We start from the raw sequence: 71,357 nt of genomic DNA, 5'->3' as shown, positions 1-71,357 counted from the left end.
GAATTCTGGCATCATGAGGTCCGTCCCCTCTTACTGACAGAGGCCATGTGGCTCAATGGTCAAGAGCAAGGGAAGCAGACCAATCCAGTTCCATCCTGGCTCTGCTACGTAGCCTTGGGCAACTTTCTGAACCTCTCTGAGCCCCCGTCTCAGCTCTAAAATGGGGGTACTGATCTCTAACTACTAGGTTGCCGTGAGGTTTCAACAAATGATGACATTTGTAAAGTGCTTGCCACGATGCAGGACACATGGCAGGGTCTCACTGACTGGAGCTATTATTGTTACTATTATTATTATTACAGAGAGAAAACCGGAAAGCCAGGGAAGGGAGTGGACTTGCTCACCATCACACAGCTTGAGGTAAGCAGCCATTTCCAGAGACTTGCCTCTGTCTCTAGCTCCCTTCCAAGGAGAAGGGAGGGGCTGGCATCACCCTCAAAGAGCAATCTCCTTGAGTCAGTTGCATGGGCAAACCCCTGGGTCTTTGGTGTGGGCCTCCTACCACCATGCCTGGGCCCTCCTCCGGGGCAGGCGTTTCCTCCAAGGCCTCAGCGGCCTTGTTCTTGCTCGCTGTGGATGTGGGGTCTGGGGAGGAGACCCCACGGCACTCAGCCCCAAGGTGGACCTCAGGCCAGTGGGACTCTGTGAGGAGGGGGAGTGCTGGGTCCTGACATCACAGAGCAGAGACGCTGGAGCCACAGCCATGCGGGCCAGCTGGGGCCCTTCCAGCACGTCCAGATGTCTCAGGAATGTGCTGAGCTGGGAACTACCTCGCTCCTTCCCTCACCACCCCCAACCCCTCATCCCCTCATATGCTTGCTCAAGCTCTGCCTCCGCCCCACCCCCTCTACCCTTTCTCTTTCATCTCTCCCCGGGAGGCTGTCCTGTCCACAGTCCCTCTGGTACCTTGCCACAGCCTAGTTCCCTCTCAGACCTCTGAAGAGGTCACTGAAGGCAGGAGCTCTTCCCCTTCTGCAGACCCCACAGGCTGACCATGTGGGGTGGGGGGAGGTGGGAGCCTGAGCTAACTGGGAGGGGAAAGTTCTGAGCAGATAGTGCATGCCAGATCCCAAATGTGGAACTGATTTGCAACTCTGGGAGAGGAAGGGGTGAAGGCCTTGGGGCAGCAGAGGGCAGGGCTGGGCCTCTTCTCTGGGAGGATGATGAAAGGGGCTCTGGGCATCTTGTCCCAGCTGATGGGTGGGCTGGCCAAGGAGATGAGGGTGCCAGACTGGGCTGGCCTCAGAAGGAGGGCTCAGATCCTTCTAGAGCCCTGGGGCCCTACAAGGACATGCCTTGCTTGAGAGTGGAGGGTCCTGAGTTGTAGGAGGGGTGGGGGAACCCCGTTAGGGCCCTGGGGTTGGGCCAGGAGGAAGGACGTGGTTCAGGCTGGAGCTTTCAGCCCTGAAGAGGGAAGCCTGTTCCTTTGCAAGGGTGGAGTTGCCTTGGGCCTCTCCAGGTCAGCCTGGCCTGAGGGCTGCGGATGAAAGAGCCTGATGGGAACTGGTACTCCTGGCCCAGCAGGAGAGTCACATCAGGGCACAGAGTGGAAGGCAGAGAGAAGAAGGGACCTGGGCTTAGCTACTGCCTCAGGCTGCTCCAGACTCAGGGAGGGCCCACAATTCTCTCTCCCTTTGGGGAGGGTCCCTCATCATCCAGACAGGCTGACAGCTGATTCCTAATGGACCCTAGACCTCCTAGCACTGAGACAGTTCAGAGTTGCTGGGACCACTACTTTGTCCAGCTCAGAACTATCACTGGCTCCCTCCTGCCTGCTGAAAGAGCTCCCAGCTCCTAAGCATGACCTTCCAGGTCTGTTATGTAATACACGTGCCTCAACTTACCACTATAGTTAGAGACCCTCATCTTTCTCTTCCCTCCATCCTAGTTGGATGACCACTCCCAGCTCCTCGAAACTGCTGTGAACTCTAATGCCCCAGGGCCTTTGGTGTTACCATTCCTTGTGCCTGGAATGCCTTGGCCCTTGATCTCCTCATTCCAACTCCTGTCATCCCTTAAGGCCCAAATAAAATGCCACTTCTGGGGCGCCTGGGTGGCACAGCGGTTAAGCGTCTGCCTTCGGCTCAGGGCGTGATCCCGGCGTTATGGGATCAAACCCCACATCAGAATCCTCCGCTATGAGCCTGATTCTTCCTCTCCCACTCCCCCTGCTTGTATTCCCTCTCCCGCTGGCTGTCTCTCTCTCTGTGTCAAATAAATAAATAAATAAAATCTTTAAAAAATAAAGTAAAATAAAATGCCACTTCCACTAGGAAGCCTTCCTTGGTCGCCCACCTGTACCACCTGATGTCCCTCTTGAACTGCTACAGCCCTTACAGACTGTTGGGTCTCTGGTTAGTATCAAGCCTTGAACTCTAAGTAGGCATAATGGGACCCATCTCTCCTTCTGAACTTTTACTTCCTTGAGGGTAAGACCCAGGATGGAGTTCATCCCTGAACCCTCTGCTGGGCCTCACAGAGGGCCTAGCATATAGTATGCCTAATAATGAAAATGATAATAATAATAATAATAATAATAGCAGCTAATATTTATGTCCCAGGCACTGTTGTAGCTCCTTCCATGTAGTGTCTCATTCAATTTTCAGAAGATAAGGTAGTACCCTCATTTAAAGTTGAGGAAACTGAGGCACACAGAAGTTAAGTAGCTTCCCCAGGTTCATTCATTTAGCAAGAGGCTGAATCAGGATTTGAACCCAAACTCTGCCCAGGCTCTTCAGCACACATGACAATGTTGGTAGCTGAAGGAATACCAAGGTTGATTTTCTGCTGCCCCACCCCCAACACCCCACCCCCAACACCCAGCACAGAGCCAAGTACAAACTATGGCCCCAAATTCCGTGCACTGGGTCCTCACTATTCTGTGCACTGGGTCCTCACTTGGGGCCCCAGTGTAGCTCATCCTTGGGCATCCCTCTCCTGAGGCCCAGAAAGAGCCTTGAGACGGGGTCTGGCATCTTCTGTCTTTACTCAAAAAAGCCTTCCAGCTTCCAAGAGGCCAGATAGGGAAATAAAATCCCTACAACCAGGGCTCATCACAGGAATGGAGAAGCTGGAGCCATCCTCCAAGAACTGGCCAACGCTGGGGACCTTCCTTTCAGGCCATGACAACAACAATCAGAATAAACCCAGTGGCAACGACTATGATTTATGTGCCAGGCACTGTGCTAGGCCTTATCTAACAGAACCCTCATAAGAACCCTATGTTCTACGCTCTTACTTTATGGATGAGGAAAATCAGCTGGGAGAGGTTCAGGCACCTGTCCAAGTTCACACAGATGACAGATGGTGAGAGCCAAGATTTGCTCCCAGGTCTGGGCCACTTCAGGAGACCATCAATGGCCATCACACCCCACCTCAGGTATGCCTCAGCTCCCCCGTGTTTCGGAGGTATTAGCAATCTAACCTGTGGACCTGCTGTCTGGTCAGGTTCGGTGTGGGAGGAGGCACCAGGTCTCAGGACATGCTTGTTCAGCATCTGCCCAGAGTGCAGTGGATTCAGGTCTCTCCAGCACACCGCTCCCCCAAACTCATGCGGCTTTGAGAGACCCAGATATTCAGAGCTGGACCTAGTTCTTCAACGGGGGTAGTGAGTACACATGTATTATTATCCTTTATAATTCATATGCATGCATCATATATATTCTTTTATGATAGAAAAGGCTATTATGGTAAAGTGAAAGGGAGATGTAGAATTTAGGTTAAAATTCACTATTTCAATAAAAAATAATCCACTTTAAAAAAAGCTTTAATGCTGGGAAGTGTGGAAGTGTCCTTTCTTCCACTATCTGTTCATCTACCCGTCTATCCATCCATCACCCCTCCCCACTCCTTCCTTCTTTCCTTCCTTCTACCCATCCATCCATCCATCCATCCACCCATCTACCCATCCATCCATCCATCCACCCACCCATCTATCCATCCATCCATCCATCCAATAAATAAGCATTCCCTCAGCACTCAGTCCCTATAGCTATAACTAGGCAACAGATAAAAATAATTGTCTGACGTTCCTGCTCTCAAAGAATTCTCAGTCAAGTTCAGCAATGAGGAAGGCCAAGGCCCAGAGAAGGCAAGTGATTTGCCCAAGGTCACACAAGTGAGTTTAGGGAAATGGGGTGACGAGAGGTGAGGATGGTCCAGGCAGAGGGGCACACAGGGGCAAAGGCTTGGGCCTGCTGACCTCTGAAACAGGTCCCCTCAATGGCTGCTTTAAAACTGCCTCCCGGCTCTCCGTGAGGGCCTGAAGAGCCTGCCTTACTCCTCTGCTGCTTTCATTTTTGTTTTTCTTTTGGAAAGGGAAAAGGGGGACAGCTGCTGCTGTCCAGCTGTTATGCTGGACCACACAGCCCAGCCCAGATGTGTCAGCCTCTCTGGGATGGGTGAAATGGCTCCTGGGCCAAGAACCAAGGGCCAAGGGCCAAGGAAGCTGCAATGAGGACTCTGTCCCAGGAGAGCTGCGAGATGAGGCAGAGTGAAGCCGGCAGCAGGGAAGCCCATTATTGCCCCAGTTGTCAAGCTGACCTTATCGGTGACATGGTATGTCTAGGTCATGGAGATCACAGTCTCTGACATTCCAAGGAAATCAATCCCTTTGACATATTTTCTGTGACGGTCAGAGTTCTGGACCATATCTTGTGTCTCCCAGCCTCTCCTGAACCAGACGCCCCCACCCTTACCTTCTCCCCCATCCTGGTCAAGGGTCCTGCCACTTATTCTGACTTTCCCTCATCTGCTTGAGGGGGTTACACAGTGTTCCAGCCAAAGCAATGCTCATGGTCTTGACTTAACTCCACCCAAATCTTCCTCCTCTATCCTGCCCCCTGGAGCGCAGAGACTTCCAGAAGAACAGCTTGTTCTCCAGCATCTGGAGCTGGTTTCTTGAGGGAGGTTCAGGGGCAAGCCAGGTCCCAGACAGGGATGCTCTGGGAGGGCCTCTGTACCAGGATCTGCAGGAGGCACAGGGTATGGGGAGGGGAAGACACAAGGCGGGGCTGTCCTTCGTCCTCTCCTCCCCTGGCACAGTAGCCAGGCCAGACATAAACAGACCCTCCTGAGGAGTCCTGGGAGCTACAGAGAGCAAAGGTCCAAGCTCCCAGGTAAGCCGGGGAGCAGAATCCCAGAGTGAGTCTGAGGACAGGGCACGGGCTGGGCTCTCACAGGCCAGGCAACCTGCTGGCTCTGCCTTGAATGCTCCAGACATCCATGGTGCCCTGAGGATGGCAGTGGGTGAGAATGAAGGCGGGGCCCCTCTGATATCAGAGAGCCCAAACTTTCCTCACCCTAGAGAGCGAAGTGCAAACCAGAAAGAGAGAGAGAGAAAAGATGGTTCTCTCTCCAACTTGACTCACTCCATGGGATCCCTGCCTCCTTTCTAAACTCCACTGTCTTATCTGCACAGGGGACAATGATACCTCTATGGGCTCAGTAAGAGAGCGCCTTCCAGCAACTCCTTTGCCAGTAGGGATGGGGCCATGAGGGAGGGAGTGTGCCAGGTCGCCTCCTCTAAGAAACCTTCTATGACCTCCATCTTGGCTGAACACTCCTCCTTAGGCGCCCGCCCTGCTCTGCTCTATTCCGGCGCCCCGCGGGGCTGCTACTGTGGTTCCCTCTCTCTCTCTCTCTCTCACTTGGCTGTCAGTGGCTGGAGGTCATTATGCATAGTGACCAGCAAAGGGCTCCTTCAGTGCCCATTTGTTAAAGGACTGGATGCATGTATTGAAGAATGATCAAGCAAAGCCCCAGCTGGTCCAGGGAAGCCGGAGGGACCTCATCATACATTGGGGTACAGGCAAAATTTTGGGGGATCCAGCATCCCCATCATCCTCTGGGCTGGCCAGGCCAGGATCCTGAGAACCGCAGGCCCCCTCTGGAGTTAGCAGTACAGTTCTTAAACACTCAGGCCTGTCTTTAAAAAAAAACATTCTCCCCTTCCCTTACAGGGACTGCTCTAGTCTGAAGTAATTTTCTCTACAAAGACAGTAAATCCTTGAAATGGAACGAAGTCCACAACAAGGCAACCCAAACTTGGCTCTGTCCTCTGCCTGGGGCCCACCTCAAATAAAGGTGAGCAAAACTCTTATCTCAGGGCAAGACAGCTGGTAAAGAAGTGACTGCCTGCATGTGGTAAGGTTCCATGATCTTTACTGTCATGCTTTTTGTGACAGTATGGACCAACAGAAAAATGTCGCTTTTCATTGCTCCTGAAATAACATGATTTCACATTTTAAGTGACTGAAAATTTTGGACTTGGCTTCTTGTCTTATGATGGAGTTTTACTATATTAAGCACCTATTTTGTACCACAGCACTGGGCTAGGTTTATGGCAATGAACAGAACCGACAGGGTCTCCGTTCTCATGGAACTTGCTTTCTCACTGGAGATGGACAATAAGGCAATAACATAGCTTTACACTGGGATGAGGACTATGAAGACATCAAAGGGGTGAAACAGAAAATGAGGGGGTCCCACTTGAGGTGGTCAGGAGGCTGCTCTAAAGAGGTGGCGTTTGGACTAAAGCTAATGGGATGGAGAGAACTGGAGGAAAAGCATTCTAGATGTCAGGAACAGCATATGCAAAGGCCCTGAGGCAGGACTAGAGAGACTTCGTTTGAAGCTGGATGACTGTGGATCCACGAGTCCCAGAGCAACCTGAACAAGAGAAGACTGGGAAAGATGGAAGCCCTAGAGCCACTGTTCAAAGATGAGGCCTAAGCCACAAGTTCACATCTGCTGTGGGTCAACTAATTATACATTATCCTTGTCCAGGGGCTCTGGGGGTCTCTGCCATAGGAAGGGGATGGCTCAGGGCAATGACATCTCATTGGAAATCATGGAGAGCCAGCCCTTCCTGAATCTCATAGACAGTATTGGTTACAGGATCCTGATGGCTGGGGGCTTAAGCACCCTTTTTCCTCTTCCATAAAAAATGTGGGGTCTTGGCTGGGCCCCTTTCCTTCATTTCGCCATCCCTGGTTGAGGCCTACTCTGTGCCAAGCACTGTACTGAGCACTGGGGATCTCGCAGCGAACGAGACAGATAAACCCCTGCCCTCAAGGAGCTTGTGTCCCAGTGGAGGAAACAAAAACAAAACCAAAGACCCCTGCCCCAAAGGAACTCAATGTTTTGAAGGAGGCCTAGGTGTCTGGGGAGATCTCCCTTCCTGAGTTGAAGCCCTGAGATTTTGGCTTCTTCATTAGTCCTTTTTTAGGGAGATTCTAACTCTGAGACCAGAGTGCCTTGGCCCTTAGTCCTGTTTCCTGTTGGTGAGAATTTAAAGAGAAACACACACACACACACACACACACACACACACACACACACACACACACACCCCTCCCCTTTTAGGGGCTGTTAAAGGCCCACACACAGACATAGGAGCACCCAAATGCACATACTTCTCTAATCTCCCTAATCCCCCAAGGCTGGGGTGGTGGTGGTGGTGGTGGCGGTTCTCTTTCTCTATTTCCCTATTTAGCTCCGGAGAAGCCAGGCTAGGGGCCTGGCTTAGGCCCCACACCTCCCTTCCCTTGGGCTGGTGCCTGGGTCCTAGTCATTCCCACACCTGGCCTCCCCAACTGCTAGGAGGTAAATGAATATACTGGGCAAACATCCTTGCAGCTTCCTGCTGCTCCCCTCTGAGAAAACAGCACTCCTCTTCCTTCTCCTTCTCTTCCCCACACCCTCCCAGTTGGGGCGTCTCTGGGATCCAAAGCCATTTCTCTCTAGAGAAACTAGAGTCATCCCTTCTCCTTAGCCAGAAGGAGGAGGCAAGAGGCACAGAGACCTAGTATCCCTACCTGGAGACACAACCTGTTCTCCCTCTGGTCCTTTATCCCAGTCTTCTGAGCACCAGACCCTCTCTCCTACCTGCCCAGGGGCTGAAGGATCACAGGATACAGGGGACAAGGGCTCTCCTGTGGTCACATCAGGAACTGTGGGAGAGTGGGGGAGGGGGAGGGAGTAGAAGCCCCCCACATCTGGCAGAAAGGACAGCCCCTTCTGAGGGATGTCTCTGAGAATCATGTGGATAACCTGGGAACAGCATGAAGGTATCTTCATTGAAGGAAAAAGGAGAGCATCCCTGACCCCTCCAAGCACTTGACTTCAACTGCATATCGTTCTGTCTCTGCCCAAGCGAATGTGTCTTTTTTACAGAGTTGTGTCCAGGGTGAGCATCAGAATTTTGGATCCTTGATTTTTGCGTGGAGTGACAGAGCACACACATTTTCCACGTGACGTTATGGCCTTTATCTGGATTTTTAAGAAGGATAGTGAATACCCTGTTCTCCATCTCCTAGACTGAGAAACACACAGATTCCATCCCTTTCCACCCTTACCTTGGAAACATTTTCCTACCCTCATGCAGAATGAAGAGAAAGTTGGGGCTTAGGATTGGTATGTGGTCCTGGCTGTAAGGGATCTTAGACATCTAAGTGGAGGTACCAGAGGAGGAAAGTGACTTGCTCAAGGTCACACAGCAACTCGTTGCTGAGTAGTTCTTACCACCAACCCATCTAGTTTCTGGAACAAGTTAACTATAGAAACTTACCTGCCAGGCATTTTCCTCCACTAATTTTTAATTAATTTTCTCACCACTATGGGGAAGGATCTATATCTCCATTTTTCAAATGAGGGAACCAAGGCCCAGAGGAAGAAAAGCCACTTGCCTGAATTGCCCAGCTGCCTGGTGGCAGAACAGCTAAAACCAAATCTCCTGATTCCCAGCCTGGGAGTTCTTGGTCTCTCCTCTTCGAAATCCTTTCCTTTCCCCCTGCCTGGCCTGGCCTTGCCTAGGTTCAAGGTCAGGAGTTTCCCCAGCAGGGCTTTCCCTCCGCAGTCCCAGTGCTGGATACCACTGTCTGATCCTGCCTCCTTTCCTGCGCTGGACCAGGGCCCAGCTGAGCAGCTGGGGACACAAGGCTGAATGGAGGAGCAGGAAGAGGCTGTAGGCGGCAGAGTTCATTCAGAAGAAAGCCCCACTCAGCTGCTGAGGGCACCTCACGGTGGTGGCGGGGAGGGCTCTACCATCCCCCTTGCCTGCACGGGTACAAACTCCAACAAACCCCTCTCCCTCTGACCAATATCTGTTACCAACTCCAGGAGGGATGTACAGAACCCCCAATCCCTGCCACTTTATTCCTAGGGTCTGTGCCAGGCCATCCTTATAAAGACTTGACCCATCTCTCCCCACTTTATAGACAAAGAAGCAGAGACCCAGGCTTGCAGTGGGATGCCAAAGAAGAGGCAGGACTAGAACGCTGCTCTCCCCACTACCAGCTCAAGTCCTCTTCCCTCCTCCACTTGGCCTGTGTGCAGAAGTGTGCTCCCTTTGACTGGGACAAGGGGCCATCCTCAGAAAGCAGGGCGACTCAGATCTCCCTAACAGAGGGCTGGGAGACCTCACACCCCATGCCTCCCTGACTCAGGTTCCTGTCCCTTGGCTTGTTTCGCCACCATCAGTTTAGAAGCCTGGGACAATTGAAGTGGAAGTCCAACATGCCCCATCCGTGGAGTCTCTGTGGATTTGGCTCTTGTCTGGCCAAGTTTATCCTGGTCCCAGGAGTAGAGGCCAGCCAGCAGAGACCCATTAGATGGGGTGTGTGTTTGTTTGTTTGTTTTTGTGTGTGTGTGTGTATGTGTAGAGAGAATGAGATGGGCAGTTCACTGCATGGGGGATCCCACCAGATTCCCCAAGCTGTCCACATTTCAACCCAGAAGGCCCTTCTGAACCCAAATATTTTCTTGCGTTGCGGAGCCCATGCCCCTCCCCCCAGCAGGGCTTTAGGGCTGAGCCTGAGAGAGGGAGGAAGGGAGGGAAGAAGAGAGAAGAAGCCACGTTTCCTTAGGGAGGGAGGGGAAGAGAGAGAAAGAGGAGCTCAAGCTCAGAGACAGACAGTCACGAAGACACAGGGAAACATGAGGGACAGAGGAACAGACCTAGAGACACAGAGATGGGGAGAAAGATCTCCCTCCTCCTGAACGATCACCCTGTGCTGCCCTGAGCATCTGAGCGCGTCCGGTCTGTCCCTGGGGACCCTCAGGCCCGACTTGGTGGGGCGGCCGCGGCAGCACCCCTAAGTTTGCAGGACTGGCTCAGAACCCGGGTACGACTCTGGCCCCCCAAGGGGCGTCGGGTCCCTGGCCTTCCGAGCACTTCCCTGTGCGCCCCCCAGCGGAGAACCAGCCGCGGAGCCACGGAGGTCCTAAAGGGGGCGCAGGAAGGGGCGCCAACACTTTGCGCCCAATCTGGTCCGGGAACCCCGGGGGTGGGTGGAGGACGACTAGAAGACGTGGGAGGGGGAAGGACTGGTGTCTCTCGGGCTCATATCCAGGGATCGGCTGGCCCCGACGTCTCGACGTACCCTTCCCCCAGGAAGCCGAGGTCAATGTATCCGCGGATGGAGCCCCCAGGAGGGGTGCGCACTAGGGCAAGCTCAGAGACTGCGGTCCAGGTTCGGGGTCTAGGGGGTTGTGGAGGGATCTAGTCTCCAAATCTTAGAGCTCTAAACACGTGTCTCTCGGGGACCCTGCACCGAGCCCCCTCCCCCGCTTCTGCCCAGTGTTGTGTAGTCCCGTCCTTGGGCGGGGGGGCAGGCGCGCCGCGAAGAGGGGTGCGGAGTGGTGGAAGGAAGACGCAGACCCTTCATCTTACCGCATTGTTGAGGAAATCCGACTCGTTCAGATCCCCCAAGTCCAGGAAGCTGGATCCGGGGAACAGCCTGTCGGCCGGGAAGGGCTCCAAGACGGCGTCCATCGCGGCCGGCTCCGGAGACCCCCTTCGCCTGGGCTTCCCTCACTCCAGGGCGGCGGCGAGCCCGGCCCAGAGCTCCTGCCTGAGCGCTGGCTAGCGGGCGGGGGCAGGTCCGGGGCAAGCCCCGGGGAGGGGCGGGCGGAGGCGGCGCGGCCCTGGGTAGGGGGCGCCGGGGGCGCGGGGGCCTTAGGGCAGCGGCGCGGAGCTGGCTGGGCTCAGGGGCCCCGGGAGCACCGCGAGCATTTAGCCGACTCCTCCTCCTCCGGCTCCTCCCGGGGCGCAGCTGGCTTCCATGGGGAGCCTGGGAGTGGGGCTGAGGGCTTGAGGAGCCCCCCGGACAGGGTGGGAGCCGGGGGTGGGGGAGCTAAGCGCTCCCCCGAGACTGGGTGGCTGCCCGGCGCTCTGCTCTCTCTGCGTCTCCCTCTGCACGGCTTCTGTCACTTTCCTCTCTGTGAAACCTGGAACCCCTGGCTCGTTAGCCCAGCTGGCCGAAGCGCCACGCCCCCACATCAATATTCACGATAAATTTCATATTAATGAGAAGAGGGCGAGGCCTGAGGAACGGTCCCTCCTCTTTTAAAGGGACATCTGCAAGCTAATCTTCCTTGCCAATGTCCTCTGTTCTCTGGAAGATCAAGGTAGGGGCTTGAAGCAAAATTACCCTGGAGCCACTAGCTGTGTTCCTGGAACCTCGGCATCTTGTTGAGGCTTTGTCAACCACTCTCCCATAAGTTCATGAGGGAACTGAGTTATTTTCATTCTTCCAGCCTTATGCTAGAGCCTGAACCAAATCCAAAGTTGGGCAATTCCATCTCCTGGGCCCCTCAACAGATCTTTCAGTGGGGAGATTTTCACAGGTCTCCTCCTCCAGGGAGACTTCCCTGGTCTGCAGGCTGGAGCAGTTAGCATTCTATACACTCAAGGGACACAGTGTGCTTACCTCCACAGTGGAGAGTCTAATGTGTTATTGTCATTGTTTGCTCACGTGTCTATGACACCCCCCCCCACCCCGGACTCTGAGATCCTTCAGGGCAAGGACTGTATCCAGCTTTCTTGTGTGTGAAAGGGCCTAGTGAACAGCAGAAATGAGGCAAGGACCCCACTTTTCATCAATCGTCCAGTCCCTCTAATGGCTCGGAGGAGCGAGAAGTTGAAGAACAGTGGCCCTGGAACTTGCCAGGTGTGGCTGGCTGCACACCCTATGGTCACCGAACACTCCCAGGACCCCTGGATCCATGACCTAAGTGGCCTGCTCAGAAGTTCAGCTTAATCTCTTGAACTGGCTGATAAACAATCAGCAGCCACCTGAACAAATGCAGGGATCGAGAAAGGGCACTCCCTCAGAGGGCCGAGCACACCGGTTCCTGCCCAGAGGTCATTAATAGGATTAAGTGTGTCCTCTCAGTCTGGGGCTTTTAATTAGCTCAGGAACCAAAAAGCCTTTAAGAAGCAGAGATGTCATTGCAGTTAAGCCAGAATGTCACCGAAATTGCGCTCGCAGTGCCAAGGTGGGCACACACAGTGAGGCAGAGATAGAAGCTGTTTGCTTGCCTGGCGCAGGTAGGCAGGCACGTGGCTTTCCCTCCATCTCATGACCCAGTTGACATAGTTCTGGAGAATAAGGTGTTGACCCTCCAAGAGTCACATGACTATTAGCTCCCAGGCCTCCTGGAGAGTTTGCTTCTGAGAAGCTGAGAATATAGCCCACGCTCTAGGGACTGGTTCAGCCAGCAATGCAACTCCCAGCAGTCAGGGTGGGCCAAAAAGCAATCAGTTAACTCTTAAAACAGTGACAGGTAGAATTAGGGGGCTGAGACCATGGGTATGTTCCTCACATGCCTCACATCTGGCCAACTGGGGAACATTCCAACACTGAGAATGTGGCTGATCCTTTTCCAAGGCGGGGGGATGCGCAGTCTCTGGCTGGGCCAACACGCCAGTCTGTGGTGGGTGAGCCTGAGGTAGCAGGTGTCTGGGGTCCTGGTTCCCAAGCTAGAGTCCCTGAGGGCCCCCAGGAAGGACAAAAGTGTCCCTCTGCCTGAGGTTGGCTGGAAATTGTGCCTGTGTTCCTCCCAGTCGGCTCTGTAATTAGAGACAGAGGCACCATTTAAGTGATTGGGGAAGATTATATAGTTTTAGATAAATAGGATTAGAGTGTCCTCTCTTGCCTGATTCTTACCCAGGTGAACACCCCAGGAAACCATTGAAAATAATCCTGGGGAGACATTCTGGTTCCGGCACCTCCTGTGGAGTCTGAGAGGCAGGATCTCCCAGGAGAAATCCTGGGGTTGGGGGGCGGGGGAGGAGGAGAGAAGCGAGGGAATGGGCAGTGCAGAGCCTGGTGCATAGTAGGAGTACGGTCATTTTTTTTTCCTGGGATGAAGGGGATGGAAAAGTCCAGCAAAGACAAGAATGGCAGGGGATTAATCACACATTCTGTAAGCATTACTGAGCATGACCAACAGCCCCTAGACCAGGCACTGGAGGTACAGTGGTGATTAAGAATTTTTCCGCAGTCAATGAGGGAAGAATGGGCAGAAAAAATTTAAGAAAATGATTTCAGATAGTGGAAGGACCACGAAGGAAATAAGTAGTATGATGCAACTGAGTGGGGAAGGAAGCCCTTTCTGAAGAGGGGATGTGAGAGCTGAGAACGGAAGCCTGAACTGAACGGTAAAAGGGTGCAAAATGGAGGGAAAAGCATTCCAGACAGAGGGAACAGTAAGTAGAAGAGAAAGAGTGGGAGGGGCAGGCGTTCACGTGGGAGTGAGAGGACCAATGTGAAACCCGGTCCCCTCCACCAGCCTGATACTTAAGGATCATACGGAGGCTCGAGGCTCTGCTCTAGCAAGTACTGAAAAGAGTCCTGCTAGTTCAGGTTAGAGGGGCCGACTGAAGCCTTCTGTAGCACTGCATTCCTTCTGTATCTTCTCTTACGGATTTTTGGGAGAGGAAATTACACAGCTCTCTGGGTCTGAAGTTTGGGTTCTCTCCTAATAGGGAGGGTTTGCTCCCTCCCTGAACCTGGTTGCACAACCCAGCCCCTCTCAGGCCCCTTCTCTCCATATGAAGGGTCAGGGGAAGGAGGCCAAAATTGGCTCTGCAAACACCCGCAATCCAGGTCAAGAAAAGCACAGACTGTAACCCCTTCTCCTATGGGCTTGGGAACATCTGGCTGTTGCTCTCCAGCAGCTGTGATACTGTGAAGTGAAATGCATAAAGACATCCCAACCCGGGCAGTGACGCAGGGGAGAGAAAGGACAGAGATAAGCTTCCTGCCTGTCCCAGACCCTGAAGGTCAGGTGGGGAGAGGGGCTCCTTGTCTGGCTGAGCTGTGAGCAGGAGTGGTGTGTGTGTATCTGAGGGTGGGGGTGGGGGGGGCTTGGATGGGGACTGCCCCACTTTGATACCCGTGGAGAGTCACTGTCCTTCTCTGGGTCTCAGTTTCCACATCTATGAAACGGAAGATGTGTTAATGATGCAGAGGGTCCGGTCCTCTCCTAGGACCTTCTAAGCATGCCTGTACCAGGATGGGTCTTGCCGGAGCATGCAGGTGGGAAGGGGTGAAAAACCTGCCTCCTTGGGAAGGCTGGCACTCCAATTTTCCAGGCTCCTGCCCGGAGCCTCCAGAAGGGTGCAAGGCTGGGTATTTACATTCGGCAGGCAGGCCTTGGGTGGCGGTGAGAAGGTCACCCAAAGTAAACCTGCCTTGTTTGCCTGGATTGTAAAGGGAAAAACACTTTGGCATACTCTAACAGGAACTTCTGAGAAATGAAAACATATTCATCCTGGAGATTAGGCTGACTTCCGGGGAACAGATGGGGCCCTTTGTTCTCTTGTGACTCCCTAACATGGGCTGCCCGGCTGCTCTCCCCGTGCCCCCTGCTGGGGCAATCCGTGGAGTCCCTGGGGTGGCACCCTGCCCCGTGGGTGGGGGTGGGCTTCAAACCCAGGCTCTCAGTCTTCCCCACCCCCTTGGCCTGTGGTTCCTTCACTGCTCTACCCGGAACCATAAAAATACCTGAAATCTATTGAGCACTTACGTTGTGCCAGGCACTAAATACTTTACTTATATTACCACGTTTAATTTTTGGAAGAAGTTTGTGAGATAAGCATCGTATTCGCTGATTCTGGGATGTGCGTTTTAGCCTCACTGAAATCAGAACGTGTCTTATAATCGATGGTGCCTGATAGTCAGGTAGTTGTTTTTCCTTTGTAATGTACATAACGTAGTCCTGCATGATACAATCGATGGTATTGTTATTGGATTCGCTGAAACATGATTTGTTACCATCCCCAATCCTCGGATGAGAAAACTGAGGCTCAGAGAGTTCATGAATGACCATTCCTTTATTTTGCAGGAAACCAAGGCCTAGGGTATAGGAGGCTTGCCTTACGTCATCAGCTTCAATGGGGCAGCGATAGGGCTGAAATCTGGGCCTCCAGGCTTTTTACCCAGGCCCTTTCCACTCACCCCAGATGAACTGGGTTTGCTCACTAGGGAGAGGCAGGAGCTGAGGGGAGGGCCTTCCAGGGCCTTCCTCAGCAGCTAGTGAATCACCAGCCACCCTGCCTTGGAAAAGGACCCTGAAGATAGATTTTTTCCCTTTCCAAATTCTCTGAAGACAGAAGTTCCTTAAGGACCAAGAAAACACTTGCCTCTCTTCCAGCGACTTTTCTTGGTAATTATTTTAGCTTCGCTTTCCCTGAATTTCTGTTCTACTGTCCCATCTTTGGACTGGAGGCAGGCCCGCCCCTTGGCCCTCTGTCTGCCTGCTGCCTGGGGAACAGCTCCACCCGCTCCCTGCTTTGCTCAGTCCTGCTCTGAACTCACACTTCTTTCCTCTACCTCGAATCACCTGTACCAAGTCTGCTTCTAGATGCCTCTATTACTCAGGCCACTGGCTCTGACCCCAGAAACATACGTACACTCAGGTATCCAGCCTCCAGCCCCTTTGCTTTCTAAGTCAGAAGTCAGGGGAGAAAAATCAACAAAGCCAGGCTTTCCTCTTGCCTCCGTGAGCCCTCATGTTGTCGGGGACACTCCCCTGCAAATCCTGCCCCACCTAGGCCCGGCAGAGCTGCAAATATGGGACTGAGAGGGAGGGCAGGGGTATGGAAAGTCCAGAGGCTGGACCCTGCCCATTATCTGCCGCACTTGCCAAGTTCACCCCCTGCCCGCCCCTATGCCTCAGTTTCCTCAACCTCCAAGGCTGGTGAGGCCCAAGGGGCTCATCAGCAGGAAGCACAGAGGCAGCATCAGGCATTTAAATGCAAATTTGCTAAAATGCACCCAGGGAGTGTTCAGGTCAGTGGGGACTGGTAACCCTCAAGGTTAAGCCAGGCCTTCAGATTCTTTACTGTAAAATGAGGGTCTGGGACAGGATGATGGCTCAGATCCCATCCTTCCAGCCCTGAGCTGCTAGGATTCTGTCTCCCTCTGTCCAGAAAGCAAATGTGGGCTTTGTGTGTGAGGAGCCCCTGTGTTCTCTGGGCATCGTTGGGCCAGGAGCTGAGTGTGCAGTCTGCGGCCGTGTGATGGTGCCTGCCCAGGCCGCTTGGGCACCTGATCATGTGTCTGGAGGTGTGGACCGACCTGAGGGGGCTTCTGCCATTCGTGCCCACGTGCAAACCCGGGGGCGGGGGGAGAAAGCGCTAGCTCAAACCTAGGAGTGGGCCCACCCCTCCGCGCACATTCACGCCAGCACGTGCAGCCGCAAATCTGGTTTCCATCTTCTTCCAATAGGCAGCAGGGCTGGGGGAGACTGAGTGGAATATTAATTGTGCTTTTGCACGTGGCTGAGCTCCGTGAATGCGGTGGTAGGAGGGAGCAGCCTGAAGCTATGTGGGGAATGAGGGGCTAGCCACAAGAGCGGGGTTCCTTGGGGTTTACAGGCCTGTTGGAGGGGAGGCAGAGCCCTGGGACCCAAAACGGTGGGTGGTGGGGGGAGGCAGAGAACTTCTGAGACCAAAGATCTGGGGACAGCAGGAAAGAATCTAGTGAGGTTTAGGGCAGTTCCCGCATTGGCCTTACCCAGAGCCTGGTACATGGTTATGTATTTAATTAGCGGGTGCCAAGGATTGAAGAGCTCGTGGCTGCATGCACGAAAGATCTCACAGATACTCCTTACCTGGGAGAAGACAGAGGACCGAGGAGGAAAGAAGGAAGTGAGCACATATTAAGCACCTACTATGTGCTGGCTGCTAAGGGTCACCGTCAGGCATTTTATTTTATTTCAAACACACAAAAGTCCTAGAAGATAACATCAGCTTCACTACGCACACACTCCCCCTCCCCGACTTGCCCCCTTTGGAAGGTCCGGGAAGAGAGCCTTGTTGACTTCAGGGCACAGAGAAGCTGGTTGCTTCTGAGTGGTGGGTCTATTTTGAATCTCACGGCCACTTTGGATTTTGTGTCTCATTGCATTTCCTTCTTCATTTGGGCCATCAGAAAGCTCAGAGGTGAATTTTGCTGGGGCACATCTCTTGCAACAGGATCTCATGGGGGGGGTGCATTTCACAAACTGACTGTGACCCTGGCTTCATCTTAGGTCTTTATCCCCCATTCTCCATATCCTTTTCCCTCTATTAAAAGCTGTCTAATTCCATGGTCTGCAGGGCTTCTCAAGTACCTTTAATATACTCTGAAGTGAGATAAGGTATAAATACAATAATATTTTTACGTTTATAGATGAAGAAGGTGAGGCTCAGAGAGGTTATGTTATTCGTCCAAGGTCACACAGCCCTTAAGCAAGAGAGTGGGAATTTGATCTTGGGTCTGTTGGACTTAACCTTTGCACTATACCAGACTCTAGGACTGCCCAAGTTGCACAGTAACTGGGGGCTTTCTGGGGCATTGGGAGGAGCCTGGGGGCTTTGCAGACTCAAACCTTTAACTCTCAGTGGCCCTCATCCAGGATTCTCTGCTAGAAGAGCAGGTCCATGTCCAGGCTGCCGTCCCATGTCATGCACAGAGAGAGGACTTTGGGGGCCATGGGCATCCCCCATCCTCAGGGACCAGCCCCAGCTCCCATGCCTGAGCAGAACAAACAGAAAACCAGCAGAGCTGGCCTTGGCAATCACCAGTAAAAGCAAATATATATTCCAGATGCTCTGAGGAACATTTCTGGAGCCTCCAGAATTGAAGGGCGGACTAATTCCCTGGAGAAAATGAATGGATGTGGGCCCAGGGGAGCCACATTTTTTCTCAGCTCTGTGGCAAGCAAGCACCCAGGATCCAAGGATCAGGGTGAGGGGCTCCGATGGTGTGTATTCTGGGCCCTGATCCCTTGCTGCACCCCTTTGGGCCTGTCCACCTGGAGTCTGTCTCCCCCCTGGGAGCCCCTGCGTGAAGAATTAGGGATTCCCAGGGTAGGCCTTAACTTATCCATTAGTGAATTCAGTCCTTACACGGGCTGGCACCGCACACATGCTCTACAAACCTGGGGATCTCTGGGGAAGGCACAGAGAATGAGCCTAATCGAGAGTGGAAGGGGAGGTTGTTCTGAGAGCTGAAGTGGAGAATGACAGTCTCTGGCAACCCAGGGGACACTGGCAGAGACACACAGTGACATAGAGCCAATGAATGAAGACTCCGTTCGTCAGGCCTGTCCAGATGAGCCCTAGGGCCTCTAATGTGGGATGCCTGTAGACGCTAGCATGCATGGCCCAGAGGAGACATAATCATAGAAATAATGACTCTCACAACGTACCATATATTACGGTCCCGTTGCCCTTCAATGCTCTGCCAATTTGCAGCGAGGATCTCAATCTTCTGAATCTATAAATTGCCCCTATAAATCAATAGGACAAAGACCAACAGTCCAATAAATATATTGGAAAAAATATGAACAGTGGCTCTGGTACATTTATACAATAACAATGATCATGTCTCAGGATCTATGCTAAGCCTTTCCTATGCCTTTTCTTATTTAAGCCTCATGTAAGCCTTATCACAGCCCTTGAAGGCAGATACAGGGTTGCCCTGTTTTCCTGAGGCTCACACAGGGACTTGGTCCAATGTCATAGTTTGAGCTTATATAAAGAACCACTTGGGATGACAGCCACCGCAGACGGGGACCCATGGCCTCAGGAAAATATGGCAGGGCCTGGGGAGGGAAAGTGAAGGCTGCCAGCTGAGGTGGGATTCTCTCTACCTAGCAACTTGGGAAAAAGCCTAGAACCCCCAATATCTAGGTAGATGGCTTTTGAGGCTTTTTTTTTTGTCTTTTTGAATTTGTTGAATAGATACTATGTCACGTGACTCAAAACATTAAAAAAAGGAATACAGTGAGAGATAAACCTCCCATCCCTGTATCCTCTGTCCTCACCACTACGTTCCCACCCTTTAACCAACATATAATCAATTTGATTACTTCCTTGGGTATTCTTCTTTGGGGTGTGTATGTTTGTGCGTGTCTATGCATTTGTATCTATATTTCTCTCTCTCTCTCTTTTTTTTTTAGAGAGAGAGAGAGAGAGAGAGAGAGAGAGTGGTGGGGAGGGGCAGAGGGAGACAGAGAATCCTAGGCGGGCTCCATGCTCAGTGTGGAGCCCGACGCCGGGCTCGATCCCACGACCCTGACATCGTGACCTGGGCGGAAATCAAGAGTCAGACACTTGACCAACTGGGCCACCCAGGCGACTCATCTCTTTCTCTTTTTTAAAGAATATATATATATATATATATATTGTTCTATATCTTTTTTCCCTACTTTATCTGTTTTGGAGATCTGCCTCTATTAGTACATAGAGAACTTCCTCATTCTTTTTTTTCCCTTTAAATAGCTGCACAGCTACCCATTGTATGACTGTAACATAATTTATTTACCTGTCCCCAAATGATGGACATTTGGATTGTTTCCAAGTTTTTACTATCACAAACAATGCTGTAATGATAGACTTGTTCAAGCACTGTATATCTGTAGGGTAAATTCTCAGGCATGGGATTACTGGGTCAAAGAGAATGTACATTTGTAATGTCGATAGATATTGTCAACTAGTTCATATCAGTTTACACCCCCAAGCAGCAATGTACGACAGGGCTGATTTCTCTACAGCCTTTCAAATAGAGGATATTAGTAAACTTTGGAATGGTTTCCAGCTTGCATTTCTCTTCTGTTAGTGAGGCTGAGAGTCTTTTCAGATGCCCTAGAACACTTTATGTTTCCTTTTCTGTAGACCCTGTTCATATTCTTTGACCTTTTAAAAATTAGTGGTCAGTCTTGTCTTATTGATTTTTCGAAGCTCTTTGTATGTTAGGGAGATTGTGCTGTGATTTCTAGGGGCAGTGAGGCCACAATTGGCATCCCTCCTGGGAAAGGCTGTACAGATAGATTCTTCCCCACACCTCCTTCCGCACGACGTGTGCCCCTCTCGCGCCTGCCCCCCATCCAAATGCAGTCACTTATTCAAGGAGCATTTACTGAGTACCTCCTGAGTGCTAGGCTCAGTGCTCAGACATCAGAGATCAGAGGTGAATAGACAAAGGTTGCTCAAAGTCTGGTGGGGTCTCAGATCTGTAATCAGACTGGTTGTACGTCAGTGTGAGACAAACTGTAGTTCAGGAATACAGAATGAATGCTTCAGGGCACGGGACAGGAGGCAGAAGCTTTTGCCTCCCAGGAGACTCTGACATTTGTCTCCATCTGGGGCTGGCTCAGAGCTGCTAAGGCTTTGCCTGCCTCCCTTCTCCTTGTGGGTTCAGCCCTCACACCCTGATTGCCGAAACGCTCTGCTCCAGGAAGATGGCTCTCTCAGTACATATTTACAGAATGCTTACCGCCTGAGAACCTCCCATCCTGTCCACTCGGACTTCAGGCGACTTCCTTCCCTGCCCCTTGCTGGTTCTCACCGTCTGATTCTATCCTGTCCTGCATCGCTTACCACCTGTTTCTGGGCCACATTCCTCCACTGCCCAGAGGATTGTAGTCTCCTTGATGGCAAGGAGCTAGACTTCCCTCTGAGTCCCCTCTCCTCAGTGCTTAGCATCTGGGGACACTCAGCAAAGGCTTGTTGGATGGTGGATTGTCAGATGGCGTGTTGGCTGTTAGGGAAGCTGGAAATCACAGCTCACCTGCATTGGGGTATGGATGGGGGGCAGGCAAGATGGGCACACGCTGGGCACAGGAATGGGTGACAGGCCAGGCTGAAACCCCAGCATCAGGGCCCAGGCAGGAAAGGGTTAAGCTTGCTGGAGTTTTGTATATGAAATGGCACCAGAAAAAAAATGTGCAGACTAGCAATTGAGCCCTGTCTCATCCTGGTTCAAATGACATTGTCTGAGCTTCCCCAGCCTCGCCTCCTGCACTAATTACAGACCTTCCTGGGGAGGAAGACTGGGGCCAGGAGGTCTTCATTACAGGCTCCTTTGCTGGAGGGAGCAAACCCCAATGACCGAACCCAATGACCAAACAACTCCCTTGAAGAGAGGCCCAGGGGTTCCTCTGACGTGCCTCCCTGCTGCGGCCTGGCTGGGAAAGGGTTAAGAAGTAGGCATGGACTGGAGGAACAGGCCAAAGCATAATGTTGGGGGGGGCGGGGTTAGGCCCAGGCTGAGCTACCCTTCCCTGGGCTCCACTTGCCTAGGCTTGGACCCCCCTCTCACCTCTTGCCCCCCAAGATGGCTGCTGCCGGGGCTGTGTCAGGGCCTCCCCTCTGTGGTCGCCTGCCTGCTGCCTCTCCCTGTGGCCTGTGGAGACCAAGCCTTCTTTAATCTTCCATTTATCTCGAGGCCTCGCCCCTCTGAGATTGGCTTTGATGTGGGCCCTGCTCCCAGGGGGGGAAATCAAGGGTTTCTGAGGCCTGGGCTGGACTCTGACCATTGCCCCCAGCCCAGGCGGGGCCCAGAGGTCTCCTGGCCATCCGGACAAGACCCTGAGAGTGACCCCCCCCACACACACACAAGGTCCCTGATCTTCAAGCACATGGAAGAGCTGCTACCTGGGCCCCAAAGTGGAGGACAGGGCTCAGAAGCAAGAGTTTCGTTACAACACTGTGCGATTTATTTTTACACCTGTCTCCCCGACTGCTCCCCCATTGACTCCCCAATGATAACAGCAATCGCAAAAAATTACCAGCATTACTGCTTGCCAATGAAGTTCCAGGCAGCAGGCTAAGCATCTCCCACTTAGAACATAATTAATCCTTATAGCTATGTGCTGTCGGGATCATTTAAAGGGGAGGAAACAGGATTATTGATAGATTCCTGTTCATAAAAATTTACTGAGTTCCTACTATGCGCTAGGCACTGTTCTAGGCACCGAGGGTGTAGCAGTAAACACAGTGGGCACATTCCTCCCCTTCTGTACTAGTAGGTCATAAACAAACGGTCAAATACACGTAGTTTCATGTCATAGAATATGAAGATAGTACCTTGAAGTATAGGGCCGTCATTTTGGACTTAGGGGTGTCCTGTGTGAAGCCACTGAGACCTGAGCGTCAGGAGGGAGTTCACTCTGTGACTACCTGGGAGCACCGTGTCCGGGAGAGGGAAGAGAAGGTGCGAAGGTCAGAGGTCGTTGCTTTGGTGCAGGCACAGCCAGGAGGCCAGTGGGACAAGAGGTGGACAGTGGTGGGAAGAGAGCTGGGTACGGGAGCGGGGGCCGGGGCATGTGGGGTCCTGCCGAGGAGTTTGGATTTTATTCAGAGTGTGGTGGGAGGGTTTGAGCATGAGACAGGCTTGATCTAATTTTTGTTTTGAATCAGAGACTCGAACTCTAAGTTGCAGAGGCTAACAACTGGCTCAGGCTCAGCCGGCTAGTCGGCTAGTCGGTGGCGACACTGAGATACACACCGTGAGGGGAGCCAAGAACGTTGTCTCCCACGAGGGGCAGGCGCTGTGGCTCACTGGCCTCGGCCTCCCCTGCGCCCTGCGGAAGACCTGGCAGACTAAATGCTAGCAAATGCCTGGGGAACGACGGGTCTGTTCTGGAACTTCCACTGACCAGGTGGTGGGGGATGGGCCAAGTCAGCTAAATGCTCTCTGAGTCTCAGTTTGTCCATCTGGAAATGGGGGAGAAAGCAATAGCTCTGTCCTGCGTGGAGGACCGCTCCTGGTGGAGATGCAGTGAGACCTGGTGTGCGAAAGCGCGAGGCAGGGTGTGAAGCATCGGAGAATGCTCTGCGGTCTGATTTCACGTGTCCTTGCTTCCTGATGGCTCTTGACATGATTGCCGAGGGGTGCAAATGTGTCCTTGTGACTGCGTGTCCTGCCCCATGGGGCCAGGCCCATCCGTGTCACCCGTCTTTACCTGTGTGTGCCTCTGGATACATCTGTTTACCTGTGTTAACAGCAGCTGGAGGGCCACTGCCTTGGTCTGCCTTGTCTGTGGGAACCTGGGCTCCAGAGTTGGGGCAGAGGGAGTGGAAGACACAGACACAGAGGCCTCCCTCTACCTCCATCCAAATCCCGGTCCCTGGAATTCCCATAGCTCCTATGCCCTCTGTCCCAGCTCATAGTGAAAAGTGATGGAATTGTCTGTATACCTGTCATTCTAGCCCACCTGTCTGCACGCTCCTGAGGGCCCAGGCTGCTCCAGGGAGCACCACGGTATCTTCTGGGTGATTGGTGCTTAGTGAGCAATGGATGGATGAAGAGATGAATAGTCCCTGGTCTCCGGAATCAGAAGGGCCTGGAGTTAGAGGGCTTTAGGACTCTACTTTAACCAAGTTACTCCTCCTATCTGGGCCTCAGGTTCCTTTTCTAGAAATGGGATTTTTCCTTCCTCCCTCCCTCCCTTCCTTCCTTCCTTCCTTCCTTCCTTCCTTCCTTCCTTCCTTCCCAGTCCTCCCTTGTGAATGTTAGGGTACAGTCATATGTTCTGGGCATACAGACATTATTTAGAATCAGTGCTGCCCTCAAAGAAACTGAAAGGTGGGGCACTGGGTGGCTTGGTCGTTAAGACTCTGCCTTCCGCTCAGGTCATGATCCCAGGGTCCTGGGATCCAGCCCCATATCAGGCCCCCTGCTCAGTGGAGAGCCTGCTTCTCCCTCTCCCTCTGCTGCTCCCCCTGCTTATGCGCTCTCTCTCTCTCTCTGTTTCTCTTGCTGTCTCTGTCAAGTAAATACATAAAATTAAAAAAAAAAAAAGAAGCTGAAAGGTGTCACAGGCATGGATAGCAAGAATTGCAGTGTAAAGTGAGAAATGTCCCTAGGAGGGTACCGAAGGGGCCCAGAGGAGGGAGAGGCCTGCTCTGCATTTGAGGGGAGGACAGGAAGATTTCCCAGTACACGGGGTCCTTGATGTGGGTCTTGGAGGATAAGCAGGTATTTGCCAGTGTGGACTTTCTGGGCAAAGGGGATAGCATTCCAAAGATCCTGGAGGTACGACAGAGCCCGGCACCCTGGGGAGAGCGCTGACACTGGGGTACTGGCCAAAACTTATCAAGGCCGGTAGGGCGTGGTGAGCAACAGGGCTGGAGAGGGCAGCCAAGGGCTACATCAGTCAAGGCCCCTCCAAGGAATTCGAAGAGTTATCTGAAGGTAAATGGAGCCGCTGATAGATTTTGGGGGGAGAAAAGTAGCATGATCGGGATGCATTTTCAATAAACTGCTCTGCTGTGGTGTGGACAATAGATGGGAGGTGAGTAAGACTAGAACCAGCCAGTGGAGTTAAGAGGCTGTTGTGTTCTATCCAGGCAGGCGAAGATAAGGGCCTGAACGAGAGTTAACAAGAGCCCACAGTTATCCGGCACTGACTACGTGCCAGCCCGGCTCGATGTTAAACATTTGCGAATATTATCACATTTCATCCCCACAGCCACCCTCTGTGGGTGCTGTTAGGATTACCTCTTCCCCTGCAGGACTTCTGGTTAAAGGGGCCCCATCGCCCCAGGGAGGACATTTTTGCGGTCCTTTCCAGGAACCTGCTGCCCCCCACCCCTCCCCCACACAAAGGGCATGCTAGCCTATACACACTGGGGGGTGGGTCAGAAGCACTGGTCATCTCAGGGCCAGACTCTGGCCCTCCCTTGCCTCTCTCCTTGGGCCCCTGAGGACTGCCACACCAGGGTGAGGACTCGTCCCCTGAAGGAGTCTGGCCCTTGGGCCAGAGCCGGCAAATGGGATCTGCTTCCTATTAAAGAGGTTTCCAACTGGCCGTGTGGCTTCCCTTTGTGCTTCCTCTCCTGGGCCAGTTTGACATGCCCCCCTCCCCACTTACCTCTGTGGACTTTTCCAGGCTCGGTAGCCAGCTGGGCCAACTGACGTCAGGCCCCGGGTGGCCTGCGAGCAGCGTGCTGAATCACCCCCGCCCGTCACGGACGCCCCAGCCTCTACCTGCGTGTTGCTTTGTCCTTCACAGGTCAGGGCGTTGGTTTTCTTTTTAAATAAATAAAGCTGAACCTGACTCACAACTCAAGAGAGGCAGCAGCTTCACTCAGAGCCATCAGCATCACCATGGTAACCGCTCCATCCATGGAACACTTGAAAATGTAGTTATCAACAGCGACACTGCCTCTTCCTTCTGGCCTCCCAGCAGCCTGGGCCCGCACAGTTCTCTGATCCTCGGTGCCGGGCAAATGGCCCAGGGCTATGCCTGGCTCCCCTGAAAAAGCAGGGCGTTGAAAGTAGGGACTTGAGGCCCCCACTCATGCTAACCTGCTTGCTGCTTGCACCTCCTTCTGGAAGGCCCTGAGAAAACCTCCTTCATGCTGGGGCAGGCACTAGGGGTAGACAGTAAGCCCACAGTTAGGAGCCAGGAGTCCATGGTTTCATCCACGATTTCTACTGGGAGGATAAGATTGTGTGGCGGGTACAGCTTGCAGAGATGATAAGCCTAGAACTAAGATGAGTGTAAGGATGATGGTAATAATAATAGCCATGTATCGAATGCCTGCCCCCGCGAGCCAGGCAGCGTATACTTATATTCGCTTTCTATACCTCGTCTCCAGTCCCTCACTGGAATCACTTACCTCGAGGAAGTTTTAATTAATTTAATAACATCTAGCATTTATCGAGTGCAGAGACACTCTGCTAAGCACTGATGTTTATTTTCACGTGGGAAGCACCACGATTCTTTTACAAAAGGGCAAACTGAGTGTCAGGGAGGTTAAAGAATTTGCCCGAGGTCACTCAGTTATGCAAGGATGGAACTGCTACTTGGGCTCAGGTCTGACAGGTGTCCTCATTATTTTGTTACAGCTTCACGCTCAATCAAGGTGCCAACCACATACTGAACTCCAGGTTCGCCTGGTTTGTGAGATTTCCTCCAAACGCCTTGGCGGATAGTCCTCTGCCAGAATGGCCCCTGATCACACTCACCAGTCACCCGGGGAGACTGAAAGAGATGCAGATTCCGGGCCCACCAACAGGAATTGCCTCAGGTATTCGGGTTCAGCCGGAGGATTCTGTATTTGAGGCAACCCTGCAGGCTGAACTCCAACATCTGAGAATTTAGACTCAACTGGGCTCCCGAAGAGCAGGGACCATGTCTTCTCTGAGGCAGCCCCAGGGATTGGCACAGGGCATGGCCCTGAGAAGGGACACAAAGAGCACTGGTTGCATTTGAGTGAAGAATGAATTGGGGGGGTTGGGCGCCTGGGTGGCTCAGTCGGTTAAGCGTCTGCCTTTGGCTCAGGTCATGATCCCAGGGTCCTGGGATCCATGCATGGGGCTCCCTGCTCCGTGGGGAGTCTGCTCCTCTCTCTCCCTCTGCCCCTCCGCCTGCTTGTGCTTTCTCTCTCTCTCTCAAATAAATAAAATCTTAAAAAAAAAAAAAAGGATGAATTGGGACCCATCAGATCCCCTAAGCCTCTCCAGGACCAGGTCCTCCCCTGGTTCCTGACAGTCCACGGTCTCCTCCCACTCACTCCCTGCTCCCAGCCCCCAGCCTCTACATCCCCCACCCCATCTTTCTCCCACCCAAGGCAGAACAGCCCACCAGGCTCTGCCCACCTTCCCTCCACCCCCGACTTCCTCTGTGAGGGGAACAGAGGGGTATACCTGTTGCCAAAAAGCTGCTGCTGCTTCTTCTTTTTTTTTTTTTTTGCAGAAACAAACTCAGACCATAAGCCAGCTTTCAAGGCAGATACTACCCTGACTCCTCGGCAAAATATCTTCAGTGGTCACCCCCAGGGTACAGAGGAAAGGTTGGGATCTCTTCCTCTGACAAGTTTTAACCATAGAAGAGCCTTATTTTGTCAGAGCAAAACACCCAAATATCAAGTAAGAAGGCATTGGATCTGTAAGTAATGCTACCTGCGTATTATGGAATATGAAGCAGCCATTAAAAATGGAAGAATTTTTTTTTAAAGATTTTATTTATTTATTTGACAGAGAATAGAGACAGCCAGCGAGAGAGGGAACACAAGCAGGGGGAGTGAAAAGAAGAAGCAGGCTCATAGCAGAGGAGCCTGATGTGGGGCTCGATCCCAGAACGCTGGGATCACGCCCTTCCCACAATGCCGGGATCACGCCCTGAGCCGAAGGCAGACGCTTAACTGCTGTGCCACCCAGGTGCCCCTAAAAATGGAAGAATTTATAATGCCGTGGTCAAACATTCACCAAAAAATAAGAGAAAAAAAAAAGGGATATACAACTAGGTGCCCTGCAAAGATGTTTGTAAAATGGCAGAGAGGCCAGTTAGCCCTCCAAAATCTGTGTCCCCCTTTTTCTATAGTAATAAAAGCTCTACTCAGATAAATCCTATTTCCCAGGGGGCCGTGGGGCTTAGTTCTGGCCAGAGGGGTACGAGCAGGCGTGATGCATGTGAATTCCAGGAAGCATCCTTTGAGGAGATGGGGCTCTCTCTTCTTTGCTGCTTCTTCCTCTGTCAGCCGTCTTGGGTCACTAGTGGAAGGCGTGTGCTGACGATGGAGAGCCCCAGGTAGAAGGCGCCTGGGTCCCTGATGGTCATGGGACTGCTGTACTAGCCTGGGCTGCTTACTTCGGACATCAGTTCCTAGAGACAGAAGAGCACATGTTTAAGTCACTGTTCCTTTGGGTTTTCTGTCATTTGTAGCTGAAACAATCCTCATCGATGTCAGATGTATTGTTAAGTAAATAACAAAATGTAAGTTAATGATATGAATCATAGGATTCCGATTTTATTATAAAACGTGTGTTTCTATATATTTACCCATGTACCTAAAAATGTGGACAGGACGTTAAACACGAAAACGTTAGCAAGTGTTGTTTCAGTGGGGTGAGGGTGCAAGGATTGTATGTGTTCATTTGTTTGCTTGTCTGTATATTCTAACTTTTCCACAACAAAAGTGTACTGCTTTTCAGGTAAGAAAAAAATAATAAATGGTATAAATGGTATGATCCTAATGGGATCCATATGGATCCCAATCATAAGAAATATATCTTACTCATGATAACATGGGAAAAAAAACTGAAATGAAAAGAAGTGCACTAAAGTAAAGATTAACATCCAAGGGCATGGGAAACTGTTCAAAATATATCGCGAATGGGAAAAAAGGTTATTAAACAATATAATTTTATTTTTTGGGTAAAAAGAATAAAATGAACCTAAAATAAATACAATATTATATGCCAATCATATTTCAATTAAAAAAAAAAGAATAGGGCACCTGGGTGGCTCAGTTGGTTAAGCGTCTACCTTCGGCTCAGGTCATGATCCCAGGGTCTTGGGATCAAGTCCCGCATCAGAATCCCTGCTCAGCAGGGAGTCTACTTCTCCTTCTCCTTCTACCCCTACTGCCCCGTTCATGCTCTCTTTCTCTCAAATAGATAAATAAAATCTTAAAAAAAAAAAAAAAGAATAAAAGGACATGAATACATGCTAGAGAAAGGACCAGAGGGAGATAAGCCAATAGATAAATGGTCTGGTTCCAGAGAAAAGATTCTGGTGATTCTTATTTTTCTCTTTCTACCTTTTGGTATTTCCTGAATTTTTCCCCAATAAACCTGTATGAATCTTATTGACTTAAAAATGTATTTATTTCGGGATGCCTGGCTGGGTCAGTCAGTAGAGTGTGCTACTCTTGATCTTGGGGTTGTGAGTTCGAGCCCCATACTGGGTGTAGACAGTACTTACAAATAAAGTCTTAAAGATTGTATTTATTTATTTGTTAGAGAGTGAGAGAGAGCACAAGTAGGGGGAGGGGCAGAGGCAGAAGCAGGCTCCCCGCTGAGCAAGGAACGTGATTCTGGACTCTATTCTAGGACCCTGGGGTCATGACCTGAGCTGAAGGCAGATGCTTAATGAACTGAGCCACCCAGGCGCCCCTAAAACTAAAATCTTAAAAAAAAATGTCTTTATAGGGAGCAATTTTAACAATACAGAAGATGTTACAAAACACAATGAAATATACACATACATCCCCACTGCCCAAAATTAAAATGATTAATATTTTGTTATATTTAATTTCTGCCTTTGTTTTTAAGAAACAAGGAGTTAATGGGAAAGCCCTCCTCACGGATGTCTATCAGGATTATGAAAAAACATTTCAGTGTGAGAGCACTTGCCCTGTCTGGGATGGCCCAGGTGGGGCTGTGGAGGGCCGGAGAGAAGCTGCACTCAGGGACTTTGACTTCCTTCCACCTTCGGCCAAGGGTTTGGCTCTAAGAGCCTATTTCCAGGACGGAGGCGGCCTGGGTGCGAGGGTGCCAGATTTGCCTGGCTCATCCCCCGGGAAACATACAGCAGCAGCCAGGACTGGAAGAGGAGGGTCCCGGTGAAGCGCTTCCCTCCTGAGGTCAGTTGGTGCCCAACTGGTGTTTACAAAGAGGGTGGGGCTCCAGGCGCAGGGCTCTGAGGCCTTTGCTCTCAGGGGAGCTGGCCCATGGCAGGCCACAAGCAAAGGGTGGCAAAACCACTGTCTCCTGTGAAGCTCAGAAGCCGGGCCGCAGCTGGGAGGATGCTGGGAAATGAGGGGCCTGAAGCTAGGTGGTAAAGTGGTCGGTGGAGGTTAAGGAGATCCAGAAGGAAGAAGGGGAAAGGGAAGTGGTAGGAGCGGTCACGCTGACGGCACCTATTACCATGGGTAGTTATTACCTCCATTTTACAGAAGAGGAAAGAGGCTCAGAAGGACTGGATCACCTGCCCCAGGCCTCACGGCTCCTGGACTGAGGTCCACGCTGAAATTCAGATGAGCCCAAGGTTCATATTCCTCACACCACAGCGGGCTGTGTCCCATGGGGCAATTACAAGGGAGCCATTCTGCATTGCTCAGAGTCCAGAGCAAGGCGTGGGGTCACATCCAGGCCGATTTTCAGGAAGCAGTGGGATCTGGGGGTGAAATGCTCTGAGACAGCCTGTCCTCACTTGGCCTGAGTCCCCCACTCTAGCTTCGAGGCTCAGAGAGGCCAATGAAGTCTGAACTGACTTTGGAGAAGACTTTGCCAGTGTCCTTTTGTCTTGATTTTGTGGAGACCCGCGGCTCCAGGCCCATGGCCAGCTTTCCAGGAAAATATTAGAGGCTCCCCTCAAGGGAACTGAGATGGGGATGACAGCCCTTCCCTCCTCACCTGCCAAATGCACAGTCTTCCCAGAGTCTCTCCTGGCCTGGGTGGAAATTAGGCTGATGTGTCCACATGCATGTACACACATGCACACACACACACACACACACACACGTGTTCATACAAGCACCAGCCCAGGCAACCTCCTAGTGGACCATCCTTTTCAGCCTTGCCCTGGTCTCCAGCATCTGGCACACATCCCAGAGGTGGAACAGGCCCGCAGGTCCACGCCGGCTCATGGGCGGGCTCTGTAAGCAATCCATTTCTATGGGTCTCCTGCTTTCTTGACTCGGACACCAGGGCCCATGCCCTCTCGATGCCAGAGCCATGGGCAGTGAGACACATTAAATCATCCTGGGGAGGCTGGAGGCTTCTATCAGATAAAGTTGGTTGAAATTCTGGCTCTGCCACTTTCTGGCTATGTGATCTTGAGCGGCTTTCTTAACCTTTCTGAGGCTCAGTGCCTTTATCGCATGGGGGTGTTTGTGTTGATGGCGGTAACAGACAACTACCCCCTCGTCTAGCGGCCGGAGGAGTAAGCCCGAGAGCGCATGGTAAGTGCCTAGAGCCTGGCATGTGACAAACGCCCAGGGGCACCATCCGATACTTGCCCTTTGCGTCTCCCACTCCCAGCCCCATTCAGGGGCCCAGTCTGGAGTGGCAGGGGAGGCCCCACAGGACCTCCAGGCTCTGCTTAGGCATGGAGTGTTCCTTTATTCAGGACTGCGTCAGCTCGCACAACCGAGAAGCGGCCGGAGGGAGAACTGTGGTTGAGTCTGAGATGCCAGTCCTTTGGGTGGGGAGACCAGCAGGTGGTCCTTTGATGCACCACTCAAAATCCTGCTGCTTTCCTGTTTGACGGGGTACTGACTGTGACGGTATCTCTTCCGCCCCTGCTCTCCAAAGATCCTCACAGATAGGTCACGGATTCTTCTAGCATTATCCAGGCCGTTCTTCACAACAACGATGAACGCAGCTCCCAGGCACTGACCCCAGTGCCCCCACAATGCAGATGAGGACGCTGAAATCCAAAGGGGTCAATGACTTGGTCATCATAGGGGCAGTGGCCCACGTGAGGCTGTATCGAGGCTGGGAAGACGTGAGGGGCAGAATGGATCTTGCTGGGCAGGAAGACATTCTGCTTACTCAGACCCTGTTGGTTCCAGGGCTGCTGGTCTGGGATCTGTGGGGTCCTGCTCACGGGCAGCTAACCTGGCGCCCAAGGGGCACCCTGGTGGCCTGGTTTCCAGGATAGGCTTCGACTCCCGCTCATGCTCGGGAGTTGCTTGCCTGCTATGGACTGAATGTTTGTGTCCCCTTCCCCTCAAATTCATATGTGGAAATCCGAATGCCCAATATGATGGGGCTAGAAGTTGGGCCTTTGGGAGATGGTCAGGTCATGAGGGTGGAACCCTTTGAATGGGATTAGTGCCCTTATAAAGGAGACCCCATGGAACTCCTTGGCCCTTCCCCCACGTGTGGACACGACCAGAAGTTGGCAGGGTGTGACTCGAAAGAGGGCTTTTGCCAGAACTCATATTGGCACCCTGACCTCGGACGTCGGGCCTCCGGAACTGTGAGAAATAAATTTCTGTTTATGGAGCCACCCAGTCTGTGGTCTTCTGTTATAGTGGCCCAGCCACCAAGACCCTGCTGCTGTGCCCAGGGAGACTGCCCCAACCACAGCCGGGGCACAAGGTGAGGACCCGGTCTGGGCGAGGTCCAGGCGGGAGCAGGAATGGCTGCAAGTGCGAAAAGGGGGTGTGGGAGCGGGCAGGCAAGCGCATTAGCGGCCGTGGGGAGCTGCCACAACCTCTGAGGCCGGAAACTCAAAGGGAGGAGGGGTTGGGAGAGAGCCCAGGGCTGGGGCTGCCCACTGGGAACTGGGGCCAAGGACGAGGCTGTGGCCAGAGATGCTGCCTGAAGCTGGGGGTCCGGAGAAACACCCAGACTTCTCTCCTCTTCCTGCCCCACCCCTTCCTCCCGCACCTTTCCCTGGGTGAACCTAGTCAGCAGCCAGTTGGCAGGGGAGTCTGGGGTGTGTCATTTGCCCTCTGAGATGTTGAGCGGAACAGAGAAAGGTAAGGAACAGATGTGATAGCAAACGAAAAACGAATGAGCAGGACACAGAACTTTCCAAGGTGATGTCCTGCTCCCGTGGCCAACTCCAACCTGCTGCAGGGCTCCTGCTGGGTAGCGGGAGGGCAGGTTCCTGAGGCTGATGACCGTACTCCCCCATTATGAAGAGGACCTCTGCTCGCTACTGGTTGGGTCCACTGGAGCCGGCCACCCTCCTTATATCTGACTGGGACTGCCTGGATCCACCTTGTCCTTTACTTCAGTGACTGCCTTTCCCTCTGGTCCTAACTCCTTCCCCATCAGCGCTGCCCTCACAGGGCTGGGGTCCCACCGTGTCCTTCTCCCTTGCCTGCCCAGCTTAGAAAACCAGAGAAGATGCTGCCAAGAGTCTCCCGCCAAACACTCTGGTTAAGAATCTTTGGTTAGATCCAGCTCTGTGGCTTATAGACTCCAATCAAGTCATTTCACCTCTCTCAGCCTTGGTCTGCTTATCTACGAAATGGGACCAGCAACAATACATCCCTGCAGAGTGGCTGTGTAGATAAAATAAGCTAATGCGGGTAGAGTGCTGAGCACAGGGCTCAGCTCTTACTGAGTGTCCTATAAATGGCAACTTCAAAAAGCATGGGAAGGAGCACTTGGGAGTCATTGCAAACTTGGGAGGAAGCACATCTGGACCCTTAAGGTCCTGGCTACCAGGGTCCATTACTGGTCATTTTCCGGGAGATCTAAGTCTCCCACATTCCAGAGGGCTGAGTAACAGGACAGCTCTTTCCCTGGTCTCATGGAGTTCTCATGGCTGGAAGGAGGAGATGTTCTGCCTGGAACTGGCCTGCACTCCCATTTTGAGCAGCACTAATGGCAGTCTGGAGGGTGGGCAATGGGCACAAGAACAGTGTCCTTGCCTCGGGACCTACCGAATGTCTGAGTATTGCAAAGGCCCCTCCCCGCTGCCTGCCAGTGTTTCTGGTCTCATCTGGAAGGACAACATTGTGACGGTCCAGGCCCTCCCTAGGCCTTTATCTGTGCTTGGGGCCAGAGGTCTAGTAGCCAATCAAAAACTTCTTGGGCTGTGCATAATATTATCGTATCGTGGGCCTTCAGAGCCTGAAAAGACATTGAACAGAACCCTAGACTGTTAGTGCTGGAGGGCGCCTCCTGAGGGACCACAGGGAATTGGGGCAGGAGCCCAGGGGGACCTCACAGTAGACTGTACATGGTTAGTGCTAGGCCGGGCTTCAGTCTGAGCACAGAATGACTCCTTCAGAATGGGCCTCAGGCAGAGCCATGGGAGAGCGGGACAATGTGCTATGTGCATCTAATTCAACTTTCTCATTTTGTAGCTGAACCCTCAGCTCCCTGTATAAGTAGCTAGTGGGGGGGGTGTTTCTGAGAAGAATTTGCTAGAGATGAGGTCCACGTGAGTACTTTGGGTGTTTCGGCTGGGGCAGAGAGAAAGAGAAATACTTATAGCTTCTCTGGGGGGTAGTCATTACAGGTTAAGAGAAGAAAAATAACATGGGGAATTCATTCCACAAGTGTTTATTGACTCTGGTGTGAGGCCCAGCAGGGATGGGAAGAAGAGTGAGACCCCGAAGGGTAAGATGTGACAGAAAACCAACCCAAGCTGGCTTAGACAAAAGGACATTCGTTGGCTCCCCTAACCGGAGGCCCAGAGGCAGGGTGGGTGTTACGCACTGAAGGTGCCTCCAACTCCCAAATTCGATACGTTGAAGCCTTAACCCTCAGCGTGACTGAATGTGGAGACAGGGCCTTTAAGGAGGTAGCGAAGGTTCAGTAAGGTAACAAGGGTGGAGCCAAATCCAACAGGACTAGTGTCCTTGGAAGAGAAGGAAGAGACAGCAGCATTCGTTTTCTCCTCACACACACACAGAGCTCAGAGGGGGAGGATGCGGCGAGAAGGTTGGCTGTCTACAAGCCAGGAAGACAGGCCTCACCAGAAACCGCCCCTGAAGGACCTTGATCTTGGACTTCCAGCTTCCAGAACTGTGAGAAAACAAATCTCTGTTGTTCAAGCCCCCGAGTCTGTGATATTCTATTATGGCAAGCCCAGCCAACTAAGACAGTAGGCTCAGGGTAGTTTAGTCCAGAAACTCTGACTCCATTTTCCTGTCATTCTCTCAGCTCTCCCCTCCTGTGTAGCCCCATTTTCAGGCTGGTATTAAGAGGACCACCATCGTTCCAGGTCCAGCAATGTCCAGAGGAAGAGAGAGAAGGTTGCTCCATGATGCTGCCTTGTAACCACAAGAAAGCTCTTTCCCAGAAACCCCCGATCAAACCTTGCCTTGTGTCTCACTGGCCCTAACTAGGTCTCAGGCCTAGTCTTCAAACAGTCCCTGAGGCCCAGGGAAGCCAGGCACTGTGTATTTTACAGAGCACAGGAAAAGTCACTTTCACAAAGAGAGTCCAAATACAGAAGAGTAAGCAAAATAGAAATTTATGTCACTTTTCTATCCTATAAGAGTTCAGAGAAAAGTCATCCAAGACTGAGAGAAGGGCTCCGCCATCCTCCAAATGTGGCTTCCCTCCCTAGGTCCAGGGAGACTCCTTTAATTTCTATCATCTCCTAGTCAGGGGGAAGTGCTGGGGAAGGTTCAGGGAAGCACACACACAATCCTTTTGAGAGCACAGCTTAGAGGTGGGACAATCATGTCTTCCCACAGTCTGTGGTGAGACCTTAAACTCAAGGCCCCATCAAGCTACAAGGGAGGCTGGGAAAAGTAGCTCTTACGAGGCAGCCATTGCTTGGTCAAAAATCAGGAGTTCTGTTATTAAAGAAGGGGACTGTTGATATTGGGGAACCAGAAAAGCCTCTACTGCACACTGGTTACTTTAGGCCCAAGTTCTTGAACCAATTCTTGGAAAGGCGGTGGTGGGCAGACCCCGGGAGCTGGGCATGGGGTCAGCTTCCTCAGAAGCGCATGGGCTTGCATGAGCCTCTGGACTCCAGGTCTGTTCGTTATGGCTGCTTAGCTTGTACGCTGAATAACACACGGTGCCTTGCATATCTTTGGCTTCTTGTAGGAAGGGAGAGAACGGGTGTTGGGTAGTCAGCAGTGAACACTGCATGACCTGCCTTGGAGGCCCTCTGAGTCTGGGTGGGGGAAGGGACGTCTTTCAACAGATAACTATGGGTCAACGTGACAAATGGTAAACTAGCAGCTATATATAAATCCCAACGAAAACAGAGGGAAGAATTAAGAGAAGGCTTCTAAGAAGGGATCGGAGAGTATAATGAGTTCATTTTGTCTGGGTCTCAAAGGATAGGTGGGAATTCCCCAAGTGATTTTGGCTGGGGAAGGACGATTCCCACAAAGGGGCTGCAAACTGGCCAAGCTGTGGGGGCGCACGGGGTGTGGCGAGTGGTCTGGTGTGGCGGGGGAGTGGGAGGGAGGTATGCTGGGTGCAGGGAACGAACAGCACCCTAAAGTCATGAAAGTCATGGGAGGAAGCAGCCTGGTTGACAGGCTTCTGGAAGCCATGCGGGGTTTTCTAACCCAGCAGAGATGTGGGCTTTGCTCTGTCTCTCTCTGAGGTAGAGACTGGAGGATGACTCGTAAGGAAGCTATTTCACCAATTCGGCTGAGTAATGAGGAGAGCCTGCCTCGGGGTTGTGGTGCTGGGAATGGAGACAAGGAGCTAGATGACAGGGAGTCTGGGGGTAGGACTGACAGAACTTTACCAAGTTGGGTGACTGAGGGGGTTGAGCGGGAACAAGGAGGGGGGGTTAAATATGGTTAAACATGATCCTAAGTTTATATGCTCGTACTAGAAATCCGGGGAAGGAGTACAGGAGAAGCAAGTTCGGGGGTGAGAGGAGAGGACGACTTCCCACCGTCTGAAGCCTGGTTCAGCACAGGCTTCTTTGGGATCCTTGGATACACAACATTCTCTCTTAACTCAGGGCTTCTGAGGACTCTGTCCCTACTCCGCAGAACATTCCCTCACCCTCAGATCTCCAACTGGCTAATTCCTCATTCCTCCCGAGAGACCTTCTTGACCCCTCCCCCCCTCCCCAGATGACAAACCTTCTTGGATGTTCTAACGGTATGCCATTTCTTCTCTTCACTGGCCTCTCGCTCAGGGCTGTTTAACGTCTGCCTTCCCTGACTCAGCCTGTCAGATCCATGAAGACAGGGGCCATGTCTGTCTGTTTGCCCCTTCCTTCTCAACAGCTTGAATAGAGTCTGGCACCCTGTGGGCACTCATGCTGGGTTTGAAGTATTCAACAGTTGTCATTGGAAATAGGAGTTGGCCAGTAGGTTTTATCAGGGCCCACTGAGATGTGATGCAAAGCAATGAGGCCACCCTGGGGCCGGGTGGTGTGATCCTGTTATAGCCCTGGATCCCTCTAGACCAGTGGTTCTCAACCAGGGGCAATTTTTGCCTCCCAAGGACATTTGGCGCGTCTAGAGACATTTTTGAAAGTCATGACTCTGTGTGTGTGTGTGTGTGTGTGTGTGTGTGTGTGTATGTTTTACTGGCATCTAGAGGGTAGAGGCCAGGGATCTTGCTAAACACCCCTACAGTGCACCAGACAGCCCCCCACAACTGAGCCTTATGCAGCCCCACATGCCAGTAGTGCTGACGCTGGGAAATCCCGCTCCAGAGACTGCTGAGCCAACCGGATGGTTAAGTTCCCATCTGGCCTGCTGGTTGCTATGGCCCAACTGAAGGAGAGCAAGAGAAGCTTAGCGGCTGTCATAAGAAATATGGATTTGTGATGTGCAGCCAGGAACCACCTTGGATTGGGCCTCAATCAAAGGTCCCAAAACTTTGGGCAGTTTCCCCTTAACTGAACTCCCGGCCGTAAGCCCAGCAGACCAGCCTGGCACTCACCCCTCTCTGACTCACTCCAATGGGTTTCTCTTGCTCTTTGGTGGAAGCGGCCACCACACTCTCTTCCCACCCCATCTGCCTCACTGATTATTTTCAGCTTGGCTTGCAGAGGCCCAACGCTGCAATTACACCCCAACCTCAATGGCTCCTTCTGAAAATAACATTTGGGTCGAAGAAAACCTCAGTCTGGTGGGCTGGATTTTATACTAAACAGTTAAAGAGTGGGTGTGGGCATGGGGGTTGAGGGGGAGACAAGGGAGTGGCACAATGGTACAATTAAAAGAAGAATCTGGAAGAAGGGGAAGGAAGAGGAAGTGAAGAGAAGGAAGGGGTGGTGGTGGTAAGGGCAGTTGCAGAAAGAAAATATACCTCCTGGGCAGGGGTCAGCCATCTTTTAGAAGTCTCATGCCAAGTCTTCATTTATGCCTCTAATTGAAGGTTTTGTTTCTGAAATAACTTGCCCCCATTCCCCCCCCCATCACTGAGGCCTGGGAAATTCATGTCTGCCTGGGGCCAGAAGAATTAGTCTATGGGCATACCAATCTTTATCCAAGCTAGTGACCAGATTTTCCAACCCCAAAATAGGAGCCACATGGTTTGACATAGGATTTTTGTTCTCTTTCCCGGTGAGAATAGCAGTGTGGGAAATGTAGTTTCACGATGCTGGTAGGTGGAATTTCCATGGTCAGTGGAGAAGAGTGGATAGGACCTTTAAAGTAGGGATTCTTATGGATATCATGAGAGATTTATGGGTTGCTTTTAGTTCAGAGGAGAGAAGGAAACCACTGAAAGAGAACCTCTGTCCTACCTACCCAGGGGGAGGGAGGGGTGGAGATGTAGGGGGTGAGGAAAGAAAGAACTTGGAAGCACCTTTTGAATTCCAAAGGAGGCAGACAGATTTAAAAAGGCTGTATGAGGTGAGATCTGGGAAAATAGGAAAGAGTTCCACACAGTAATTAAAAGCTCAGTTCTGGAGTCAGACCGACTTAGGTTCAAACCCAGACTACAGTAACCACCTGGGTGATCTCCAGCGGCAACTTAGCTGTTCTGGAGAGGCCGGCAGCGCAGGCTCTAGGCGAGCCTGGTACGGATCTGCATCCTGGCTCTGAGATCTTCCACAAGGTATTTCGCTTCTCTGTGCCTCACATTTTCCCTTTGCAAAATGGACGGGTATATATCAGGACCCAAACCTTCTCACAGCACCACTTCTAAGGTGTCATAAGGCGGTAGAATAAAGTGCTTAGTTCAGTGCCTGGGACATTTGCAATCACTCAACATATGTGAGCTATTTTTTATTACCTCTGGAGTTTTTCTCCAAATGCAGTAGGCAAGAAACTTTTAGCTAACATACACATTTTTTTTTATTTGAATAGTTCTGAATTTATTTTCAAGTGTATTAAAATATATGACTAACATATCAAACTGTGGTTTCGCTAATGTTATTGCTTAGGGCAAGGCTATGTAGAAAAAGGGAATCGATTTAAAGTTAATTTAGAGAATAAGGAGAGTTAATAAAAGAAGTCAATTAAAAAATATATAATATAGATGGAATGCGGGGATGGAAGAAAACCATGCAGGCAATACCTGAATGGCTGAAAAAACTGGAAAATAATCCATGATGCTTTCTGTTAATAAAACCGTCTAAGGCACATGGGTGAAGAAATAAGCCAGGAAGATACCGATCACGACGTTATCAGAACGTTGCCTTCCCCCCCCCGCCCCCCCGTAACCACTGTTGTTCCCTTTTTGAGAAATCGGTAGGAGGGCACAGACTAGCGAGGCCTGACGCCCTAATGAGGTCTTGGAACCCTGATAGCTTTGTGGCTTGCGGGGCTCCGAGGAAGGCAGGCAGAATCCAAAGGCCCAGCTCTGGAAACCGAAAGCCAACTCCCCAACTTCTTTCTCCCGTCGCTTTTAGGGCGATTCAGGCCTCTCTGATTTTTTTGGATCACTGGGTCAATCAGTCAGCCAATGCCTCGGGAGAAGTTTAATTAAGCTCAGATCGGGCGCGAGCTGCCAAAGGTCTCCCTGCCCGCCCGCGCCCCGCCCCTGCCCGCGCCGGCCCCGCCCCGCACATCTGGTGAAAAGCTTCTCCCCCGCCCGGCCCGGCGGGGCCGCAGCCCGCGCATGCGCGTCGGCAGGGCGCCCAGCGCCCCGCGGCAGGGGCGGGCCCCCCCGGCGCGCGGNCCCGAGCGTTGCAAACTGTTGCATCAGACAGCAAGCAGCCGGCCGGGCCGCCAGGGTTTCTAGGAAGATAGGAAGGGTTTGAGATCCTCTGTGGTCGAATGGGAGCGTTGGCTGTCACTCACGGTGTTTACACACTGGTAATACGATCCCCTGTAACCTCAAGCTTGCGCCAGTCCGGGGAGGGCCTTAGCCGCAGGTGAAATGCACTTGAACTCCACTGCTTCGGCCCCCTCCCCACGGCCCCAGGCTGGACCAACTGAATTGGACTCGGTCTGCTTTATTAATGGCAAGGGCCGTAAAGGAATGAGCTGGGTTTGATTTCTCTTCCCAAGTACAAGAATGCCCCCTGAGGAATTTCTCACTCTGAAAGTGCAAAACTAATTTCCCCAGACAAGCGCTGCTGCCGGTTCCCAAAAGGGCTTGGAAAGATCCGAGCAGGAATGTTCAGTGGTTCCAAAGCTCTTCACCCCAGCTGCTGGACATGCAGACACTGACCACCAAGAACAACTTGGTGGGTGGACACACGTCCTTCACAGGCCTTTTTAGAGTGTCTCAGGCCACTGTGTTATGGAGATTTTGGACATCAGCCAGAGAACGCACAACCACCAACTCACACAGACACAGCACAAATATAACAATTCTCTAGATTCAAGTGGCTCTGCAACTCAGGTAAGGGAAGAGTTTTCCTCACTACTCCCTCATTCTCCTGGTCTCTGGGCCTCTGCCTTCCTCAAGGGGAGAGAAAATGATGCTGTGGGTACCCAGCAGAGATGGGGCAGTCCTGGGGGGGGGCGGTGAGAAATTCAAGAAGAATGAATAAGATTTGGAATCTACTCTCTAAAGGGATTTCCAGGGACATCATCTGAATCCTGCAGTTCAACACACACACACTCTCTCTCTCTCTTTTTTTTTTTTTTGGAATGGGTGAAGACCAAGTCATTGAGTATTAATGGATTTTCCAGAAAGACAAAAACTGACAATGTATACCTTAAGCATTCTGTCTTCACTAGGGTGTTGACGATGTTGAAAATCTGTACCATCTGAATAATCTGGAAGGCTAAAACAGGGCTAGTGTTCTTCCTTCCCCTCATTATTTTGAATCACTCAATCCCAAGGTTCAATAACAAAATGACCTGAAAGACTCAGCATTATCCGACATACCCACTTGCCAGCCAGTCACTGTTGTTTGTTTAAGCCAACATTTTCCTTTGAACAGTGGGGTATTATGACACTATGGGATTTCTGTTGTTGCTGTAAATGATGCTTTGGCCATAAATATGGCCCAAGGTATTAAGGTAGTCAACAATCATCGTATGAACTGAAGGCATGCCAGCTAGGAAAGGGTAGGAAGGAGTATGGGCAAGTGCATTTCCAGACCCTGCTTTTGAGGGTGTATCTCAGGGCCCAAACCTCCTGCCTCTTGGATGTCACCAAGGTTGTATCCTGGGGTCACAGGGCATGGTCTCCTGGAGCTGCCAGGAGCTATCCAAAATGTTGGATATATCTGAGCAATCGTCCCCGCCTGGAGAAGTGAGTCATTGACTATTGTGGTGCTCTTTAGGCATGAAAATTGGAGCCATGAGGTCAGGAGCTGGGTAGGAACTGGAGAAAGTGAGCTCGCGAGCTCATGTTAGGTTCTCTGCTGTACCCAGAGCACTTACGCATACTGGGCTGTCAATGCATGTTTGTAGAATGAACGCCCTGAAAAAATGAGGGAAGGAGCAGAGAGAGGTAGTAAGGTCAGAGAAGTCCAAGAATTTTGCAAGAGGCCGCCTGGGATGCCCAGGGCTCTTTTGTGTTGTGCAAGCCGGTGGGGGGGGGTGGTCGTTCAAGTTCAAAGACATAGGGCAAGAGCATCAGAACTGTGATGTGACAAGTCTCCTGAGGTCCCTCCTGCCTCAGTTTCCCTGTTTGGAAAGGCCTCCAGTTGGGTGATTCCAGAGCTGAGCAGTCATTCTGTTTAACCAAGCCTAGTGACATCATCGTCAATAACAATTGCTTCACCTTGACTCAATTCCCAGAGCGAACTTCTGGGAAAGTAAGGGGTCTGAGGGAGGGTATGTGGCTAAGACCCAGGGGACAGGAAAATCCCCTAGAAGCCACACTCTAAAATCATAAGCAAAGTGGTGGCCCAGATGGTTAGATGATGCAGGCATACACCAAAAGCGTGATTTGTTTTCCACGTTTCTTGGGCACTCACCGATTCTAGACACTATACAGAGCCCAAACCCAGACAAAGCTCCTGTTCTAAGGGCTTATGATCTAAATTCCTTGTGAAAGTCTGTCTTTCAAATGTTGAAAGCACCTCATTCCATCCTCATTTCCCCTTCGAGTCATGCATCTCCTTCCTGAGAAACCCACCAAGTTTGAAGTTAGCTGGCCTTCCTTCTGTTTTTGCTCTTTAGGTCCCAATTTTAAGGGTGGGGAGAGCTACATTAATTTAAAAATAAAGCACAAATAGCAAAATGAGGCTTGGTTAAAGTAAAAAAACCGCAGAAGACATTTTTTCCCCCTCTCATACTTTTCAGATTTTCCTAGAACCACCTTCCTTTGCTCAGAGTCCAGTCATAGCAAGTAAGTGAGCCTCTCTGGATGCTCTTCCAAGCAAAAGCTACAAGCCTTATTCCTGTTCTCCCCGCTCACCCCACCTTTAGGTTTTCTTTTTCTTTTGCAGACATTTGAGTCCCGAACTGGGCTCAGAGAGCCACTGAAGCCCCTAATTCCCATGTGGTATTTCCAAGCACTCTTAGGGTAGATTTTGGTTTGTTTTTGCCGGGTTTGTTGCTTACCTCTTCTGTTCAACTGGATCAGCTCGTACATTCTGGTGATGGGAACATTGCTTTAAAGTTGGGTCCTCCCAGTGGATGCCCATTTACCAGTCTTGTGGCCTCTTTTATCAAAAGGAGAATAATGCGGCACTCCTCTCAGGGCTGTTGTGAGGATTAAGGAGTCAAGACACAGAAAGGGCTCAGCACAAAACAGGCTTTAAGACACTGTAGCTATTAAAAATAGATCCTTTCCACCAATCTGCTCCTTCCTTAAACAAGCCCCTCCTCCAGTTTTGGAGAAGAAAATTAGTTATCTATTCCAAGTCGATGATTTATCCCCATTTTACATCACCAAAGGGCCCGTGAGAAGGGGAGACAAAGCCGGAGGTTGACTTGCGAACACCTGAGCCTTTTAATGGAATGGAATGGTTGTTTTTGCCCTTCAGCAAGAGGTGACCAAATCAGCGGGTCAGGGACTGGGGAAGACTTGAAGGCACATGGTGGGATGGCTGGACCACAGAAAATGGGGGAGAGTAATCAGGAAAAGCAGGCCCAAGGCTGAGATGAGGGGCCAGAGGGGTGCCAGTCGCCAGGCAAGAAGGGTTCCCACTTAGGGGGTTCTGAGTCCAAGCGTCCCCGCAGGCCTAGGCTGCCGGCGCCGGGGTCTGGTGACCATGGGACCCGAGGCGCGTGCGACAGCGCCCTCTGCCGGCCGCGCAGAGCAAGCCGTCAGCCCTGTCGCTCTGCAGGTGGGACCAGGGATCCCTCCCGCTGCCTCCGCCCCGGCTCCATCCCTTCTGAGGACCGCGCGGCCGGGTCCCGACCGGATTCCGGGAGACGCGTCCCTATCAGACGCCTGCGGGCTGAGCTGAGACGATGCTCGGAAACGTCCGATTCACCCGGGGATCGGAGGCTGCGGGAACCCGCCCAAACCCCGCAGAGGCTGCGCCTCTTGGGACCCGGGGCCAAAGCCTGCTGGGCTGTCGGAGGCGGTTTGGAAGTGGCATCGCCTATGGCCAAGACCGCGGGTTCTGCGGACAGAGAGGAGCCCTGGGTTCGCTTTCTGCCTCATCCATTTTCCAGCTAGGTGACCTTGGGCAAGGTACTTAAATTTCCATGTGCCTTAGTTTCCTCATCTTTAAGATGGAAAGAACGATCCCGACCTTATGGGTTGACATGAGGATTACATGGGATCAGACAGCCTGGGTTGTAATTCTGGCACTGACATCAGCTAGCTGTGTGCCTGGAGCAAATTACTTAACCTCTCTGTGCCCCGGTTTCCTTAAAAGAGGGATAATAACGGTACTTACCTCCGAGGGTTGTTTTCTGCAAAACGCTTAACACAGTGCGTGGCACAGAGTAAGCGCTCAATAAATGGTGGCTCTTACGGTTGCTGTCGTTATTATTGTTCTTAAGAGCGCTGAGCACACGAGCAGAACTCTAGCGGGCTGCTATTATTAGTCTCTTTCTTGGGTCCGGCTATTTCTTTCCGGGCATTGTTAAAATCTTTTACCATGCGGCCGCGTCCTTATCAGTAGCCGAAGGACAGCCGGCCTTCCTGACATTGGAAAAATCGAGGTTCCTCTGGAGGAGGGCCAAGGACGCGGCCGCGGGCTGCAAGGACCGGGACCTCCCCGGGGGACACTCGCGCCACGCAGCCTCCGCCCCGTGCCTCCATTAGCGTGCGTCAGAGCCGCAGTGACGTCGCCAGGTCCCGGCGGTGGGGAGGCGCGGCTCGGGGAGGCGCGGCCTGGGCACGCGGGGAGCCTGGGGGTGCCGGGGGCGGGGTGGTCGGGGTGGCCTCCGGGCTGCTGGAGACGTCCGGGGCCGCATGGTGCCCAGCTGTCCTCGGCGGCTTCGGCCGAAGCAGCCCCGGGAGCTGCGGGAAGTCCGCGGCCAGCGTCGGCTGTCCCACCCCCCGCCCCCGGCGCCGTGCGCCTTCGGGCTCCGCCTGCACCCCGCGGGGAGGCCGCCGAGGCCAATGCCGGGCCCGCCCAGCCCGCGCGGGACTGCTCTCCCGGCGGCCGCTCCGAGTCTGCGTGGTCCTCCCGCTCCCACCCTTCTCCCCACCCAGTCCCATTCCTCGTCGTCCCCCAGACACCTGCTCGCTTTCCTCTTCCTCTTCCTTCCTTCTGGACCAACTCGTTTGCTGGGAGTGGTCAGCAGCCGCCCCCGGGAGGCGCCTCGGGTCCCACCTTTCGGGCCCCGGCGCACCCATCCCACTGCTCGCTGGACGGTCCCACTTGGACTGCCCTGCACGCACCTCCGACTCGCCGATCCTCGCCCCCATTACTGCCCATGCCGGCCGTGGTCTCAAAGATCTTGTCTGCACCCGGGGCCTCCTTCAAATCCATCCTCCACACGCTGCTACAGCCAGCCACCTACAACCCATGTCTGGCCATGCCTCTCTCGGCTTGAGGCTGGCAGCCCAGCCTGGGACTTCAAGCCCTCTGTCTTCATGGACACTCTCGTCTGCCATTTTTGAGCACCTTCGGGGCTAGTCCTGGGTGGGACCACGCTATGGAAGGTCCTCGGTGTTTTTACTGCTGTTGGGCCCTCTCCAGGGAATTTGCACCTCACTCCCTCCTTCTCCTTCCCCAGTTGGCTTCTTCTTACTCATTCTCCACAACTCAAGATATGAGTCACCTCTGACAGGAATGCCTTCCCTGTTCTGCTGTCTATGGAAGAGAAGTCTCTCTGGGCTCCAAAGCGTCCCATCTCTGCTGCTTTCCTCATAGGGTAAAGACCTGACCTTCAAGATGGCCTGTGAGGCCTTGCATGGTCTGTGCACACACCCCTGTCCCCATCACTTCCAACTCCAGCCCTTTTTCCCTCTGCTCTCGCCATACTGGGGTCTGTTTCCAGCCTCTATGCACAACCTCAGACCCCAGGGTCTTTGCATAGCTGGTTCTCTCTGCTTGGTGCAACTTTCTGCCCTTCCTCACCTACTCAATTTTTGGCTCTCATCCTGAGTGAGCATCATGTCCTCAGAGACAGCTTCCCTGACCCCTCCCCTAACCCCACCTCCAATTCAATCCAATCCTTCTTGGACAGATCAAAGCATAGAAAAAACTGCGGGAGAGTAATATCATCAAATCTGTTCATTCTGCACCCCTCCCTTGCCCCTCAAACCTTTGCCAAAGCTTAACATTTGCCCTAATTTCTTCAAATATTTTTTTTCAAGAACATAAAACATCTTTAGATCTAGATAGAGCCCTTTGAACCCATGTCTATCCCTCTCCTAAGGTAATTAACCACTCTCCTGCATTTGGGGTGTATCATTCCTATACATGCTTTTGTAGTTTTACTACATGTGTTTGTGCCTATAAACACTTTATAGATTGTTTGACATGTTTGTAAACTTTGGGGAAGTGGCATTATACTGAATATATCATTGTGCAACTTGCTTTTTTTACTCAGCGTTATGATTTCAAAATGTATTCGCATTGGTACATGTAGTTTTAGATCATACATTTTCACCGCTGATTCGGGTCCCGTTGTATGAGTTCACCACACTCTACTTACCCATCTGTTTCTGAAGGACGTGTGGCTTATTTTCACTTTTTGTGTTGTTAGAAATAATGCTACAATTAATGTTTCTTTATCCCCATCCCCTTGTGTGAAAGTGAGCCATCGGGCAGATACTTGTGTGTGAAATTTCTGGGCTCAGGTCATGTGAATTGGCAGCTTTACTCAGCATGGCTGAACAGTTTTTCCAAGTGGTCGTACCAATTTACACTTAGATCGCAGTATGTAAGTAAGAGTTCCTGTGCTTGGCATCCTCCACAACACTTGGTAATGTCAGACTTTAAAATTTTTGCCAAGCTGATGGGTGTGAAATGGTATTTCAATGTTTTAATTTGCAATTCCCTGTTTACAAGAGAGACTACGCATACTTTCCTTTGTTTATTGGCCATTTGCCTTTCATCTTTTAAAAGTTGCCCTTAGATTGACAGTGCTTCCATTGGAGTATCTCTTATTATGTGTAGGAGCTCTTTATATGTTCTGGATACTAATCCTCTGTCAGGCTGTAGCCCATCTGGTGTCTTTTACTCCACTCAATTACAGTTTAAATCTGTGCGATTGATTAGTGTCTGACTTTCCCACTAGACTATAAGCTCCATGAGAAGAGGAACCATCCCCTGTGACTAATGCAGTGTCTAACACCTACCAGCAACTCAATAAATACTTCTGGACTGAATTGCATTGACATTATTTGTTTTTTTCGATCCTTCTGCTCAGCCCTCACCCTCAATCCCTCACAAGGCTATAAATTCCTCGAGACCTATTTTTCTCATCTCTGTATCTCTATCTGTCTCCATCACAACACAACACCTCTGGGGCGGAGTATATATCCAGTCATTTTTGCTTCATTCATTTTATTTGAGCTTTCTCTTTCCTTTCTCCTCAACCTATCTTTTATCTCCGAGCCCAGTTGTATGTGATCTATAAAATGAACGAGTAATAAAAACCTCCTTGGGTGTTTGTGAAAATCCCAAGGTATAGCGTATGCCGGTAAGAAGAGCAGTGCTTAGCACACAGTTGGTGCTCAATAAGTGGTGACTTCCGTTGTTCCCATAATAATCATTTGGGTGACTAAAGATACACTCTGTTTAATTTTAACAGACCAAATTCTTTGAGAGAGAGAATAAAAGTGAACTTCCTGAAGATCTGGTGAGCGGGGTTTTTTTTTTTTCCTTTATTGGCATTTGACCCATTATATAAGGCTCAGTCCCAACACGATCTCTGAAAAACATCAAATATCATTCTTCTCCTTCTCTTTTATAAATTCCAGACATATCAAAGGCATATGAACCATACATAGAATTCAAACCTTTAAGTGGAAACATATAAAGGCCAATTCCACGTCTTTGGCCAGAAGTCAGAGAGCAGAAAGGAGGTCTGTCAGTGATACCAGGGGTGGGATTGAGTGGCTGCAGCCAGGGACAAAAGTGGAATTCTTACATCTGTTTCCTACATCTGCCATTGATTGTGTGACCTTTGATCTATTTATAAAATGAAGACAATAATTCTTGCTTTTTCTGGGAGGTTGAACTTCATTAATTACTCATTTTTTAAAATGCCCTGAGATCCTTCCCATGAAAGGCAGTCCGGCTATATTTAAACAGTGCTCCCAAGAGGTAAATGGCCCAGCCACACCTGTCCACGCAACACCGGCATATGATCTCTATTTTACCTGAAAGTGAGGCCCAGGAAGGTGGATTTGTGCGCCTGACGTACGTTGCCGACAGACAGGGGAAACCCCCTTCATCTCTGGGCCCAAGCTTGAAGGCATGAGAAATCTCAGGGCAGCCTTTACTTGATCAAGATGTCATACTCGGCAGAGGCCCGTCATCTCTAGGGTTTCATCCTTGCCTGAGGAAAGCAGGTGTCTGCGCTGGGCCCACTGCAACGTGAGCTCACCAGAGAGAACAATTAGAGCCACAGTGACCGCGGGCAGCAGCCTCTCCCCAGAAGGCCCAGAAGGAACTTTGCTGCTGGATGTAACCGGAGAAGGTAGGCTGCCTCCAGAAGGCAGTGTAGGCAGGGGCCCCTCTGGAGCTTGACCTTCTCTTCAGCTCCGAGGTCTGGAAGAGGGACCTGAAGGCCCAGGAAGGGCTGAGATCCCCACTGGACAGCTCCATGTTGTAGCTGGTGAGGGTTCCACCCGCCCCTGCGGTGGCTGTTGGAATTAGCAGCACCATCTTGCAGTGGCTCGAGGAAGGATCCCTGGAACCAGAAGACCAGGCTCTAAAATCCAACTGCAAAACTTAGCAGCTGTGCAATTTGGTCACTAAACCTCTCTGAGCCTCAGCGCTGCACCTGTGGGTCGGGGATAATGATAACCTGTCAAGGTTGTTAAGCAACATTACAAGAGAAAAGACATGTGGCGGTACACAGTACACAGACTGTAGAAGGGGTGAAGCCAATGCTCACTGAGAAGATGAAAACACTAACAGCTCATTTAAGTCTGAGCAGAGCTCACTCCCTTTTCACAGTTTTTTTCTTTCCCTCTATTCTTAGGGTAATACTTGTACGTGATTAAAAAAAAAAAGCCAACAACAACCCACACCAAAAAACAAAAAGCCTGAGGGAGGATACAGTGGAGAATGAGCATCTCTGCCATTGGAACTTCTTGTAACCCTTTCTTCTCCTCTGGTGGCAATAAATATTAAATAACAGTGCCAGGTTCTGGTATATCTTTCCAGAGATCGCCAATGCACGTATGAGGATGTCTGTGGAGTTGAAACTGTGCCGCCCTTTGACACAGATAACAGGCAATCTATGCTCTTCTTATACTCTGTGTTTTGTTTTGTTTTTTTTTCTCACTGCACAATGTTCCTTGAAATTACTTACATGCCAGTATGTATAGAGGCCCCTTTCTCTGAAGGCTGCACAGGATTGCATTGCATTTGCTCAGCTGGTTCTCTGCAGATAGACGTTTAGGTCTGTGGAGTTTCCTATTGCTGCTGTAACAAATTTTACCAAACGCTCAGTGACATAAAACGACAGAAATAGATTATCTTACAGTTCTGTAGATCAAAAGCCCCAAATGGGTCTTGCTGGGCTAAGATCAGGATGTTGGCAGGATTGCCTTCCCTCTGGAGGAGACTTGAGGGAGAATCAGTTTCCTTGCTCTTTCTAACCTCTAGAGACCACCTGCATTCCTTGGCTTGTGTCCCCTTCCTCCGTATTCAAACCCAGCAACCGTAGGTCGAGTGTTTCTTGAATCACACTAGTTCATTCTCCTTTTCGGCTCTTCTTCTTTCACTTCTAAGGACCCTTGTGATTACATTGAGCCAATCTGGAGAATCTCCCCTGTTTTAAGGTCAGCCGTGTAGCAACCTTAATTCCATCTGCAACTTTAATTCCCTTTTGCCATGCATATTCACAGGTTCTGGGGATGGGGATGGGGCATTTTGGGGGGGCCATTATTCTGCCTGCCTCAAGGTTATTTCCTATCTTCTGCTCTTACAAACAGAACTGATGAATGTTTTGTATAAATGCCATTTCCTGCTTGTGACTGTATGTATAAGATAAAGTCTGAGAAGTGGACTGTCTGGGTTTTGAAATTTGGGGAAGGTATTGTCAAATTTCATTCCAAAGGGATTGAATCAATTTACACACCTACTGCCACTGTATTCATGCAAGTTTAAAGAAAAATTAGTAGCTTTTATTTTTTTAAGAGTGGTTTTATTTATTTATTTATTTTAAAGATTTTATTTATTTGACAGAGAGAGAGACAGCCAGAGAGAGAGGGAACACAAGCAGGGGGAGTGGGAGAGGAAGAAACAGGCTTCTCAGTGGAGCAGGGAGCCCGATGCGGGGCCCGATCCCAGGACCCGGGGATCACGCCCTGAGCTGAAGGCAGACGCCCAACGACTGAGCCACCCAGGTGCCCCTTAAGAGTGGTTTTAGGTTTACGGAGAAATTGGTCAGAATGTATAGGGTTCCCACGACATTCCCTCCCCCCCCCATAGTTTCCCCTCTTATTTACATGCTGTATTAATGTGGCATGTTTATTACTACTGATGAACCAATGTTGATACATTTTTATCACACAAAGTCCATCCTTTACGTTAGGAGTCACTCTTGGTGCTGTACATTCCGTGGGTTTGGACTCATGTGTAATGACACGTATCCACCATTGTAATATCATACACAGTAGTTTCACTGCCCTAAAAATCCTCCATGCTCTGCCTATTCATCCCTCCCTCTCTTTTGTCCCGAGCCCCTAACAAACACTGATATTTTTATTATCTTCCTAGTTTTGCCTTTTCTAGAATGTCATATAGCTGGGATCATATAGTAACTAGCCTTTTCCGATGGGCTTCTCTCTCCTAGCAATATGCACTTAAGATTCCTTCATATCTTTTTGTTGCTTGGTGGCTCATTTCTTTTTATTGCTAAGTAATATTCCAGCATATGGATATACCACAGGTTATTTATCCATTCACCTATCGAAGCACATCTTGGTTGCTTCTAAGATTTGGCAATTACGAATGAAGTTGCTATACAGTTGACCCTTGGACAACACAGGGGTTAGGCGAGCCCACCCCCACACATTTGAAAATCTGAATATAACCTCTGACTCCCCCCAAAACTGAACTACTAATATCCTACTCTTGACCTTACTGATAACATAAACAGTTGATTAACACATATTTTGTATGTTCTATGTATGCTGTGCATATTTTTACAGTAGAGTAAGCTAGAGAAAAGAAAATGTTATTAAGAAAATCATATGGGGGCGCCTGGCTGGCTCAGTTGGTGGAGCATGCAACTCTTTTGATCTTGGGGTTGTGAGTTCGAGCCTCATGTTGAGTGTGGCGATAACTTAAAAATAAAATCTTAAAAAAAAAAAGAAAATCATATGGAAGAGAAAATACATTTGCAGTATTTTACTCTATTTATAAAAAAAATCCACATAGAGGTGGACCCATGCAGTTCAAACTTGTGTTGCTCAATGGTCAACTATTAACATCTATGTGCAGATTTTTTAAAAAAGATTTTATTTATTTGAGAGTGAGAGAGAGCACAAGGAGGGGGGGAGTTGTAGAGGGGCAAACAGACTCTCCGCCAAGCAGGGAGCCTGTGTGGGGCTTGATGTCAGGACTCTGAGATCATGACCTGAGCCAAAGTCAGACGTTTAATCAACTGAGCCACCCAGGTGCCCCTGTGTGCAGATTTTTATGTGGATATAAGTTTTCAGTTGTACCACTTTTTACACATGTTTGAACATACAGTATTTTAGGAAACTTTTTCACCTTGGCTAATCTGATAGATGAAAAATGGTATCTAGTTGTTTTAATGTGCATTCCTTTAATTAAGAGTGAAATTTGACATCTTTTCATATTTGCATTTTTATTTCTGGAAATGGTCTGTTCATGTTTGTTTTTCTATTGGGTTGTTTTTTCTTAGTGATACAAACACTTTTTATATAAAAAGGAAAATTGGAAATGGGTTATATTTTTACAAATATTTTGTCCCATTTACTATTTGTCTTTTGATTTTTTTTCCATATAGAAGTTTAGAACCTTTATAAGTCAAATTTATACCTTTTCTTTCTTGGGGGCCTTTGTATTTGTGTCTTGCCTTGCCTACTCTGAGATTTAGGAAAAAATTCCCTGTTTACTTCTCTTGTTTTTATGGCTTTCCTTTTGACATTTAAGTCTTTGATACATCTGGATCTATTTAGGTGAGAGGACCAAGGTAGGGGTCCAAGTGCTGGCCTCCCCCCATTGTTAACCCATCAGGAAATGTTGGTCCAGGATTGCTTTCCAGATAATCCATCTTTCCTCTTTTTGGAAATGCCACCTTGATTATATACTAAAGTCTGGTGGGTAATTGTGTTTTTTTCTGGTCTTCGGAGGTAACAGTTTTGCTTACCAAAGTTTTACATCGTGGTTTTTAAAATAATGTTTTATTGAGATATAATTCACATACTATAAAATTCACCTTTCGAAGTATACAATTCAGGTTTTTGCTAGTTTCATAGAATTGTGTAATCACCACTACTATCTAATTCTACCACATTTTCATCACCCCACAGGTACAGGAAGCCCTGTACCTGTTAGCAGTTCTTCTCCACTCCCCCCTGCTCCCAGCTAGCTCCTGGCAATCATGGATCTACTTTTCATTTCTATGGATTTGCCTATTTTGGACATTTCGTATAAATAGAATTTTACAGTATGTAGGATTTTATGGCTGACTTCTTTCATTTGCCGTGATAGTCTCAGGGTTCATCCACGTTGCAGCATGGATCAGTTCCTCATTCCTTTTTATTGCTGTGTAATATTCCACTGTATATCTACACTACATTTTATTTGCCCATTCATTTATTGATGTACATGTGGATTGTTGCCATTTTTTGGCTATTATGAATAATGCTGGTATAAACATTTGTGTATAGGTTTTTGTGTAGACCTATGTTTTCAATTCTCTTAGGTCTATCTATCTATCTATCTAGGAGTAGAATTGCTAGGTCATATGATTACTGTATGTTTAACTTTTCGAAGAACTTCCAGCCTGTTTTCCAAGGTGGCTGTAGCATTTTACATTCTTTCCTAACAGCAGTGTATGTGGATTCCGATTTCTGCCCATCCTCCAATGCTTGTTAATGTTTACCTTTTTGATTATAGCCATCCTCGTAGGTGTGAACTGGTATCCAGTTGTGGTTTTGATTTTCATTGCCGTAATGACCAATGACGTAGGGCATCTTTTCCTGTGGTTATTAACCATATGCATATCTTGTTTGGATAAATGTCTATTGAAATACTTTGCCCATTTAAAATTAGATTATTTATCCCTTTTTATTGAGTAGTAATAGCTCTTTATATATTCTGGATACTAGTCCCTCATCAGATATATGATTTGCAAATATTTTCTCCCATTCTGTGGGTTGTGTTTTCACTTCTTTAATGGTGTCCTATGAGGCACAAATGTTTTTAATTTTGGTTTTTTTCCTTATGTTTTTAATTTTGATGAAGTCTAAATTTATCTGGTTTTTCCTTTTGTCTGTGGTTTCCTCATTCTAGCTAAGATACTACATTATGTTTTAATGTCTGGTAAGGAGTCTATCCTCACTGCCCTCCCCCACACACTCCCCATGCTGGTCAGGCTTTTCTTGCATGGTTATGTTTCCACATGAGCTTTCGAATCAGCCTGTCTTGTTCCAAAAGCAATTCTTTTTGTATATTTTTAAAAATGGGAATCACTGTAAATATGATTTATGAGAACTGACATCTTTACAATAGCACATCTTCCTATTCAAAAACAGGGCATATGTTTACATTTATTCAGACTATTAAGCCTAGTAGCCTTCTAAAGCATTCTTCTTACAGATTTAGCACATTTGTAACAGTTGTGTTTTTGTTGTAGCCCATCTGAATGAGTCTTTTAAAAATATTTTCTAACTGGTTGATGACTGCATATAAGAAAGCTACCCACTTTTGTTTATCAGTTGTATAATCGGTCATCTTATGGTATTGATACGGAATGATTTTACTGATAATTCCTGAGTGAGTTATCCTGCATTTTTCTAGACTTCCAGTCACATCAACTAAAAATCATGATAATTTTGCTTTCTTCTCTCCTGTTTTCATACTTCTTGTTTTTTTTTTCTCCCTGTTGTATAATTGTATAGGCCAGCACTTCTAGAACAATGTTAAATCATGCTGGGGCTGTTGGAGATCTTTATTTTGCTCCTGACTCTAAGGGAAATGCTTCCAGTGTTTGCAGACTTTGCAGAGAGGCAGTTTTCAGCATCTCTTTCTTAGTCTTTTCTTTTATTGTGTTCTTTTTTGTCAGGTTTCATCCACGGTTCTGTTGGCTTCATAAAAAGAATTTGGAAGTTTTCCTGCTTTCTTTTTGCTCTAGAACAACTTAAATAGCAGGTAGAATTCACCCATGAAACCATCTGGACCTGACACTTTTTTGGGGTATAGCTCTTTGAAAACATTCTCAATTTATTCTGCAGTATTTAATAGGTTTCAGTTTTTTTAGAGTATATTTTTAAAAACTCTTCTGGAATTAGCTGCCATATTTTCTATTTTCCTAGAAACTCATCTCTTCTACCCAGGGTTTAAACATTCCTGCTTTTTGGTTGACCAAGGTAAGGGCATAGGGTTCTGTTAATTCGCTCAGTGTCTATGCTAAGATGATTTCTCAACTCTCATTTCTTATTTTGTGTATTTGATCTTGAACAAGCTGGTGGGAGGTCTTCCATTGCAGGACCGGCTGTTTACACGGCCAGTCTGAGGTCGAGGGTTCCCAGTTATGAAATCTGCCACCGCCCAGCCAGTTCGATTCTGTCCAAGATGGCGCAAGACAGACATTTCTTCCTTTAGCTGGCTTTAGCTGTGACGGATTGTTTGCCTTGTGCCCGACACTGTGCTAAGCTTTTTACTTTTGTTTTCTCATTGAATTCTCACACCATCTCCTGAGAGATGCAGAACTGCATTATTATTGCCATGTTGCCGACGAGGAAACAGAGACTTGGGGAGATTAAGTAACTCACCCAAGGCCCCACAGGTAGTAGCTGGCAAAGCTGGGCTTCTGACCAGGGCTGTCTGCCTCAGGACCCATTGGAATTACAGGCGTCCTACCCCACCCACCCCCATTCTGCATTTGCCTTTCACCTCATCTGTCAGCAGCACAGGACTGGCCCAAGGTGGTGGACTTCTAACTCAGGCCCATGTTTTCTGCACTTTTTTTTTTTTTTTAGGATTGATTTATTTTAGAGAGAGTGTATGCACACAGGTGATCTGAGAGAGGGGCAGAGGGAGAGGGAGAGAGAGAATCTTAAGCAGACACCCCGCTGCGCATGAAGCCCACCCAGGGCTCGATCCCAAGACCCTGAGATCCTGACCTGAACCGAAATCAAGAGTCCCGTGCTTAACTGTGGGAGCCACCCAGGCGCCCCCGTTTTCTGCACTTCTGACAGTGCCTCAGAGTGTGACCCCTCTCCACCTCTTAGATAATTTTTGAGGGCTTGTTCCGGGCTAGCCACAGTGCTAGGTGCTGGGACAATGGCTCTCAGACGTCATGCTTATAATCCAGTGGGGAAGGAGCTGTGTCACCAGCTAAATGATGAAGTTTATTTAAATAGCATCACCCCCTCCCCCCAAAAAAAACCAGTCATCAAATCATAATGCCTTGAGGTATAATTGTAGCGAGAGCCCAGGACTGGTTTGAATCACACAGGCCTGCCCCTTAATAGCTATGTGATCAAGATTTGGCCTTCCGTTCCTCTGAGCCTCTTTCCATGTCTATAACACGTAGATAACATCGCACACATTTTTCACGTGGTAGGCATATGTCTTAGAGTTGATGGGTGTCTCTCAAGGATACTTGACAGTGTTGTTGTTTCTGCGCCCTGTGACATGAAAGAGTGGTGTGTCCTATGGATGGTCTTAGATTTGATGACCTATGATGATAACCACATGGTTTTTGTGAGAATGAAGTGACATCAAAGGAAGAGGAAAGCTCTGTGTAAATTTAGGTTAAATAGTGCTAGAAGCAGTGCTGGCGCTCTAATCCAGAGTCGGTCATCACTACCTTGCTGGGTGGCCGGGGGGCAGGTTACCTGCCTTGTGTGGTCCCCCCAGTTTCCTTCTCTGATCTTCCTTCTCAGCAAAATAAGAGATTTATTTAATTTGTTAATTCAGCCAACATCTCCTGAGCACATTTTCTGGGCCAGGCACAGTGCCCCTGGGCCATGGGAGCGCCTGGCTCAGCAGGATGCCGACAGGGAAGGAGATTTTCCTTGTGAGCAGTGCTATGACAACGATGGAGACAGGAAGTGTGAGCTGAGCTCCCAGGGCTCTTCCAGCTTTAAATTCTGTTCTTCTGGAAGGAGGAGAGCCAGATGGGGCAGGTGTGTTTGGAGAGGCCGTATGGGATAGGGGTTAATGCACAGGTTTTGGGGTTGGACAGTCTTGGACCATCACTTTCTAGCTGTGTGACCTTGGGGCAATGCCTTAACCAATCTGAGCCTCAGGACTCTTATCTGTGAAGCGAGAGTGACAATAGTCCCTATCTTGTAGGAATGTTGTGAGTATTGAATGAAACACAGTGTGTAAATCACTCAGCTCAGCAAGGGGTAGTAATTAGCGACTAATGAATGGTGGCCCTCTTCCTCCCTCCCTCCTTCTTTTTTTGCCTCTGGTCTTCCCTCCTGCTCTCCAGTTTACTTTCTGTACTGGAGAAGCGAAAACCTATTGGTGCAGGAATCCCTTGTCCAAAATTTCCTACTTTGTATTTGGAGGTTGGCATAGAAAAGACAACTGTGGTGAATAAATTTGCCTTTCCCATTGCTGGCCTTTGCAGTGGCTCCCAGCCTTGCTCGAAGTTTCTAAGGTCTGTCTGCCATACTTGCACGGTAGTGGAAGGGACTCAAGTGGGGCGTTTTCCTCAGTGAGGCTGGGTAGACGCGGAACCGAAGGCCAATGTACTTTTCAAGGGCCCATGAAAAAGTCTGAAATCCAAAAAAAGCTATTGGCTCCAAAACGTGAAAAGGAAACTGTAAAATCAAGAAATGTTTAATTAAAAACCTATTAAATGTCACAGCATGTTAACATCCTGAATTGTTGAAATTTACGATTTCTTTATGTTTGAAAACAATTTGTAGGTTGAATTTTTCTCACTTTGCGAGAGTTCCCAAACATGTACAATAGCTATTACTGAGAAATTATAGCCAATTATAAATTAAGTGAGTTGTTCACCAGTTGTAAATTAAATGAGTATGTTTAGCCAGATTCAATAGCAAAAATATAAAAGGCCCCTTCAAAAATTTTGCAGTTAAAATTGTTATTATGGAATATTTTAAAGTATTTTAAACAATATAAGCCCTCTCTCGGGCCTAGGAAAGTCTTTAAAATGCTTATGCCGTGCTTGGGAAGTTGTTAACCCTCTTCTTAGTCCCCCCCCACCCCCACAGGATAGCTGATTTTTCTAGCCCTTTGTGAGACATCTAGCATTTAGAATTTGTCATGATTTTTGAAAATATTCACAATGTAACAAAAAATTGCAGGACACTAAACTATAGATCACTTTGATCTTAAGTAGTTTAAAAAATTCATACATGCATAAAAAAAAAGACTAGAAAGAAATATACTAGAATGTTAATAGACTCTCTTGGTAGAACAACGTGCATAATTATCTTTTCTTTTTTATAGTTTTCAGACTTTCCAAATTTTCTACAATGAAAATGCATTACAATCAGAAAAACAATTTTGGTAGTTAAAAAATTTTTTTCTTACTACAAAAGTAATTTATGCTCATTATAGAAAAATCACAAAATACATATAAGCATAAGGAAGGAAAAGAAACATGCAAATTCCACCCACCCAGAGACAACCACTGGGTCCTTCCAGACCTTTTTTATGCATACATAAACATTTATATTTTTGTCACAAAATGGGATCATTCTGTACATAGTACTGTTTTGAAACCTGCTTCTTTCCCTCACAATATATATTGAGAACATTTTTTTTAATGTCAACAGCACATTTCTGCAAGATGATTTTAATGGCAGCATACCACATTTTGAGGATTAACCATAATTTATGTAACCTCTAATTATTAGATATGTATATTGCTTCCAAATTTTCTCTATTACAGAGAGTACTGTAATGAAAATATTTTAAAGCATCTAAGAGGTCTTTGTTTTCATAAGGAAATCATAGAACACTACGCAAAAGACATTTGTATTTGAATGATGCCAGGCTGAGGATCCAAAGGTGTTTAAATAGTGATTTGTACTCTGGAGGGGTTCCCAGTCTGGGGGGTTGACAGCGGTGGGAGCCATGAACTCTGCCTGAGAAAATCAGGAAAGACTTCTCTGGGAGGGTGATGAGCCCGGGACTTGAGGATTGAGTAGGAGTTCACCAGCAGATAAGGTGGGGTGAGAAGGGAGCCCTTCCCTGGCACAGAGAACAGGACAGGAGAAGATGGGAAGGTAGCCTTTAATTTAGAGCCTGCATGATGCGCTGGGGACTTACACTAAGTTTTCTCCTTGAATCCTCACATCAACTCTGCAAAGGAACCATTATCATTCCTATTTCTCAGCCAAAGAAACTGAGGGTGTGTGTTTGCTTCCAGAGGTAGAGCCAGGATTTAGACGTGGGTCTCACTTTAAAGTCCACGCTCTTTCTTTCTTCCTTTTTCTCTTTTCCCTGATGATAGCAGAGGCAGTTCTGTGCTCCCAGGGAAGGTAGGAAAAGGTCTAATTCGTTTTCTTTTCATGTGCTTTTTCTTGGTAGCAAACATCCCAGCTATTTTAAGGCCTGTGCTATTCCCTGCCACAAAGAAGGGCTTAAGTCCCAGCCGTCTTCCGTCTCTTCCTTACAGAGCTTGAAAGAGAGGTGGGAGCCTCCAGCCGCCATCTTGGGCGCTGTCCTTTGCCAGCCATTGAGCAAGCCTGTCTCTCCACTGTACCTCATTTGTCTTGGTGCGAGGACACAGAGTTAGGTTCCGAGTGGCCTGTTTTAGGAACGGTGAGAGATTCAGTGGAGAAGGAGTGTGGGGGATGGGGCGGGGAGAGGTGGAAGGTGAGGGCCAGAGAGGTGAGTTAGACAGGTGGGCCATGCTAAGGCCTATGTCACTGACGTTTGCTAGGGGACGGACATGGTCAAACGGCTCCTTAGGAAGAAGAGTCAGACTGCTGTGGAAAGGATGGTGTGTTCTAGAGAGATACAGGTGTTGGAGAAAACATGATATGGACCCAGAATAAAAATAGGTAACATTTTTTTGATCGCCAGGCCTGTGTATTTAAAATATTCTTAATCTTTATCGGATAGGTGATATTATTATCCTCATTTTCCAGGTGAGAAAATTGAAGCACAGAGAGGTTAAGTAATTTGTCCAAAGGCACACAGTAAGTGGAAAAGCCAAGATTTAGACCAAGGCAGCCTATTCTTAACCTTCCATCTAGCTTAGCTGTCATGGAACTGAATGAAGCAGGCAGTTAGCTCTGTGAAGACAGCGGTCCTATAAGTTTCACCCCCTGTGCAGAGTTGAACCTGTGGCACAATGCACTGTCAATAAATAGGACTTATTAATATTTATTATGATGATAGTATAGTTATATCTAATGTATTTAATGTATATTATTAGAATGACATATATTAATAATATTAATGATTAAATGTGGAAGCGATGAATATAGACTAGAACAGCAGCACAGGAGTGGGAAGGAAGAAATATTTCTGAATTAGAATTGAAAGGTTTGGTGACAGGATGTGGGGTGAGGAGTGGAAGGGGAGGATTCTGGGTAGATGACTCAGTTTCCAGGTTGGAAAGCAGGAAGAGGGTGGGGACATTAATGAGGCTTGGCCTGGAGGCTTACGGTAGAGAGTTATGCTTGGGCCGTATTCATTCGAGGGGCCCATGGGCCTTAACCCTGGCTGCTGAAGAGCCCCTCTTGTGAGAATCCTGTAAAGCTTGTTCTTCTGATTTGGATAGCAAAACTAACAGGTTCACAAACTTCTCACATGCTAATTAAAAAACTAATTAAAACCCATCAGTTCTAAAAGGCATATGGTTTATTTAAGGTTGATCCAAGCTTGATGTTTGGTTAAACAACGTTTTAATAAATCATAAAACGAATTGGCTCTAATGATACTAGTATGCTTTTCCAATTTACTGGGTATGTTTCACATGTGGTTTTTTCCCCATTTGAAGGACATTAAATGAGGCAGTGTAGATAAAAATGCCTACTGCCTCATAATCATTTAAAAGTTGTCTTTTTCTTGAGCCCCTCGGCAACTCTGTGGGGTAGGTATGGTCTTTATCCCCATTTTACAGATGAGGAAACAGACACCCTTAGGAGAGGTGAAGGGAGACACAGACAAGATGCCTCGGCACGGAAGTAGAAAAACCAGAACTCAAACCTAAGTCCCCTCCACTGTTGCTGTCTAATTAACGATCCCCAAACGTAGCCGCTTAAAACAAACTATTTATTATCGCACAGAGGTACTCCAGGTCAGGAATCTGAAAGTGGCTTAGCCCAGTGGTCTGGCTCAGGGTCTCTCAGGACATTGCTCTCAAGCCATTGCCAGAGACTTCAGTCTCTGGAGGCCGGACCAGGGCTGGAGGTTCCCTCTAGGCTCCCTCAGGGGAATTTTGGCAGGAGGCTCAGCTGCTTGGCACGTGGGTCTTTCTGTGGAGGTGTTCATGACATGGCTTTTCCCGGACTGAGTGATCTGAGAAAGAAAAAGAAATGGGGGAGGGAGTAGGGGGAAGGGGGAGTTGGAGAGCGAGGGGGGCAGGGGAGGGGCAGGGGAGGAGGAGCAACCAATGGAAGTCGTAAGTCATAGCCTCATCTCAGTAGTAACACGCCATCAATTCTAATCCTTAGGCGCTAGTCACTGAGCCAGCCCCCCTCTAGGGCAGGGGACTTCACAAGAGTGTGAATGCCAAGAAGCAGGGATCCCTGGGGGCCACGTTAGAGGCTGCCTGTCACCGGGCACATTTCCACTCCATTATACCATATCTTGTAATCTTCATCTTTGCAGCCCCCCCCCCCCCCCCCCCCCCGGACATAGAATCACTTTATAAACTTCATGAAGTTGCACTATGACCAGTTTGGGGAGATTTCTATTTTTTGGAGACAGACAACAGCATGGAACTACTTAGCAAACCAGGAAGTGGAAGATGGTTATGAAGGGATCCAATCACGTTCATTGCCGAGGCGGTGTAAAATGCAACATGTAAAAATGGACTTAATTGGTGAAAAATTAATTAGACGATTAAACTTATTTCTGCTTAAATACACTTAGGTGTTAATTGGTAATTTGACTTGAGGTTTATTTTAAGGTGGATTTGTTATCCTGACTCTGTCCTTTAAGAAATGATCTCTGTTTAATATGCCGCGAACACTCCCGGTCTTGCTGAGAAACAATGTCTAGTTCATTGTCATGGTTCTTCTCCAGATGGGACTGATCAGGGTCAGACTGGCCCAGAGAGCAAAAAGGCATTTGCTTTGGAAGCTCCATCAGGAGGAAAATCTTTCTATTGCCTGAGGGGCTTTTCTGGGAAGGCTGAATGGTAGTGGAAACGGCAAAGGATTCCAAGTGGAAAATACAGGGACTCCTTACATTTCTCTGCTCCGTGACTTAGGGCGAGTTACTTATGCTGTCTGGGTTTCGTTTTCTACATCTGTAAAATGAGGCGGTGACAGTACATAAGGTCTGAGGTCACTTCACCCATAAAATTCCATGATTGTCAAGTACAGTGTTCTCACTACAGGAGGGAGACGCTGCAAGGGTTTTCTTTTCCTTAAAAAAACACAAAAAAACAAAAAAGAACTCTTAGCCTTATTTGTTTGCTAGAATTTGTTTTACAGGGTATGCTATGCGCTGGTTAAACACAGTGGGTTGAATCCGTGTTTGCCTCTATGTTCTCTTAAAGTCCCAATTAAATGAAAAGGACAAGGAGAATGGGCAAAGGGACATCAGTGGACGAGAGAAGGATGGAAGGAGCAGATATTCAAGGCCTGCAGGGGGAAATGCCCACAAGAGGTCCAAAAGCTTGCCCTCCAGAATCCCAGAAAGGCCCAGCCATTTCAGGGAGTCACTAACGGCGGAGTGAGGAGAATTAAATTCATCATGGATGGATGAATGAATGACGACCTCCTCTTTGCCCCGGCCAAGACCTCTTCCCTCTCTCACTACCTCCAGGTAGGAAACCGGAAGGTTCTTCTCTGGAAAGCCTAAGCAGTCTCAGAGGAAGAAGCTCCCCAGGTGCCACAGGAGCGTCTAACAGGAAACGCCATGGGCCCCCGAGCCCCATGTCACACAGACAGAGCTCTCCATCAGCCTGCAGTGCCTCCGTCTCAGGGTGAAGGCTCAGCTAGAGATCACCGGGCACATGAGCAAAGGATCCTGACAGGAGAGATGTCAGGAATTTTCCCTCAGGTAGATGAGAAGATACTCACTCCTATTTCTGCTCAACTGTCACTTCATCAGAGAGACTTCCCAGGCCACTCTGTCTAAAACAAAACCTTCCATTACTCTCTACCCCTCATTTTGCCTAATTTCAGAAAGAGAGGACAGAGAAATGGAAGGGAGAACATTATCAAAATAAGTAATAGGAAAAATTTCCCCAGAACTGAAGGATACGAGCTTCTAGTTTGACAGGTCCACTGGGTGCCAAGCACAACGATGGACAGAACCCACTGAGGCATACCACTGTGAAATTTTAGAACCCCAGAGATAAAGAAAAAAAATCCTAAAAGCTTCCCAAGACACAGGTAGGTTTGCACAGAGGATCAGCAATCACAACTGTCTCATACTGCTCAAGAAAATCGTCAGGAGCTGGAAGAAAATAGAGCAAGTTATCAAATCCTGAGGGAAAATGATTCCAACCAGTAATTCTGTATTCAGTTCAATTATCAATTAAGTGTTGAAGGGAAGTAAAGACATTTTTAGATACGGAGGATTATTTTTCTTGGAATAGACCAATCTCGAAGGGGACGTGGGATTCAGAGGCTCTGAATCAGGAGAATGGCCAAGGAAGCTTCTAGGATTCTAGGATGACAATGGAAGGAACCAGTCCAGATGGAAGGAGAAAGCCAGGCAGGGAGGTCGGTGAGAAAAAAACAGAATGGGTAGAGATGATCCGAATTGCTTGGTTTGAGGAACTATCAAAAGGCTGTTAGAAGGTCTAAGAAAAAGTATTGTTAGGGATCCAGAATAATAAGCAAATGAAAAAAGAAGAAAAAAGAGGTACTTATTAACTTTGGGGTAAACAACAAGTTGTCCAAGAAGAGAAGCATATCTTAGTACGCTAACTCACGTGAATACAAATTATATAATCAGAAAAAAAAAATAGCTAAACAGAAAAAAAAAAAAAGAAGGTCAACATTAAGTGTGAACGGAAGCAGGAGTTATGTAACTATATTGAGCGGGAGAGGGGAACCGTGGCGCTCGAGGAAAGAGAACTCCTCGTTTATCCGCTGGCCGATAGTGCCTGAGGAGCTCGACAGATGGAGACATAGCATCTAAGGCTGTTCTTTAGATTCATGGAGGTAAATACGAGAAAGAAACATGTAAAAGAGTGATCGTGCTGGCCTCTGGGTTGGAGAGGAGCTGTTGTTCATTAAAGGTGCATTTAGCACAATTTAACTTCTTAAACTCAGAGCAATCATTACTTTGAGAAAGGTAAAGGGGAAGTTCAAAAGCTTTCCATCTCCTGTATGGAGCCCTTCTTCATCAGTCAGTGTGAGCAGAATAAAATTGCCTCTTGAGGTTAAGACCTGGCTCATGCTTACCCTGCTCCCTGAGTTCGATCTGAGGAGGCCTGGAGAGGTCATCCTGCGGCTGACCTCACCCCTGCTGATGATGGATGTCCACTATGTGGTGATGGTGGGGAGGGAAAGCAATGGACTGGAGTTAAAGGATTTGGGTTCAAATTTAGTTTCTGCTGCATGTTAGCCATGGTGTTATGGAAAAAACCCAAAAAACCAAAAAACCAAACACCTCATGTCAAATATTCCCTGAGCACCCACAGCTGTTAGACATTGGGGATACACCCTGTCTTCCGGGGAGATTAAGGAAGGGGATGAGTTAGTTTCCTCACAGAGAGGGGCACCTGGCTGGCTCAGTCGGTAGAGCATGTGACGCTTGCTCTCAGGGTTGTGAGTTCAAGCCCCACGTTGGGTGTGGAGACTACTTAAAAAAAAAAAGCTTCCTCACGGATAGAATGGGAACTCAGTTATTCACTCGTTCAACAACTACTTGCCGAGTATCTACTGTGTGCAGGAGCCTGGCACTGAGCTGGGATAAAAGGACAGGAGAGCCTGGCTGCCGGAGAGCGGCAGCAGTGACTGGAGAGGGGCAGCAGTGACCGAGGCTGGGGCTCTGGGGGGCCAGCATTCAGGCCTGTGAAAGACTGTGAGATAAAGGGCGGGGAACGCAGCATCTCAGGGCAAAGGCCCAGATCAAAGCCCTTACACTGGGAGGTGGGGTTACCCAGCAGGGGTGCTAGCTCCGCCCCACACTGTACCCTTATATTTTCCTTCTTAGGACTATCTTCAGAGGGCTGGGATTTCAGGGTTTTAGGGGTGAGAGCCTTAAAAAGTATCTGGGCCACTGAGGCACCTGGGTGGCTCAGTCGGTTAAGCGTGTGGGACTCTTGATGTTGGCTCAGCTCATGATCTCAGGACCCTGGGATGGAACCCTGTGTTGGGCCCGCGCTGGGCATGGAGCCTGCTTAAGATTCTCTCTCTGCCTCTCTCGCTGCCCCTCCCCCTGGCTCCCTGTGCTCTCTCTCTCTCAAAAAAAAAAAATTAAAATTAAAAAAATATGTAGGTCACCAATTCCTACGCTTTTGTAATTCATGAATCAGGAACATTCCCAAGCTGATGTGGTTGGCCAACAGAGAGTTACCAACTTGCTTGCCAGACAAAGACATGAGAAGGAAACACCAGGGGAAAAAACCCAGCTACCATCTACCATCATTTCACAAAAGAAAGGACAGCTTCCTATAAAATAGTAGGAAAGACGTAATCTCAGAATAAAGGATAGACTTTTACATTGTATGAAGTTACCTTCCTTCATGAGAACACCCTATTGGCCTTATTTTTCTCATTTCAATCATGGGGAACCTTGGGTGCAAACCAACACTGAACCCAGGTCAACTCCAGGCACCCCTTTAGTCACCGACGCTTTTGTGTTATGGGTAAAGAGATCAAAGGTGAAGGCTGAGTCAGATGTCCGGGATTACAGCAGAACCAGGATTGAGAGCCAGGCCTCCCAGCCTCTTCCTCAGCTTCCGTTTGTAATACAAGTCCACTCTGGTGGGCAGGAAAGAGTGGGATCATGGACCAGCTCCCGCCCCGATGAAAGGAGAGACAAACACCTGAGGAGCATGGCTTCCCAATGAGGCTACTGTCCTCTAACACACCTTCCCGACACCCCCAGGCTGCGGGCTCTCCAGGAACCCTTGGTCTTGCTTGCTGACTCATGACTCTGATCGGACCGGATCCAAAGCATCTGACACCGTTGACCATTCTCCCTCCTTGAACCTCTCCCTCCCCCTGGTGTTTGCTGCCCGTATCTGTTGGTTCCTGTCCTGCTTCCTACGCAACTCTTTCTCCTTCACTCCTTCTGCTTTCTGCCTCACAAGGATAGGTTTCTCCTGGTGTTTACTCCTCCGCCCGCAGTCATTTCATTCATTGCCATTTACATATGGGTGATTCCCAAACTATTATCCCAGGTGCCATCCTCTCTTCCAAGCTTCAGATTCTTGTCGTCAATGGATACCTTGACATCTCCAACTGGAACTCTGGCAGGAGCCCAAAGTAATGAGGTACAATTAGGAAGCTTTCTTTTCCTTCTAAACCTGCTCCTCCTTCCCTTTTTCCCTGCCTCAGGCTGCAGCAATCACCCTCCACTCTACCTCCAAAGCTAGACATTTTGGAGCCAAACTTGACACCTCTCACTTCCTGCCAGTTTCGGATCAGTCACAAATCCAACCCATCCTTTCTCAGAAATGTCTTTCTAATCTGGAACATCGTTAAGCCCATCCTCACTGCTTGGTGGTGTCGTTTCTTTCCTTTGCTGGTGCACCCAGTGCGGCGCTTCCCTAATTGGCTCCCACGCCAGCACTCTCCTGCCTCTCTTGAGCCCAGCTACTCTATCATCTAAAACACAAACTTGACCATGCTGCTCTCTTTCTTATGAAATCTCTAGTAAATGCATTTTTTTTAAAAAGGAGAATTTTAAAAAGTTATAAGCCTCAATGCTGATGAGGATGCTGTGAAACTGGCAATGTCATTTATTGCTAATAGAAATGCAATTTGTTGAACTATTTTAGAATGCAGTTTAAGGATACATCATAAAAGCTTAAACATATTCAGTCTTTGACTAGTAATTTCATTTCTGAGAAGCTAGGGAAATAACCCCATCTATGTAAAAGCTTCATGAACAAAGATATTTATGACATCATTATTTATATGGAGAGAAATTGGAAATAGCCTAACTATATTACAATAAAAGTAATCTATGATACTGGATGGCCTATTATACAGCTATTAAAAATGACATTTACTTGTAGAGAAAAGACAAAATAAAATACACTAAAATGTCTGTAATGATTATTTCTAACTGGTGGGATTATGGACGACTTTAATTTTCTTCTTTATAATTTTCTATATTTTCCAAAGTTTCTACCATAAATAACTATTATAATTAGGTAAAAGAAAATTTACTTTTAAATAATGCTTACAATAAGTTTATGGTAACAGAAAAAAAGAGCAGCATATCAAATTGTACATAAAACATAATCTCAGTACAAACACAAACGAGAATATAAGAAAATGCAACAAACCATTCATACTGATTGCCCCGAGGTCATAGCACCCTAGGGGATTTTGTTGATTTCACCTTCCTGATTTTCCAACTATGGTGGAAGAAGAGTGGATACACACACACACACACACAGAGCACTAAGAAACTCTCCATTCCTGCAGGATTTAATCAACATACCTTAGCATGGCCTACATGCCATGGGGACCCCAGATGACATTAAAAAAAAATTGAGCTGTAATTTGCATACCATAAAATTTCATCTTTTAATTTGTACAACTCAGTGGTTTGTAGTATATTCACAAAATTGTACAACCATCACCACTCTCTAATTCCAGAACATTTTTTATCAATTCCAAAAGAAACTCTGTACCAATTAGCCATCACTCCCCATTTCCCCCTTTCCCCAGCCTCTGTAAATCACTAATATACTTTCAGTTTCTATTAACTTGCCTATCCCAGACATTTCATACAAATAAAAGCATACAATATGTGATCTTTTGCATCTGGTCATTTTATTTAGCATAATGCTTCAAATTCACCCATGTAGTAGCTTGTTTTAGCGCTTCATTCCTTTTAATTGCCAAATAATATTCCATTGTATGGATATACCACATTTGTTTATTCATTTGTCAATTGATGGGCATTTGAGTTGTTTTCACTTTTTGGCTATTGTGATTCATGATGTTGTGAACATTCATGTACAAGCGTTTGTGTGGACATATGTTTTCCATTCTCTTGGGTATATATATAGGAGTGGAATTGCTGGGTCATATGGTAACTCTGTTTAACTTTTGAGGGACTGTTTTCCAAAGCAGCTACCCTATTTTACATTCCTACCAGCAATGTATGAAGGTTTCAATTTCTCCACATTCCCACTGACACTTGTTAATGTCTGCCTTTGTCATTAAAGCCATTTTAGTGGGTATAAAGTGGCATTTTGTGGTTTTGATTTGTGTTTCCACAATGAGTACAATTTTCATGCACTTATTGGCCACTTTTGTGCACTTATTGGCCTTTTGTATATCATCTTTGGAGAAGATCTTTTTTTATAAAGATTTTATTTATTTATTTGACAGAGAGAGACAGCCAGCGAGAGAGGGAACACAAGCAGGGGGAGTGGGAGAGGAAGAAGCAGGCTCCTAGCAGAGGAGCCTGATGTGGGGCTCAATCCCAGAACGCCGGGATCACGCCCTGAGCCAAAGGCAGAGGCTTAACGACTGCGCCACCCAGGCACCCCTGGAGAAGATCTTTTGCCCATTTTAAGATTAGGTTATTTGTCTTCTCATTGTTGAGTTGTAAGTGTTCTTTATATATTCTGGACACTAGTCCCTTATCAGGTATATAATTTGCAAATATTTTCTCCCATTCTGTGGGTTGTCTTTTTTTTTAATTTAAAGATTTTATTTATTTATTTGACAGAGAGACAGCGAGAGAGGGAACACAAGCAAGGGGAGTGTGAGAGGGAGAAGCAGGCTTCCTGTCGAGCAGGGAGCCCGATGCATGGCTCGATCCCAGGACCCTGGGATCATGACCTGAGCCGAAGGCAGACGCTTAATGGCTGAGCCACCCAGGTGCCCCTGTGGGTTGTCTTTTTACTTTGATGGTCTCCTTTAGAATGCGGAAGTTTAAATTTGATGAAGTTCAGTTTATCTATTTTTTCCTTTTTGCTTTTGGTGTCATAGCTAATAAACCATTGCGTAATCCCATCATGAAGATTTGCATGTACGTTGTCTTCTAAGAGTTTTATAGTTTTTTTTTTAAAGATTTTATTTATTTATTTGACAGAGAGACAGCCAGCGAGAGAGGGAACACAAGCAGGGGGAGTGGGAGAGGAAGAAGCAGGCTCCCAGTGGACGAGTCTGATGTGGGGCTCGATCCCAGAACGCTGGGATCATGCCCTGAGCCGAAGGCAGACGCTTAACGACTGCGCTACCCAGGCGCCCCAAGAGTTTTATAGTTTTAATGCTTACACTTAGGTCTTTGATCCATTTGGAATTACTTTTTGTATGTGGTATGAGGTGGGAATCTAACTTCATTCATTTTCGTGTGGCGGTGTGGTGGTCCCTGTACCATTTGTTAAAAAGACTACTCTTTCCCCATTGTATTTTTTAATATGTTGGTTGCAAACCAACAGAGCATAGGTATAAGGAACAGATGACATTTTAGCTTAACTGCTTGTCTTCATCAAACTTCTCAATTTGCTAAGCTTTTCCTATCCTTGATACCTTTGGACAGGTTGGACCTTCACCTACCTTCCACTTGTCTTAATAGCTGACTATGTTCATTCTCCAGGTATTATCTGTATCCACAGACTTTCCATCTCCCCCCAGCAGTCAGATTCAGTGTCCTCAGAGCATTTTGCACATACCGCGATCATTGCTTTATTCACATCATATTAAAGTTATTTATTCCTGAGTTCATCTGCATATCCTTTGAGATCTCTGACAGCTGCAACCATGTCTTACTCCTCTTTGAAGCATGCAGCACAGCACCCGTCACTTAACAGGTATCTCATAAATGTTAGTAGAGTGACCATTGACTGAAATTTCTGAAAATAAGTACTTTGCTGAGAACTTTAATGGGAAAAAGAAAGGAGCAAATTATTGAATCAATGCCTCTCACCCTCTCTCTCCAATTCCGGAGAATAGTATTTGTTCATTCACTTGTTCAACAAGTTTTTATGAAGTACCTATTATCTGCTAGGCATTGAGCTAGAAGCTTTAGGTCAGCGGTGAACACAAGCCGACACGGTCCCTACCCTTAATGGTGCATACAGTGTCATGAGTAAAATCAACAATAAAATAATCATATAAACACAAAAAGTATGAGCCCCTGTCATCAGAACATCTCTGTGCTCTGTACCTACCTCCTGGTCACGTGTTCATTGATAGTTCGACTCCCCGGCTCACTGACTTTCTCTGTACCTCCACTCCTCCCATCATCCATGGTGACTGTGAGACCCATGTGGATGACCGTCTGTCACCCTGCCTCTTGTTTCTTGACGCCCCTCCTCCTCTCCACCTCAGCCATAGTCACACACAGACTTTGCCATAACAATAGCACCTCTAAACGTCCAGTCAGCCCATCACCACGTATCTTCCCCCCTCAGTGATCCTAGGACTACCATTCCAACAATTCTCTGACCCTTTCAAGGTCTTCAGTCCACTGACTGTCTACCATATTTTCTTGTCTTTCACCACCTCTTACCTAGGCCCTCCTTTCCTCCTCACCCAACCTAGACTCTGTGGCCTAGTATTATGATTGCTCCGTAACTCCCGTGCTCACTGTGTCTGCCTCCCAAGGCCCCAACCCTGGTTAAACTCCATGGAGCACCTGCTTTGCACCTGCATCTGAGATGGCACAGGAACATGGCTGGAGAAAACACAACGGCATGGACAGGTCTTGTTTTAAGTCCTCAAATAACTGGACTGCCTTAGCGATCCCACGGCAGTCCCATCATTCTGCCACACTCCAAGATGCCTATTCATACCTTCTCCTCTTTTCTCCAGCCCCAGTGCCCTTCTCCTGCCTGGTTCGCAGCTGATGATCTCATCTTCCCATTCACTGAGAAAACAGAGGCCATCAGAATGCTCATTATCCACCCTGAAACTGACCAGCCTCCAGCATCAATATGTATGTGCCGCGCCCTCTCCTGTCACAGATTATAGATCGGCCCCGTGCCTGTGTCGTGCCAAGCTCTCCACCTGGGCCCTGGATCCCATTCTTCCTCAGTTACTGGAGGACTGACTGTAGTGATCTCTCTCTCTCATGAATCATCAGTGTCACCCTCCCTACGGGAACATTCGCTTTGGCACACAGCTATGCTCTAATGCTTCCCATCTTAAAACAAAGTAAAAACCAAAATAGAGACACCCTCCATAATGCTCATGTGCTCCCCTGGCAGGAGCCCTATCTCTTTGCTCCTGGTTGTAGCGAAATTCCTCAAAAGACTTGTCTACATGTCCTCCAACCTCATGGACTACCTTCCCAAATTGCTGTTTCAACTGAGGGCGCATTGGTCTTCTGCTGTTCTTTGGACTTATACTAAGTTCATTCCTGCCCCAGGACATTTGTCCTTGCTATTCTTTTGGTCTGAAGTCGTCTTTCCATACACCTCTTCATGGTTTGCTCTCTCATTTCATTGAGGCCTCAGTTTAAGTATCATCTGCTCAGAAAGGCTTTCTCTGCTGCCCTTAATCGGGAGTGATTACCCCCTGCTCCCGCCACCACACTAATCCTTACCCAGCTTTTTTTCCCTCACAGCACTTACCACTGCCGGACATTTGAGTATACATGTAGGTGCTCATTTGCTTATTTTCCCTCTTCTTCTGATAGAGTGGAAGCTCCCTGGGGACTTCTTTCGTTCACCATTACATTCCTCACCTCCAGAATACTGTCTGGCACGTAGTAGACACTCAATAACTATGAATTAATAAATAGTTGGATGGCTGAACATGATTCTATGAGGATGTAGAAGGGAAGGATTTACCCAGTCAGGAAAGGTGGAGAAAGCTTCCTTGGGGAAGTGTGATATTAGGACAAAAAGAGGGGGTTAAACAAGTGAGCTGGGGTGGGACAAATATTCCAGACAAAAGGAGTGTGCAAAGGTCCTGGGGTTGGAAGGAGGGTAGCGAATTCAAGCTGAGAAAAGGCCTGCATGCAGCCCAGGGAGTGAGAGGGAGCTGGTGCAAGGTTGGCAGGACCCAGACCCTGCCATTCCTCCTACAAAGAATGCCACAAAGGGCCTGGAGGTGGGGGCTGTGCTCTGGCCTCTATCCTAACAGCAGTAGGAGGCCTTGGACAAAAGGCATCATGTGATTAGATTTGTATTTGGAAAGCCCCTCCATCCACTTATTGTTGCTAATAACGATGATATGATGATGATAAATGCTTGCATCTGGGTAGTGAAAGGTCTTTTCAAAATGTCTTCACACTCTCCACCCCAGCCTCAGCCTCTTGAATCCATCAGCAAAAGCTGTTGGACCTGAGGATCCAGTGCTCTCCTGTTACAGGGATCAGGTTTTCTGAATCCCAAATCAGGGCACATGGTCTAAGAAAGGACAGTCCCCCCACGCCTTTTTTCTAAGTATATAAAAGCTATATGTTCTAATCAGATTTAATTACACATTTAACAAACCACCTCAATTAAAAAAAATGCCCAGATATTGAGACTGTTCCAGAAGGTTAGGGAGAAATTATTACTATAAGTCGTCCCCCGTCCTCACCAAGACATAGTCACACTGTTAGGGCGGTATGGATCCTAACATCGTTGGGCCATAAATTCAATATATTATGACAACGATTTAGAAGTCAACCAAAGTTCTTCTCCCTCCTCCCTTTGGTAAAAGGGCAGTCACTCCTAGGAGTCTGGAGGTCTTACTCTGATTTTGGGGGGTAGGCAGGAAGTCAGAGAGAAGGCTGAGGTCTTGGGCTTTTGGGATCCAGGGGCT

General features: G+C 48.7%; 1 protein-coding gene and 1 long non-coding RNA gene across 2 annotated transcripts in view; both read right to left on the bottom strand.

The window, feature by feature from the left end:
* The window catches only part of CREB3L1 (cAMP responsive element binding protein 3 like 1), a 35,278-nt gene extending 24,049 nt beyond the window's left edge, over positions 1-11,229 (bottom strand). The window contains exon 1 of the mRNA XM_002921617.4: positions 10,673-11,229. Coding sequence (XP_002921663.2) covers positions 10,673-10,774 — 102 coding nt within the window. The 5' untranslated portion in view covers positions 10,775-11,229. The remainder of the gene's footprint in view (positions 1-10,672) is intronic.
* Positions 11,230-27,171: 15,942 nt separating this feature from the next.
* LOC105238652 lies at positions 27,172-43,780 on the bottom strand. The gene is made up of 3 exons (XR_857430.3): positions 43,405-43,780; positions 42,116-42,256; positions 27,172-27,672 (listed from the first exon to the last, which is right to left on the bottom strand). It is a non-coding gene; the product is annotated as an uncharacterized LOC105238652 (long non-coding RNA).
* Positions 43,781-71,357: the final 27,577 nt, after the last annotated feature.

The sequence above is a fragment of the Ailuropoda melanoleuca genome, chromosome 16 (assembly GCF_002007445.2).
Source record: "Ailuropoda melanoleuca isolate Jingjing chromosome 16, ASM200744v2, whole genome shotgun sequence".
Classification (NCBI taxonomy): Eukaryota; Metazoa; Chordata; class Mammalia; order Carnivora; family Ursidae; genus Ailuropoda; species Ailuropoda melanoleuca.
The sequence above is the reverse complement of the archived record's forward strand: the minus strand, read 5'-3'. Positions and strand labels throughout refer to the sequence as shown.